This window comes from Canis aureus, chromosome 20 (assembly GCF_053574225.1).
Source record: "Canis aureus isolate CA01 chromosome 20, VMU_Caureus_v.1.0, whole genome shotgun sequence".
Taxonomy (NCBI): domain Eukaryota; kingdom Metazoa; phylum Chordata; class Mammalia; order Carnivora; family Canidae; genus Canis; species Canis aureus.
The window spans coordinates 54193896-54254016 of record NC_135630.1 but is presented as its reverse complement, the minus strand read 5'-3'; the positions used below and the strand labels follow the sequence as shown (position 1 = coordinate 54254016).

General features: G+C 36.1%; 1 long non-coding RNA gene across 1 annotated transcript; it reads right to left on the bottom strand.

The window, feature by feature from the left end:
• Positions 1 to 1922: 1922 nt before the first annotated feature.
• LOC144291821 (uncharacterized) lies at positions 1923 to 13066 on the bottom strand. Its single transcript, XR_013359374.1, has 4 exons — positions 12957 to 13066; positions 10703 to 10781; positions 9948 to 10028; positions 1923 to 2077 (listed from the first exon to the last, which is right to left on the bottom strand). It is a non-coding gene; the product is annotated as an uncharacterized LOC144291821 (long non-coding RNA).
• Between the last annotated feature and the right edge of the window lie 47055 nt (positions 13067 to 60121).

Sequence of the window (60121 nt, the reverse complement as noted above, 5' to 3'; positions counted from 1 at the left end):
TTCGCTTAGAATTGGAGATAGATATGGCTAGATAGATATTCTTGCAGCTCCATAAGATTTATTAATTGTTAAAAAGGAAATAGGCAATGCTGTTTCTTTCTAGCTAATGTGGTACTACGACTTCTATGTTCCTTCTGTCTATGACTTTTCCTAAAAGAAAAACTAGTGAAATAATTGCATTGTCTTTGCAGCCAGTTGCTAGATGTTTCCTGTCCAGGCTAGCCACTGGGAACGAATCCTGAAGGCCCCATTCCTCCCCTTCTTCATACATGAAATGCTCTGTCCCATTTCTCGTGCCATCAGGGACATCTTCCTTTTAAATTCTAAAATTATAATCAGCTCCTTTCATTATGTAACCTGTGTTTTAACAGATTTCCCAGAGCTCTCTTTTTCTTCCAGGGTAACATGCGCCTTTTCGAGTTCTTCCAAAGGAAATGTAGGACATTAGATTTCTCTCGGTTAATGGAGTTCTGTAATATGTAGAAAGCAAGACTAGATTTTTTTTTTTTTACAGTTACTTGATTAATCTACTCAAAGTATGTTTTAATTAACAAAATAGTGTGTATATAAGATTCTAAAAGTCTAGTTTACCATTTGAATCAGTGCTTGGGTTGCCTTTCACTTTTCAAGTATCAAAATCACTGGGAGCTAAAAAACCTTTGCAAACTATTTCTGCATCTCTCTAATCTTCCTTGGAATGCTGCATGAAGTTATTTTTACTTTGTTTGTTTGCTTTGGTTTGAGTAAAATTCAGTACCTTCAAAGTTTCCCTTAATATCATCTAACCTTAACACAAGCATCTATTTCCTTCATGAATTTCTGAAACCTGCAATATGTATTTCTATTTCCATGGGACTAAAGAGAAACCTCGCCATAAAATAATTCTCAGCATATGTGCATAGGGTAAAAATGGTGGAGAAGTAGACAGGAGGAATCATCTATTTAGAGATACAGTATAGTTTTCTTTCCTTTAAAATAGTAGCCTAATTGAACAGAATACTTAAAAATAAATTCAGTTAAACTGAATTTATAGACAGATTATAAAAGTAAACATCAATTACAATGTAAGTTAATGCTAATAAAAATAAAAGAATTTAGAATTGACATATTCTAAAAATAATCTTCCTGTTAAAATGAAACAAAAATCAAAATTGCAAGGCTTATTGCCATGTATTTCACTGTGGAGAATGCTTCTTGAAGTTTAATTCTTTAGCGAATTTCATTTACAGATCACCCTTCCAGCAAAGTTTTCTACTTGCCAATAAACACCAAGGAATGTCTCCTTTCTATGTCCAGACCAGATTGCTACCCCCTTTCTTATCTGCCCAATTAGCTTTATAGGCCTCAGCTATCACCAGCCTAACTACCTTGGAGCTCCTAGATGAAAGTTTCTTATCCTAGGCTGTTCTATTCATCAGGAATCTAGCAAAATGTAGGTTTGAATAGTTTCGTATGAAACACCTCCCACTCAACTGATTTGTGGTCCCTAATGAACCATAAGCTGATGGACAATTATTCATTTGGCTGAGGCCCATGGAACGTTTAAAGGGTACTCGGGATCTCATAAGGCTGCATATGTGACTTCCATTTAAGTTTAGATACAAGATTTCTAACACGAGCAAGAAATATAACAAGACTTTAACTGGAATCACTGTGAAAGAACAACTATGACTTGAATTCCAACTTCTCTGTGATTGGTGTGCAGAGATACCAAAAAATAATAAGGTTAAAAATTTCCTACATTTAGAAAAACAACAGTGAGTTACATTAAGTGGGAACTTTGCAGCTTTAAACCATAATCACAATGTATTACAACTAAGCAGGCTCTGCATTTTTTAAGATCTTAACACATTTTTTAAGCTTTTTGCAAAAATTTAAACTATTATTATACATTACTTAAAATTAAAATATCTAGGGGCACCTGGGTGGCTCAGTCAGTTACAACAATTGCCTTCAGCTCGGGTCATGGTCTCAGGGTCCTGGGATGGAGCCCCACATCGGGCTTCCTGCTCAGTGGGGAGTCTGTTTCTCCCTCTCCTGCTGCTCCCCTACTTTTGCTCTCTCTCTCTCTCTTTCTCTGTAAAATAAATGAATAAAATCTTTTAAAAGATCAAATAAAATCAAAATATCTAGAAATAAAAGGTGACAGTGAAAATTTATTTCTCAAAACAAATAGAAAAAGAATATAGCTTTCTAAAATCTTGTGATTACAAAAATGCTGTTTAGGTTGTATAAGGTCATCAGAGCACATTTCCTGGTAAGCACTTCTTAAATATCTCTGGCACAATTCATTTTCAAGTAACTAGATGATCAGAAATCTTCCTAAGATGAGAGGATGCATGTTTAGTAATTGAAGACATCACTTAAATTTTTATTGCCTGGAGTTACCTTTAGTTTCATCTGATGCAGCATCCCTGGTTAGAGTGTAAAGCACAAAGATGAGCACAGAACAAAATGAGAAGCAGCACCCCTTAAATATTTAGCAGATTTCCTCCAAAGCATCCCTTCTATCCAGGGTAGGCCATGGACATGGAGAATTTCTGGGCACAGCTATACACTAAGGTCTAAACACAGATGCTTGATCTCCTCAGTTGAGAACAAGGATTGTTTTGTTGTTGTTTTATTTTGTGTAGTTTGGGAGTGAGGACACTATTTTTCAAGGTTATGCGACCAGGTCACTATTATGGATTTAAGCATGCCGCCAGTGAAATGTACTAAAATAACATCTGTTATTGATTGACAAATTGAAAAATATAAGGCTTACTTCAGTAAGATAGTAATATATCCCTCACCCTCAACCCCACTGTCTGCTACCATTAAATGACAAAAATAATTATGCATGTCCTGGGGAACACCAACTTTTTAAAGATGAGAAGGAATAAAAGAAAGAAAGTGGGAAATAAAACAATAAAAAGGGGGATCCCTGGATGGCTCAGCAGTTTACTGCCTCCCTTAGGCCCAGGGCGTCACCCTGGAGTCTCAGTATCGAGTCCCCATCGGGCTCCCTGCATGGAGCCTGCTTCTCCCTCTGCCTGTCTCTCTCTCTCTCTCTCTCTCTCTCTGTGTCTCTCATGAATAAAAAAATAAAATTATATTAAAAAAAAAACAATGAAAAGGGCCTAAAATTTTTATTTCTATTCCTTTTTTTTTTTTTTTTTTTTGGCATGCTCTTGGGCTGAATCTGAAATAAAATCTACCTTTACATGGAAGTAATAATGTGATACATATATTCTACTTTACAATGATTCACAAGGTGAGTAGTATGAGTAGTTAGGAGAAGCTTTAAAGAATGAGAATATCTGGGCTCATCTCTAACATCTAAAAGCTTGACTACCCCTTTCCCCCACCCCATTTTTTAATTACTAATAAATAGAATGGGTTGCTTCACTGAATAATTATAACATTCAGAATTGCAATACATCTTACCAGCATATTGAACTTACTCTGCTTGATTCTTTACACTGTAACTCACTTCTACTAGAATGGTGTGCTAGTTTTTGCAAATCAAAATATTGGCTTTAATTTTAAAATTTTGGATCTTGGAAATATTCTCCTGAAATCAGCTCAATATCACATATCTGAAAACATTTTGATAATGGTGGGCATAATCAAAACATCATGCTGATGTTATTGCTCATTAAAACATGTCTATTTTTGTCGCAGTTTGTATATTTATTCTTAAAAATTTATTTCTCAATGAATAGACAAGCTTCAGGGTCCTGTAATATTTCTATCATAAGCATTACTGCTGTGCATAGTAACCAAGGTTCAGAAGACCCAATGCCACAAAAAAATGTTGCCCACACTATTTTAACGGGGAATCAGAAGAAGCCATTACAGTAAATTGGAAGTTGGAGGAAGTTACTAGAATGAAGCTCATTCTCATTAACATTCGAATAAACAAAAGATGGTCTATAGTTTGATTAAATTGAGAAAATTATTTGAACTACAAAGAGCATATTTACTTTCTGCCATTGGAGAAAATAGATAAATTATTTTTGGTTTTAAAATATTAACAGTGATTCAGGTTTTTTCATTTTATGTGAAAACAATTGCACTTTGATTAATTCTTGTACTTTTAAAGAAACAGAGATTTTGCATTTGGAAATTGGAGAATCTTTAATATTCAAGTAGAAAAATATCTTCTAAAATAGATCAATGAATGTGAGTCATCATAAGTTAACCACTTAATGTGATATAAATGATTTCAGGTTTCTAAATTGAGTCAAGTCAATGGCCCCAGAAAATCAACCAATCAAAACAAAACCAAGAATCTACTTCTTATATTACATTATACCCATTCAATGAATAAAATACTAGTCAACTAAAAAAATCCCTATTGTATACTCAAATATTATTTTGAAATATTCATTTAAAAATCTATTTGAGAGAGAGAGCACAAGCAAGGAGTAGAGGAGGGGAAGAGAGAGAGGGAAAGAATCTCAAGCAGCCTTCTCACTGAGCACAGAGCATGCTGGATCCCATAACCTTGAGATCATGACCTGAGATGAAATCAAGAGTTGATGCTCAACCAACTGAGCCACCCAGGTGCCCAGGAATTATTCACTTGAGACATTTTGAGTACTAAAAGGAATTTGCTTTAAGAAATTTTTTCTTATGATCTTTTTCTCAACTATTTGAAATGGTTCATATGAACCCTTCTCTTGACCAACCCATGTTCTGTAGTTAATATACTCAAATATCAAGTATAACCAAGAATGTATACATACCATCGAGCATGGTCTGGTCTGCTTTGCAGACTCAGCCTTATTTTAAGTGGCACTGGCTGTGAATAGGAAATGCTCAAACAAGCTGAATCTGATCCAGAATCTGTCATGAAGAGAAAACACCTGGAGCTAAAGTGTTTCTTTATTCCTGTCCTGATGCAAAACAACCAAAGAATTCCAAATATGGAAGAGACAAAGAAGAAAAATCAGGAGGCTCTTCTACCTAGCTTTGCCTCTTTCCCCTTTGTATCAAGCCTGTCTCCCCCAAGATGGAACCAATGAGTGCTTTAACGCTTCCACGTGCCGCCGTGAATATAACTACTCTCAAGGAAGAAGATGAAACAAGATGATCTAGATTCTGGATCAAGTGTGATATTTTCACCCCAGTACACTGGAGCTAAAATTACCTGGGAACTTCAAAAAATTAATAAAGATTCCAATTCTGGCTTTACAAGCTGTTTTAAAAGGTCTAGGGGTTTGTAAGATGTCAGGTTTTGTTCAGTTTGGTCTTTGTTTTTTAGTTTTCTCCAAGTTCTTCTGCTCAGTCAGATCTGGGAACGCCTTGAAAGTATGGAGACATCTTTAAAGTATATGCAAGAATATTCATACTTTTCAAGGGAGAAAATATATTTTTTTAGCAAAGTGTTGCTATACAGAATTTTTATATTATCTTGATGACTTGAGAAGGTATTTTGAGGAGGGGGAACTTCCTGGCATCTCTGAAATTATGATGTGAAGGGAGGTCCTTGCTCTGCTTTCTAAAATGTGTGTTCTTGCTTTCACATAGCATGCCTGGACCCTTATTAAATCTTGGATTCAAAAAATAAGTCTGTAAACTGCTTATCATCCCTTGTAGAGGACAGGCTACAAGAAAAACAAAGCTGTTTCGAATGTTAGCTGCATCTCCTCTCTTAGCTCCATGAACTGGGGAAAAATATCACACCTCTTGGATCTTTGTTTAGCCACTAAATGCAGATATTCATATGCATCTCATGACATTGTCCCAAGAATAAAGCAAGCTGTTGTAGAATGCTTGGCCTTGTAGCTGTATCATAAATATAACTAGCATTCATTTTTAAAGCATGTACCCTTAGAGCAGTAATCTTTTGAACCAAAGCAACATCCTCTTTTTCAGTGTTCCCCATCTTGTGTTATTACCCTTCAAAGATGCTGTGAAAAATAAGGCTCTATGAACAAGTTGTTTGGCAAATACTGAAGAACTCATTCTCATTTAAATATTCATAATAAACAGATTAGAAATCTTGAGATGTTTTCATGAAGACAGACTTTATTTAACCCATCATTTCTTAAACATATGTAACAAGGGGACCCTTATCCACATGGGGTACCTTTTAATATTCTGGAAATAATTTCCCCAAAAATACGCTTAGAGAAAAGATCTTCCTATTATGACTAATGTCTCAACAACACCTATGGTTTTTCTTTTAGGTTACTTGAGACAGGCTAAAATCAAATTTCAAGGTATAAAATGTAATTATGTGTAGGTATTATTTAGATCCACGTTGTGATCCCTCCAATATACAGATTACATGTATGGCTATTGTGCAGCCACTTTTTTTTTCCTGTTTGCATGTAGGGGTGAATATATATGGGTGTGTGTTTGTATGAGACTGTGTTTATAAGTGTGTGTGAGATTGTATGTGTGTGAATACAGAATTAGGAATTTCTTTATGTAGCTACTGTATCAAGTTGTGAATGATATATGAAGTGTTCAATAGAGAAGGTACTGCTATGCTGTTTTAATCTTTATCTCATGTGATAAATATAGATTTAGTAAATCTTAGGGAGCCTATCAATTTAAACATCAGATTAGAGCACACATTTAAGATAAAGTCTTTTAAATTCCATTCTTTTAAATTCCCCACATTCTCTTCTGCTCCTCAGAGTTTACCTCCACTGACTGGTATTTTCTCAGATAACCAGTTTATTTATAAAACCCAAAGAACCGAAAATTATGTTGCACACAAAGCAATATTTAGGTTCTTTCAACATTTGAGGCAAAGGAACAAGAGATTTGACTTCCTCCAAGACCAACTTAGGGTCACTGCTTGTTTGTTTTCCTTTACATGGGCACTCTAGCCTTCCTTAACGTCCAATTTGCCTTCAATCAGTAGGTATTTAAACTACAGGAGGAGTGCAGCCAAAATAAGCCATCCTTCTGCCAGTTCCAAAGTCTCCTTTCCTCCCACTCTCTCTGGGTTTCCTCTTATAACTTTACCCTTCGTTTAGTCCATGGAACTTGCCTGGGCCTTCTAAGGGACATTTAATGTTAGCAAGTTATTACTCATTTTAAACAAAGTGGCAGAGTCACCGTTCCTAGAGAAGGCAATTGTTGGCAGAAAAGCAAGAAAGGAACAGAAGAAGAACAAGCCTTCTTCTTACTTTGTCCTTGTTCATAATGGTTTCCTACTGATTCTACTGAAAATTTGGATTGCTAGGGAAAGGATAATCCCTTACCTACTTCCCTTTTAATATAAAGATGGTAGGTAGATAGATTGATAGATGATAGATAGATGATGATGATATGATGATAGATAGATAGATAGATAGATAGATAGATAGATAGATAGATAGAGTCTGTGTAAGTGTGTGTGCACTTGTCTTTTAAAGGATGAATACATATAGTACAGAGAAGGTCAAATTCATAGTCTAAAAAAAATCATTTGGCATGGTTGTTTCTGTCTAAAGCTGTAGAAAGTGCATCTCCCATTTAAGGAAGCTCTGCTCCATGCCCTTGCCTTCCATTCCCTTCCCTAAGCAATATGTCCAGATTTATCCATATTCCAATCTGTCTCCAAAACTCAAGTTCTGCACGTTCTCTTGCCCGAACACAAACTTTAACAAAAAAGGGCTGTTAAACACACAATCTATTAAGTCTCACCAAAGACACTTTAACTTACTTTAATTTAAGCATCTGACTGAAGGTACCTTGGTTTTCCTTTCTGATTTCTGCCCCTCAGCACCCCTTTTCGTTTCCCAACTCACCCATGGCAATCATGAACTACAGCATTTAGGAGTGAGAAACTTCCCTAAAGACACATCCAAAAATGATTTTTTCTCATATCAAGAGCCCTTTAAAATTCTTTTTTAAAATAACACTTTGAAAAAAATAACATCTGTTTAAATCCTTTTATCATGATTTAAACACATTTTCAGTTATCACATTTTTTCTTTTTTTTTTCCTTTTTTTTTAAAGTTCTTTTTATACCTGTTACCATGGACACAATGTTGCTTGCCTCAGAGTCTAATTAAAATGGTTACTTGTTCAGCCAGGGAATTAGAGAATAATCACGTGTTGGGGGAGTGGTTTCAAAATCTGAGGAAACTATTGTTTAGCTTCTCTTGATAGAAATGCTTCTCCTCTATCAAAATCTTCTATCCATTTTACTAAGAGTGTTTTGACTAATAAATTCCTAAATAGACCCAACATATACTATGCAGACCTGTAGGCCAGATTTTAATCTTATATGCTTCTGGCCTTTGGGCAGGTTTCCATGGGTTATAAAGCAAGGATCTGGTACATGTATATAGGAGTGTGTGGGGGCAGGGAGAGTAAGGACCTTGTCCTGCTAAATTATTGAATACATAATATCTCATCTACTGTAAAATTTAGGGAAAAAATGATGGAGAAATTTCCTAGGTTTCAACCCATCTTCCAATGAAACCACTCTTCTCTTTTTATGTAGTTGATATCCTTATATTGGAAAGGAAATATATATGGTTGATTTCCTTATACTGTTTTTTGTTGTTGTTGTTATTGTTGTTGAGAGAAAAATCAAATATTTTAAAATAGCCAAACTCTTGTTTAAATTTAATTATGATAGTAGGTTTGTCTAATACATCATCAGGTAAACATGCATGCATTTAAAACTGAATAAGTGAGAAATAATTTATTTTTCTTCTTCAATAACAGCACTTCTAAGAACACAGTTTTGACAATGTTGACTACCAGGGTACTTAGAATAGACAATAATAATGCAGAAAGTTACCATGGTTTTCCAACAAGGATATAAATCCAGTGTTAAAAATTTCCAGAGCTGGAGAGATTTTGCTATTTTTACCTTTCACAGTCCACTCACTTTTGCAGCTTTTATCATTCACTATCTTAGTGTAGTCTCTATGTTGTTTAGTATCTTATTAGAGATAGCTGAAAGGTATTCAGATTATTTAGTATAAGCTCCCATCTCTTAAAATTAAGCATGAATTTGACCTGATAAAATATTGTGATTATTATGTTATGATGTTGTTAAATGAAGTGCATAAAAATATGAGATTCTATTGAACAACAATGCAGTAAGAGTAGTGACAAAGCAACGCAAGGCTAGTTGGAAGTTGACCAGATGGTGTGACAGGAAGTTAGAATTCTGGTTCCAATAACTATTAGGCTCTGTGCTGATCCGTCATTTGCCCTCCCTAAAAGAAAAGGGTTGGGTCCATAGTCTCTATGTTTCCTTCCACCTCCAACAATCTGTGATAGTTCAAGTTTTCCAACAGCATTTAAATCATACCTCTTAAACTGCCAGTGATTGAGACTGGCAATTAAGTATAACATTTTCCTGAACCATAGTCTTACTCACAGATTTGGGAAATTAGTTATTGAAAATCCAGAAGGGAATTTTCTGTTTGGCAAAGCAAAATGTCCTTTAGTTTTATGATAAACTGTGAGACTTCAGAAGACTTGTTTGGTTATGGTAGTGGGTTTTGAGTTCTAACCCCCAAATCTCTGAATACCAATTTCTTTGTCATTAAGGTAATAGGCAGAAAATGTTTAAGACTTTTTGGAACTAAGACTGCTTAATACGTAAATAAAAGTCCAAATGAAAGAATTAAATAATTGATAATTATAGGAATTACAAATATAGACATTCAAAAAGACAAGAAATTTAGATAAATTATTTTCTTCTTCATCAATCCACCTGAATTATCATAAGGAAGGATAGTCATCTCAGAGTAAAAAATAAGTCAGCATTGGTCTGAAGTCAAGAATACAGTTATAGATGGCCCAAGTCTTCTGATTTGTTTTTCCCTTTGCTTAATGACCATATTTATCAGGCAGTGATTTTCATAGAACATATATGTAGCTACAAACTCAGAGTGTCCATGATTGCCTGGAGTAATTTTACTCTTTGTTTAGATTATAAATATTTCTGTTTTTTCTCAGTAGATCTAGGAAAAAAAGGAACAACATATTACACTTACTTTTGCTTTTTTCATAGTCTACATCTTCTAAAAAGTTGATCCACTTATTTAGTGGACAAAGAACCTCTTCTCCGTTCCACTCTTACAACAAGAAAAAAAAAAATTAAAAGACTTTAGCCAGACAGATACAGAAGTAAATAGCCCCCAGGATAATGGGGAATATCATAAAAACCAGAACTCATGGCTGAAGTTTGAAAAGGGAAATAGAGGGCAATTTGAGATGACACAGATCTTAGATCATGCAAAGTCTTACAGGTGACTTAAAAGATTTGGTATGTATACTAAGAACAATGGATTCTTCCAGAGGAAAATCATGGGAAAGGTAATGGCATTGTTAAGTTTGTATTTTGAAAACACAACTCTGTCTTCCTGATGAGAATGATCCAGTGGCCTACGTAAGAGATGGTGGTACTGTGGGGCTAGGAAAGTGGCAGTGATGAAAGAGAAAGCTAAACACATTAAAGAAATATTTAAGAGGTAAAAGTGTCTGGTCTTAATAATATGGTGGGTGGGAATGATGGTAGTGATAACAATTACTCCAAGATTTCTTCTGAAACATATTGGATAATAGTGTTATTCACTAAGGATAACTTATCATAAGGATAAGTTTGGCTTTTGACATGATTAAATTGAGTTCCTTCTGGAACTTAATCAGGAAATTCAAATAGACGATTAGATATAAAGATCTAAAAAACAGAAGAAAGTTCTAGACAGACATTTGAAGGACATTGGCTTATGGGTAATAACTGAAATACCTTGTCTTGGATGATATTTCCCAGGTGAAAAGAGGGTCCAATACTGAGTCTTGAGAGACCCCAGAAAGACTGAGATAAGCTGTAAAGGAGATGAGGGAAAGTATAGTATAATACAGTTAAGAGGAGAAAATAAGCCAGTTTTGGTACAGTTTGCAAATTTTATTCATCTGTTCAATAAATATATATGTTAAGTACTATACTATAATATAATATTACTAGAGGTGCTAGGGATTCGGAAAGAAAAGTAAAACACAGTCTGTGACAACTCTGCTTTAATAAAAATCTAAGCATTTCTCTTAAGAGAATCAAGTTAGAAAATAAGAAGGTTGACATCAACTTAATCATATGAAAATACTCATAACATGTCTTATTCTCAGATATATTTCACTTCACAGGACATCTCTATTTTTATGAGAATGCATTATTTGACCAGTAAAGAGAAGACTGTAGTTTAAAAAAATAAAAAAATAAAAAAATAAAACAAAACATTATACTACTTTGACCTTTTCGATATTCTATATTTTGATTGGCTGGATTTGAATATCTCATCATGTCCATCCAAGTAAGGGCAAGACTGTAAACACTATGAACTTGACTAGTCAGCCAGCCAATCAAATTATAGAGTGTTGTAAAGGTCAAAGCAATACAATATGCTACTATAATTTACATAACATATGTGCAGCATTACAAGTCCAATATTTCATCCCTCAGACAAGGATTGAGCAAGAACATAAAAAAGGATGACATGAATGCATTTTCTTAACAATACACCCAGAAAAACATCCTTGAGATTTCCAAGATAGCTACTAAAGAAGAAGAAAGAAAGAAAGAAGAAAGAAAGAAAGAAAGAAAGAAAGAAAGAAAGAAAGAAGGAAGGAAGGAAGGAAGGAAGGAAGGAAGGAAGGAAGGAAGGAAGGAAGGAAGGAAGGAAAGAAAGAAAGAAAGAAAGAAAGAAAGAAAGAAAGAAAGAAAGAAACTCATTAGAGTTGATTCGAGTCAAATGGTAGGATATAGAAAGTTCTCAGAGACGTTCCAAGAAAGTGGGAGGGAAGCAAGAGATGCATTGATCTGAAAGTCAAGAGACAGATTCTACACTCTTGTTCTGCTACTAACCAGTTATAAGACTTTTAAAGGTTATTGAAATTTGGGGCATTATTAATACTTTTTTTTATCCTTTGAAGGAGAAGTACACTCATAATTACTGATTTCAATAGCATTAGGTGATGGGATCTTTAAAGTATGCAGCAGGAAGTAGAAAGCTATCCCTCCCTTCAAAGTGAATGTGATCTCATGGGACATAAGATAAGCAAATAAGCAATGATTTAGGTAGTGATAGAAGAAACATCTCAGCATAGGCCTGCTCGCAGTTGGCTCTTGTTCGACAATGCTTCTGTTAGTGTGGAAAGATCTTCATTTATACATAAGATGTCGAGTGTCAGTAGAGTCAATTCCCAAAGACCTAATGGTTGTGGACATTTAAATTCTAGGCCAAAGTAATAGTTCAGGATTCAACAATGAGGTAATAGGAGGCATATTAATGCTGAAAATGACATGATTCACATTATAAACTTCTAAAATCTGTCCATAAAATCTGCCTATTATTATGGGGGGAAAAGTAGCTGCTACTATTCCATTCTTGTTAACATTTTCTAGACAGAAAGTGATCTGTTGTGATTTTTTTTCCCTCTTGAAATGCAATTATAGATTTTGAAATAAACATTCATTAAAATGTTGAGAAAGTAGAGAACAGCAGTGTACCCAGTATGAGTTTTAAAAACCTGCACTTTCTAGGTCAATCATAGAAATATTAAAGACTAACAAATCAAAAATAATTTGCTACAAGTAACAAGTCAAGTTAGTTATGAGAATGTTAAGTGAATGTTCAGAGGAATAATACATTTTCTTTTAAAAGTAACTCAACTTTGTGAATTTATAATTTCGCAAGCCAAATCAAGAGTGAAACCACTGAGCAATAAGTGAAAGAATCCACTTAGCTAATTTCGATCAATCAAAATGATGGGAAAAGGACATTTAAAATTAAACAACTATTTCTAATTGCTGAAAATGACTACCTGGTGGTCAAAAAACATGCTACATACGTTCAATACACAGAATAGGTTTTCAAAAGTACATTCAGAACCTCTTTTGGTCTTTTTTACCTTGTATTAATCACTTTAAATATGTATTAAAAGCAGATAACTAAAATGATCCTTATTTTTATTCTATAGTTAGTTTGTGGTTATTTATTGCTCACCCAAATCACATCTGTTCTTTGGGAATAATCTTGGTATTTCCATCCTCACAACTTCAAAAATCTCTTTCTTTCAAAGGTTCTAGCAAGTATCCAAAATTTCTAAAATATAAAAACTAAAATCATTGAAACAAATGAAGTTTACCTATAATGATATATATGGAAATGCATTTAAAAGGGTATAGAAAATAATCTCTAGGGAATGAATTTTTAACAATTGTTTAAGATGAAGGATTTTTTTGTGATGTTAGCAAAGGTAGTTCCCCAAACTCATATCCTTAACTCAACCAGTTAATAAAGAATCATATTAACCCATGTAGAGATGACTAATACATTAAATACTTTTCAAAATATAAGGGACCTTTGAAGTGATTCAATAGAGCAATTATCTTATTTTACAGATGAATACATTGAAGTGGGAGAGGCCATGTGACTTGTTCAAAGTCACACATCTAATTAGTTGCAGAGCTCAAAAATATTCCAAAAACTTTCCATCTCAATTTTCCCCTGGGTAAAACCAAATGCCTTACAATGGCCTCCAAAACAGTGTCAGTCGAGGTCCTTGCAGAAGTTGATGATACACACGAGTTTAACCCGAAGAGAGTTTAATAATGGGACCATTTACAGAGGCGTTGATTAGGGGTAAGGAAACCAATGGTGGAAGTAAAGCATTCAGGAAATAGCAGTAATGAGATGCCATGATTGCTCTTAGTTTTGAAGGGGAAAAGGGAATAAAACACTGTTGCCAGAGTCCAGAGGGAACTTGGGGGCCGTGGATGAAGGACTGTCTGATAGACTATGTAAGTGGATTGCAGCCACTGACAAAATCAACACACCGCAAGAAGAGGGTGGGGGGAACGGGAATGCTCCATCCTGCCTTTCCTCCAATCTCCTGGTAGTGCTTGTATCTGATGAACTTAAGTCACGGCTGCTTTGAACCTAGAGAAGGCTGTTCACAGAAGTCAGCCTTTGGGGGCTGACGGCATTGCAGAGAAGGGAAAAGGGACCAGGAATGGGTAAATGACATTGGATCATCAGCTTAGTAATCCCCATGCCAAATATTATATTTTATCATTTTATAATCTAGCAAGCATGTGTAGAAAAAACCCGACACTATGTCAATCTAATTGATCATTTACTCAGTACTTTGGCACGTGTTGGCTATCAGTGTTTGAGACAAACTTGCAAGTTGGGCATGTTGGTGTCTTCATAAAATCATGATCTCCAGTCCCATCTGGGTACTCAGTGCTATTATCTGGAACTCGAGTCGACACTCTTTGTCCTACTCCTCAGTGACTATTTTCATTCTCCCTCATTCTCATCAGATCTCTGACCAAAGAACTCCCTATCTCACCAACCAATGACTTTACCACCTTGTTCATAGAGCAAATAGAAGCTCTCAGATGGGATGCGTGCTTTTTAGATATTACATCACCATAACATTCACATTTTACCTTTCTTTGCTTCCTCTGCTCCCTTGCAAATCTAGTCTCATTACTTGCACTTTAAATCCTAGCTCTACTGCTTTATTGCCTTCTTTCTCTCTCTCTTCACTTCTCCATCCCTATCTTGAATGTCACCATGCCACTTGCTTCTCACAAACATTGAAATAAATTCAATCTCGGCAATCACTTAAAAAGAAAACTACTGACGACTCTGTTGTTCAGAAAGAGTGATGATACTTATCATAAAAAATGATCTCCAAAATCTCACTGCCTGGGTGTTTTTACACAATAAGAGTTGATTTCTTAACACGACACAGTTCAGTGCAATGAAGTTCCACATAAGGACTTTCCATTCTGTGTTTATTCTACTGTGCAGGGCCGGGAAAAAGCCATTCTATCCTGTGCAAGTAGACAGCAGGGAAGAAAATGACTGTGAAGGATCTCACGAGAGTACTTAGGAGACGGGCCTGAGATACTGACACCATTTTCACACGCATCCCACTGGCCAGACTGTAGTCACATGGAACCACCTAATCACAGAGGAGGCTGTGAGCCAAGACCGGTTTTGTACTGATTTTCTATGGCAGTCGCAACAAATTGCCACAAATTTTATTCCTTAAAACAGCATAGATTTATTATCCTACCATTCTGGTGGTCAGAAGTCCAACCTGGGTTTCATTAGTCTGAAATCAAGATGCCATTAGGGCTGTGTTCCTTTCTGACAGCTCTAGGTATGATTCTATTATCCCGTCCTTTCTGGTTTCTAGACATGACCTAAGCTTTGGCTTGTGACCCCCTTTCACCATTTTCAAAACAAGAACTTTTGCATCTCTCTGACCTTTTTTCTCACTGACCACAGCCAGGAAAGTTGTCTGCTTTTAAGGACTCATGTAATTAGATTGGACTCATCTAGAAAATCCAGGATAATCTCCAATTTCAAGATTTATATTCTTAATTATGCCTGCAAGCTTGCTCTGTGGAGCACTACTATGTTGTCTACCACACATTTAAAGAACACATTCCATTGAAATTGTCACAATTTGTTTCAAATTTCTCTCTAGTTTCCTTTATAGCCAAACTTCTAAAGTCTTTTCTATATTCACAGTCTTCAATCCATTTCTCTCCTACCCACTTATTTTTTTAAATATTTTATTTATTTATTAGAGAGAGAGAATGGGGGGGGGAGGGCATAAGTGGTGGGGAGGCACAGAGGGAAGGGATAAGCAGACAAATCACTGAGTGTGGAGCCCTTTGTGGGCTTGATCCCAGGACCCTGAGATCATGACCTGAGCCCAAAGCAGATACTTAACTGACTGAGCCACTCAGGAGTGCCTCTCCTATTCACTTAGAAAACCTTAGCGCTGCAGACTATTGTGTCCACACTCCACAGCAATAGTTTCTCCCAGTGTTACCAAGATCTACTTGCTGATTCATCCCAGAGCCATCTCTTTGCTCTTACACAATACCATTGGGTGTTAATAATGCACCTTACCTGCTGTGCCCTTTTCTCTTGACTTTCCTGTTACCTATCATTGAGCTGTATCTCAGGCTCCATTAAGGATATTGCTTCCTCTATTTATGTTTTAAGTATTTTTTACTTTTTACTGATACTCTCTTAGGCTCGCATACAGATGGCATATTTCCCAAACTTGACATACAAATAATACACGTTTTAATTTTCTACTTGAGACCCATCCACCCTACTCAGCAAGCTGTTTGAGGTCACTCCAGTGGGAGCTTCCTGCACTCCCACTGCATGCTCAATCCAAACTTGTCTAGGGACTAAAATCCATTGAACACTTCTAGGGTATGAGCTTTTCATACAAACAATCTCATTTAATATTCTTTTTTTTAAGGTTTTATTTATTTATTCATGAGAGACACAGAGAGAGAGAGAGGCAGAGACATAGGCAGAGGGAGAAGCAGGCTCCATGCAGGGAGCCCAATATGGGACTCAGTTCCGGGACTCCAGGATCACTCCCTAGCCCAAGGCAGCTACTCAACCGCTGAGCCACCCGGACATCCCTCTCATTTAATATTCTTAGCAATCCTATGAGGTAGGTACTTTTATTATCCTTATTTCAGAGCAGAATAAATTGAAATCCAGCAGGATTAATGAATTTGCTTAAGGTCAGATAGCAAAAGAATGATTTTGGTAAAGAAGAAATAATGTTCCTAAAGAGAGGGGAGATAACTTATTCTTTGTCAAATCACATGACACATTTTAAAACAGGCCTTTTTAATTAATTAACTAATTACTTATTTTTTGGAAGGGGAGAAGGGAGAGCAGAGAACTCACAATGAGATTTCAGGTAAAAATCTTAACCACCCCCACCTTTGTGCTTCAGTTGACAGCCTGTCTCTAGAAATGCGGTAGATGTAGAGGTAAATATAGTAAGTAATTCTAGCCCCTGCCCTCAGTTTAGTTAGTGACTCCAAGTTGTGTGTTGAATGCACACTTTACGAAAAACATTGTGACTTTAACCTGCCCTCAAGTATGGCTTTGGTGGTAAAAGTCCCCGGCCTGAGTTCTAAATAAACACAAAATATTTTTTTTTTCCGCTTTGCATGGAGTATGGTGATCGAAGTAGAGAGCAAGGTCCTGAAACCTTTGGGCAACCATGTGGAGAGGAAGCACCTGCCAGCCCACCGTGGGCAGTAGCCCGGCACAGCAGGTGTCTGTCTACCTTCTAGGCTCCGCACGACCTGCTCTCTCTCATTTGCACACACTCTCTCTCTCTTTGTCTCATTTAGTTTTCCTCATTTCCCCTCTCTTCTCCTCCTGCTATTCCTCTTTCCCCTTTCTCTTGCTTTCTCCCTCTCCTCTCCTGAGATGGAGTTTCAGTTTCGGTTAGCATTTAGAATGAATCTTGCTTGCTCTGATCTGGTTAATCCATTCTGACTGTGAGGTTCATTCGGCAGTAGTATAACTCTTCAGAAAGATTGCAGGATAATGAGGACCAAGTGACCCTGAAAGCTGCGCTGTCAGGGGCTGATGAGCCAACTTGATAACCTAACTTAAAATTTAACATTTTAAAAATATGTGCTTCTCATCTGGAAAACATATTAAATCTCTAGTAAGGAGTTTTAATATTTTGGGGTTATGTGTTAGAAGATTTAAGACTTCTTACATATTCCGCTTGGATAGCATGAAAACCCAAACCAAATAAAAAAATTAAAAACCCCCATTGAATGGTTGAAATGCATGTCTATGACTGTGATCTTTCAACAGAGGCATTTGAAGAAGGTATTTCTAAACTGCTCTTGTTATTTGACTCTGACCATTGCAATCAAGGAAGCCATCGCCAAAGCAATAACCCCCATCTTTATCATGTTTTAATCTCTTCTTAACCTCTTTCACACTTAGAAAGCATCTTCTTTGCTATTAACTATGTTAATATCTGTCTCCTCCATCTTTATAAGAAGCTCCATGAAAACACAGAAATGGTTACTTTTCTTCCTATATCCTGGCACCTAGCACAGGACCTAACCTATACTGTTAAGTAACCTGCCAATACTCAATCTGAAAGCTTCTTTCAAGAAACTAAATTGAGTATATGTTTCATATCATCACCCTGTTGAGGTCTACATGTGTGAATACAGTGTATGGGAATGAGTGAATGGGAACAACTTCATGAGAGCTCAGAGAGTTTATTAGGAAAACATGATCATTTCAACAGTAGTCAAGACCAAAAAATCTGATTATGTATTTCCTAATATACAACATTTCAGGATTTAGGAACCTTTGCAAATGGCAGATGTTTCCTCTATATTCCTGAAAGCCACTGAGCTTGCCATAGAGAGAAAAGAAATAACTAAAAAAATTTTCCATTTATACACATTCTGCAACTTTATAATTTTATTCCTTCATTCATATATAAATATAGTTTTTAAATGCAAGGTAAAATAGTAGATGGAGGAAATACTCATAACTTCACTCTTCAGAGGGTGTGATATTTTGGAAACACTATTCTATGTATGATTCTTCTGCTTCTGGGATCCCAAAGATGTAATGTGGTCCCGAAGACCCTCCCTAGGCTGCTATCTACCGCCTTACCTCATTTCACCTGTGTCAGTTTCTCAAACTCCAAGTGATCCTAATCATTGTAGAACACACATTGGTGCCCAAATAGAATACTCTTTCTTCAAATCTCTGCTAGTTAACTCTTGCTGTTTCTCCATATCTTAATTACTCATAAATGCTGAAAAAATACTTTACTTATCCTTCTTCTCCAGGTCAAATATGTTATCATATGCTCTCACTTTTCTGCACAAATTCTTATTCTAAGCACAATAGCTCTTTCCATTTCCTTCTGTGATAATTTGATCAATGTCTATTTCTACCACTAGTCTGAAAGCTCCATGTAGGCAGAGAGTACTTACAACATGTATTGAAAGAATGTGGAAGTGCAAAACCAGCAGATGATATCTCCTAGCTCTACATTTTACTGGGTTTTAAAATCTAGATTTAGTCTATTTAACAGCAACGATTTAAAGTCAAACAAACAAAAACGGCGAGAAAATGGATCATTTATGATAAATGCTTCACATTAGGTCAACATGCAGAGCGTGAATTGTATTTTTTATCTATTCATGAATGTTTGGTACTGTACAAAAATCACAGTGATCTATCTAATATATCTGTTATTCAATTTACCACCTTTTTAAATCTTTGTTTCTAAAGTTGTCCCATTGCATCCGAACCCCGTGCTAACACCTAAAGATTGGAACTAGCAGAAATCAATAATAAGGCATAATTCAGTTACCATATTCACTTGAACTTCTGAATTCATTCATTCATTTATATACTAACACACTCAAAAATTAAATATTTAGCACCTAGGATACAACATACCATATGGATAGCAAGAATGTCTTGATATACTAAGCACATAAAAAGTTCTTATTTTCCACCACTCCTTGATTTAACTTAGAACTTAAGATAATCTCATAAATTGTTGCAACAAAGCCAGTGTGATGAGTCATGCTAGCTGCTTAAACTAAGCATGAGAATTTCAGAAGCAGGGATCATTGCTCGTAGAGACTTTGGAAAGAGATGTCAAGATGGTAGTGTTTGCACTGTCCACTATGGAACTGAAGAGGTTTTGCTGGATTAAAAAAAAATCAGGCAGGGAAAAAAAAAAAAAACAAAAAAAAACAATTCAGGCAGAGAGTATGACATTAACCAAAGGGAGGAGGCCAGAGGTCTCAATGGGCAGCATGAGGAATCCAGTTGAACTGATGAGTAACAATCCAGAGCAATTAAAGGTAACACTGGAGAGGAAGACTGACTCATGTGCCAAGGGTCTTGCATTAAGGTGACAACACTTTGTGTTGCCCATGAGTGTCCGTTTTATGCCTCATACATCCTACCTGGTTTAGTTTTTGAAAATGCTATTCCCAAAATAGTTATAAATAGAACTCCTTTATAAGTCTACCAAATATTAGAACCAATTTATTAATCAGTCAATTAATACTTTAAAGCTTATGTGCTTTTATAACTTTAGCATCCCATTTGACTCGTAGATCTGTCTCTACTTAGAAAACAAATCAGAAAACTCTACTAGCAAAGATGTTTCTATAGTTGCTTCTTAGGAGTGAGACAATGAGAAAAAAAACCTCTGTAAGCCTGTTTCCTGATGGGTTAATATCTTATACCGCATCTTGGATATTAAATATAAAATGTATGGAACATAGCTGTACTCAACATATGTTAGTTTTCTGATTCTTTTCATTAAAAAACCACTCTAAGTTCCTCTTACCAAATGTTTCTCAAATTCAGAAATATAGTCATTTAATACATAGCATATTTTTCTAAATAATGGTATTTATAGCTGCATTTATAGAAATGGAATTCTGTGTTTATAAAAATGGAATTCCATGATCAAATCCACTTAGATAAAAGTGCATTTCATCGTGCTTTTTGTTATGGCATGATGTTTGGGCCCACCTCCACCCCCAAATTCGTATGTTGAAGCCCTAACCCTGAATGTGCTGGTATCTGGAGGTGAGGCATTTGAGAGGGAATTAAGGTTAGATTATGTCATGAGGGTGGGATCCTCATAATGGAATGACTGTTTTTATAGGCAGGGCAAGAGGGGGATCTCTGAGAAAAGGCCATGTGAGCACACAATGAGGAGACAGCAGTCTGCAAGCCAGGAATCTGCCCACATCTTGATCTTGCTCTTCCAAGCCTCCAGAGCTGTGAGAAATAAATGTGTGTTGTTTAACCCACACAGTACAGTCTACGGTATTTTTGTTATAGCAGCTAGAGCTGACTAAGACAATCTTGGATAAACTTACTAAAGATTCACAATAAGCATTACCCAGGCTTTGAAGTGTTCAGAAATAAATTTATTTAAACTTTGGTAACTCCATCTGCCAAATCTATTAGATCATGGAACTCTTTTGCCAAGTAGAATAAAAAGACATCATGTAGGAAAAAAACGTATCCCAAATTATTGTGGGAACTATTGTGAGACTTATTCCAATGTTGACTCCTATTAGTATAAATAACCAGTTAATTGGAGATATTAGTCAGGAGTCATGAATGCAAGTGATTAGGATTTTATTTGTCTGTATTCTACGTAGCTGAGTGGTTTTTGTGGAGTAGGATAAATGGGATAATTCATCCCTAGACTTTAGGGACCATAACACAATGAACCTGAACTCAAGTGCATCCAAACTACAATTTATCATGCCCCTTGTTGTTAAGGAGGTGAATATATAAAAATACTCCAGAACCGATAGCTCTTTTCATTTCTCCCAGCTATTTAAAGAAATAAAATTTCCAATTGCCCCTCACAGCCTATTCTGGGGTATCCCTTTCCAGAGCAGTCCTCAATTGAGATGTTTTTGCTAAAGGTTCAACTCAACTCTACCGCTTTTATTCGAGTGCGTTCCTTTGTGTTTGGTCTGTCACAGACACCCAGAACAACTGCTGAGCATCCTTCTCATAAATGTTTCATATACTTGACGACAGTATTTATCCCTTAGTTTCCGCATGTTTGGATTTTATTCAATATCTTTTTGGTTGATGTGGAGGAAAGGGAGATGGCACTTATGTTTCATACTCCACATTGCTGCCAGCTCTATCGAAAACACAAATTGATAATGTCAGTCCCTGCTTAAAATCCTCTAGTGATTTCCCACTGACTCCAAAGTTAAAGCCAACCTTTATAACATAGGCCAAGAGATCTTTCATCTGGCCTCTGTTTGACATTCTACCTGAATTCTTAATAATAATCTACTTCCACTCCAATCCCACACCAGAAGAATTTGTGAGATAGGCCATACTGTTTACATCTTTATCCTTTCATGGGATTCTGTTTTCTCTACCTAGAATGCACTCCCCCACCCCCGCCGCCGTCGCCTTCTTTAATTTAATGATTACCCATGCTAGAAGACTTGGCTTAAATTACAGTCAAGTGAAATGTTTTTTGTTCCCATCAGGCAGAGGTGTTCACTCCCTTTATGCTGCCCCATGTCTGAGCTGATTTCTTTTGTTGACCTTGTAACCTTGAAGTATAATTATGCATTCACCTGCATTTTTCCTCTACTGCACACTGACGATGTTGACAACAGGGTATGCTTAACTCACACGTTCAGAATGATAGCTGATGAAGAGGAAGGGGTTGTTTTTCTCTTGAAACCAAAATTCCAGGGATAGGTAGTCCAGAGTGAGTACTGCAGCTCAATGACACCAGTAGGGAGTGGACCCATCCCATCAGCCTTCAGGTCTCCATCATTATCCTAATTGCCTAATAGGCACAGATGGCTTCTTTGCTCCCAGATATCACATCCACAAACTTGGCAAGAAAAAGGAAGGGAAACAAAGCAAGAAGGTCCTGGAGTTGGCAACACAGTTTCCTAAAAAACCGTACAAGCCTCCCGCTTACATCTTGTTGCCCCAATTGGATTACGATCCCCTTATTACAATAGAATTAGGGATGGCATGTATGTTGGATTGGATATATTTTTCCCCTTAAGAAAGTAAAGGTGTGAGTAGCAAAGAAGAAAGGCAGATGATGCAGGTCCCTAGCAGGGTTTGCTACAGAGATTCCATCTTCATTGCCCTGATTTATACTTACCTCTACTCTGTGCTCAATGATTATTAGAGGAATAAAACACAAAATGACCAAAATCTAGTTTGTGTGTTTTTTTAATTATACTTCTTAATTTAATATTCCCTAAAGCATATGTCTGCTTTCTACCAAGGGCTCATAATTTTGAAGTGATGGTTTCTGACTTTGCTTTTTCCTTTTATAGAATTTTAGTAAGATAAAAGGCATTCTCCTTGTTTTAGACTTCCCTTGTCTTAACCTTGCAGAGTGAAAACTTTGAAGAAATTGCCCGCGCAACCACAATTAAAAATATTAATTCTGGGATCCCTGGGTGGCGCAGCGGTTTGGCGCCTGCCTTTGGCCCAGGGCGCGATCCTGGAGACCCGGGATCGAATCCCACGTCGGGCTCCCGGTGCATGGAGCCTGCTTCTCCCTCTGCCTTTGTCTCTGCTCGCCCCTCTCTCTCTCTCTCTCTGTGACTATCATAAATTAAAAAAAAAAAAAAAATATATATTAATTCTAAACTTTTATTGAAGGAATCCATTTTTGTCACTTAATGAATGGGCACTGATATAGTCATATGACAAAAAAAATAATTTGGGGGATTCTAAGCTGTTTTATAGAAAGTATTTTTCTTTTTTGTTTAATATCACTTCTTGTAATTAAAATGAAAAGGGAAAGCATAAATGTACTTTAAAATACACCCATTTAGTTAAAGTCAGTACTTGGGTAGGCCAAAAATACAGGTGTTTTTTTTTTTTTTTATTCTGCTCCCCATGTCCATTTTTTTTTTACCCATCTCCATTTTTTTCTAGCAACTCTCCCAAATCCCATTTATTTATTCATTTTTTTAAAAAAGTGTTTGCTAAACATCTACTATATGCTGTCACTGTTCTAAATATTTATGAATATTTATGAATATACTATATATTTATGAATAAACTATATAAGAGATAACTGTATTTTAGATCATCTTTATGTAAACAAACTCTTGTCTAAGTTGCTTGGACTTTCCTTATTACATAACTCAATGATCAATTATCTGTCCTCATGCCATTTGAACTGTCAGGAATATTTTGACACTTTTGACCACTACTTCCATCTTAAAACACCCTCTATATGTGGCTTCCAGGTCGCCACTTTCCCTTGAAGTCATCATGTTTATATCCTCTCAGTCTCATTTTTCAGTTATTTCTCAACTCCCCAAGCCCAAAATAAATAGTAGAGGCATACAAGACTCAACTCTGAGATCTTTTTTTTTTTTCCCCTCATCTACTCAGTTTTTTTTAGATGAGTTTATCTAATCTTAAGGCTTTAGGTAATCTCTACATGCCAACAATATCACAAATTATATCTTAATTCTGGTTTTATATATCCAAATGTCTACCTAACATATCTATTTGATGCTAATGGGACATATCAAATCCAACATGTAAAATCACAGTCCTGATCCCTGTTCATCTATCCTCAAATCTGCTTTTCCCAAATCTACTTTTTCCATAGTGGTTCTCATCTCAGTAAATGGCAATTCAATGTTTTTGGTTGTACAAGCTTAAACGCATAGTCTTTCTACTTGGTCTTTTCTTTCTATCATACTCACCTTCATCCATCAGCAAATCCTATTGGCTTAAACTTTAAATATTCAAATCTAACCATTTCTCACTATGTCCATTACTACCACCCTGGTCTAAGCCATCAATATCATTTGCCTGCACAGTTATATATTTGTCTGTGTAATACATTTGCACAAGTTGTCTAATTGGTCTCCCTGATGGAAACATCACCCACTGTAGCATCATCTCAACACAGCAATCAGAGTAATACTAGTACAAATGACTCAGATGTTACTCATTGTTTTAAAACTCTTTGATAACTTTCCTCTCATGCATAGGAAAAGCCAAAGCCCTTATAATGCCCTATGTGTTATATTGATTTTTATTTTTTAAAGATTTATCCACTTATTTTTAGAAGGGTGAGGGGCAAAGAGTCTTAAACAGACTCTATGCTCAGTGCAAACCCAGACGCAGGGCTCAATCTCATGACTTGAGCCAAAACCAATAGCTAGACACTTAACCAACCAACCAACTACATTTCTAACTTCACCTGCTATGATGACTCTTATCTTGCTGCAGGGATACTGGCTTCTTTCTTATGTCCTGGCTTTTAGGATTCCAAGACTCCTCATTTCAAAGCCCTTTTACTTTCTGTTCCTTCCCCCAAAAATACGTAACTATCTACCTGGTTCCCTTCTTGATTTTCTACAATTCTTTGCTCAAATGACACCTTCTCAGTGATAACCCTTATAAAATTACCAATGACCACCTCATCCTGAACTTGGCACTCTTCATACTTATTTTGGGTTGTTTTCCCCTATTACATTTATTTATTTGTTTATTTATTTATGACTTTATTTATTTATTCCTGAGAAACACAGAGAGAGACAGAGGCAGAGGGAGATGCAGGTTCCCTATGGGGAGCCTGATGTGGGACTCGATCCCAGGGCCCCAGGATCATGATCTGAACCAAAGGCAGATGCTCAACCACTGAGCCCCTCAGGTGCCTCTTCTCTACTACATTTATTAAAACCCAAACAACAAACCAAACATATATTTATGGTTGCTCTTATTTGTCTGTCTAGCCATTTTAGATGTCAATTTCATGATGGCGGTAACTTGTCTGTTTTGTTTATTAATATATCCTCACAGCTAGAATGGTGCTCTGCATATAATAGAAACTCAGTAATTTTTTTCAAATAAGAATAGATGAATAAACCAAAGCATAATATATAAATAACACTATAATATGTTCTTAACAACAACAACAAAAAACATTCAGTCTTCTATATTATGAGTATTAGATTTTTGCCCATAAAATGATTCAAATAAAAAGACATCAAGAAGTCTTTAAATTCAGATGTTTCATAAAGCTTACAGTCTACCTTTCTCTTTTAATAAATGACTAGGACTCAGGTATACAACAGCATACAAAAATAGAAACTGTATCTATCAATAATCAAAAGAGGACAATCAAAGAAACATGTGCTGACTAAATATGTCTTTTCTCCTTATAGTGTCTATCACAGCTTAAATACTACTTTAGTTTCTATGGTCTCATAGGTTATAATTTTCTTTTTATTAGAATAAGAATGTTTTAAATGGCTCCTTTTATGCGATGAGAAGGTATTTGCTGATCATTTAAAATAGCTTACAAAGATAAATATATGTTAAATGGTTTTCTATTTAAAACTTAGAAATAACCCTCAAAGACCAGACAGTAATTACTCTTAATAACAAATTAAACTATTACCTGCTAATATTTTCTGGTTTTTAGTCTGAAGATGGTCATAATGAAAAAAATATCAGAAAAAGAAGTATCTTCAAAACTGCCAATTTGCATGTTTTGGTAAAGAAATTGCATTTTTAACATTTAGGGAAGAAAATTGCATTAAATGAAATGGGGTGAAAGCCACTTATGTTTCTAGTCATTCTTTTTAAAATGTAATGATGGTGGACACATGCTGGTGGTTCCATCTTCACACAGAAAACAGAATTGTACGTGAGGGACTTCACAATGACCTTTTCTTTTTTCCGTCTCAAATGTGCTCCCCCTGAAACAATTCAACCTACACAGAATTGTGAATATATGCTTCTAATCCTTCCACTTTGTTCATTTTTGTAAATTGTGATAATTTTTGTAAATTTCTTTCCCTTTGCCTTACTTTTAAAATCCCTTCAGGTTTTTCTCATTCCACTGATTTGTCAGTAACACTCACAAGTAGTGGAACAAATGTGACAAGGAAAAAACAATTGGTCAGGGCAACCTCTCAACTTCCATTTGTGAATGGAGCCTCATAATACTGGTGATGTGGGGTACAGCATGCTCTCTGAGCTTTCCTGAAATATGTTCTCTCCACTGCAGCTAGCAATCATGTTGACAGACAGATAGACAGAAAAAGAAAAGATCCCAAAAGTTAGTTTACTCTGGATGCAAAGTTCAGACATTTCAAAAAGTGTTTTATTTTTATTGCTTTTAACTCCTTCTGAAATATCTTAAACTTATACATCTATAGGTTAAAAAAAAAGGAATGATCAACTTCCATGTAACATGAAATAATTGTAGGAGATTTAACATCTGGCTGAAAGATTATTTTACACAAAAATATGGAAAGTCTCATTGTGATCAATGAATTCCTTGACATAGAGTCTCAGTGGGGTACATGGTGAAAGCTGAGAGGCGGAGCAGAGAGGTTTATTGACATGGTGAATGAGGAATACATCTAGACCAATAAAGCAAGAGGTTTCAACCACTGAAAGTCCAAGAAGCATTTCCAGCTGGCCATCGTGTGACTTTATAACTGAATTATCAAAAGATGCACAGACTTGCTCTGAAATGACCTCTCCTCCTCAATGTTAGAAACAAAACCACTCTGACTTTGAGATTTTCAGGAGAATCCAGCAACAAAAAGGACAATTATCTGTTGGGCCCACGAATTGGGAAGAGATGAGAACATTTTATTGTTATGTACTTCTGAATATATTTGGTATATAAGTAAAAATAAATAGATAATCATCCAAATTATTTGCTCAGAAAATACTCATCATCAGACTGGTCCATATTTTAAGGTCCTTGATGGGTTTCCTGTTCTTCTGGAAAGTATAAAGCCAACTCTTCTCCTGACACTATTTTAAGGCCCTTTCTTCTGAAAGTAGGTATCTTTTTTACAGCCTTTCTTACAGCTGTGTCCTCCTTACAAACAACATCTTATTTTAAAATAAAGTGTGAATTTAGTTAAAACAAGATTTGCCCATTGAGACACCTAAAAGTCCTGGAAAGTCTGACCTTTCCCTAGTTCATAACTAGGCCTGAGAAACGATGGAACCATCAGTTGTTTTTTTTTAAGGAAATATTTTATTTATTTATTCGTGAGAGACACAGAGAGAGAGAGGCAGAGACACAGGTAGAGGGAGAAGCAGGCTCCCTGCAGGGAGATCCATGCGGAACTCCAGGTATCATGCCCTGAGCCAAAGGCAGATGCTGAACCACTGAGCCACTCAGGCGTCCCAAGTTCTCAGTTTTCTGAGAGTGAAGACTATGTTTTCTGGTCTATAATCTGCTCACACAGTTATACAAGGTGACACACACATTCTTGAAAATTGTAGTCGAGGACTAATTGATTCCGAATAGCTACATAAAATAAACTTCTTCTAGGACAGTAAGGTTACAAAGTCTGGTTTAGAACATACTGAAACCCCTGATACATTGGCACAAATGGAATAAAGCAAAATCTCTTTCTTTTCCAGTAAGATCAACACCTGCAGAGCCAGACTCAAAGTTTGCAAGATGTTGGAATAGATATCAGAAGGTCTTTTTCTAGCTCAAATATCTTGAATTTGTATTTCCAGGCTGCTGACAGGATTGAGGTTGGACTTTACATGGTTTCAGGAAGTCAAGACTTCTCCAATATTCCTTCTCTTCCAGACTTCCCCTTGACCATTCTCTACACCTAAAGCTATTTAATAAGGCAGAGCTTTGAGCCATTAGAGGCAAGGCTTAAATGCAAATGCAACTGAAAGAGTCTGTTTTCATAAAACCACCCTATCCCATAGAAGATAAATTAGGCATTTCCTAGGAAAACATGCTAATGGGAGACAAGGAAAGTCAGCACGTAGATTTCTTAGAGAAAGCATGACACATTATGTAGGGTGTTTTGCATTTGATGCAACTCTTCTTTCCTTGAATCCCCACTGTAGCTTAGCAGTCGGCTTGAAATCAGTTGGAATAACCTCCCACAAGAAGAGAGTCCTGGTCTTTAAGGAATCTTAACTCTGAATGGAAATACAAATGTCAAAAAAGGAACAATGTGAATCACAGAATAAGCATAACCTTGGTTGTATTTGATTCAATTTTATCTATTTACAAATGTGGAAACCAAGGCTTAGGAAGTTAATGACTTCCTCAAGAAGCCAAATAAAGATGAACCTGGGTTTCATGCACAGACAGACCAGACCAGGAAGAAAAATACACAATAATGAATAGATAATTATTTTATTCACTCTGAGTTTTCAGAATATATTTACACACACACACACACACACACACACACATTTTTCCCTTTATGATAGTGCTTTGGTGCACTAGTTATTTGACCACTAAAAAATAATTAATATTTTACACAATGTTGTCCACATTCTATGTGTCCTAGAAATAACTGTGCTGAATACATTAGTGAATACCTAAGTTAGTGAACTTGGAGAATAAAATATTTTTTCCCACATAACAGATCAAATAATCATTTTAGATTTCAAGCTGTATAAAATGTATTTTTTCAAAGATTTTATTTATTTATTCATGAGAGACACAGGGAGAGAGGCAGAGACAGAGGCAGAGGGAGAAGCAGATTCCCCGTGAGGAGCCTGATGCAGGACTCGATCCCAAAACCCCAGTATCATGACCTGAACGGAAGGCAGACGCTCAATCACTGAGCCACCCTGGCACCCCTATAACATGTATTTTTGATGGCCAATCTTATTGGACAACAGGACTTGCATTCTTATCATTATATATGAATATAATAATATTTTTGAATATTTAATTTTGAATATATAATTTTTGTGTCCTCAACTATTAAATGTGTGTTAACCACCTTATTATACATGTTTACACTGAAAATAGAGAGAGAAAAGATATACAATGTCCCTTGGCAAATGATGAAATGTTGTAAAATAAAATAAAGAGGACAACGTACATTTCAGCTTCCTAAAACTATCTATGTGACCCTGAAATGCATGTCAGGTTAACTCATTTTGTTTTATACTTTCTCTTCTTTCACTTTGACCATCCACCTTGTTGCCCATAAGTGTGTTTTTGAGTGGAAAAGGAAACGCTCTCTTCCTAATTTTGAGAGGAAAATAGATGGGAAATAACAGAAGGGCATTTTTCTTCCGTGACTAGACATTCAGCGAACAAGCAGGTTGTTTTGACAGATGAGCTAAAGGTCTGTCCATCATAGACGTGGGAGGTCCTCACTCCTCTGACTGCTGAAGGAAAAATGCTGAAAAACAGCCAATGTGTAGATTGATCGAGAGAAAACATAGGCAAAATTGTTCAAGAAAATAAGAGTAGAATAAAGACTGCCGGTGATAAAATAAATGATGTTCTATGTGAATAAATGTGTGCTTACATAATTCTATTATTTATGATCCTTCTTTGGAGAATACTTACTATGTTTCAGTCTGTTTGTTCTCACATAAAGCATGCACCTGGTTATAAAATTGGCCGGAGTCATAATGATATCCCAAACCCTTGGGGCTGTTCTCACCCTTCCTCTCACCATGACTTTGGCTTTGGCCATATCCTATTCATTTCTCCTGATCTCCCTCTCTCACATCTTTTTTGCTCTACTTCCTCAATGCACTATTGAATAGAACTCCTCAGCTATTTAATTTTGGGAAAATAAACACTTGTTTCTATGCGTGTGTAAAATGGGTTTAGTAAAAAACTTCTCTACTGACTTTGGAGGCTACCTTTTTTATTCCCCAGCTTTACTGAGATATATTTAATGAATACAATTGTAAGATAGTACAAGTATACAATGTTATGACTTGATATATATACACAAGGATGTGAAAAAAATTTCCTCCCATTGAGTTAAATAACAAATCTGTCACCTCACATATTTACCTTTTTGTGTGTTTATATTTATATAGTTATATTGTCTTAGCAAATATCACAATAGAATATTTACTATAGTTACTACCGTATTATACATTAAGACCTCAGAACTTACCCTATAATTGAAAGTGTGCACCCTTTTACTAGCTTCTCCTTATTTTCCCCATCACTTAATGTCTGTCTATTTCTATGAGTTTGGCCTCTTTTTTTTTTTAAATTCCATATATGATACCATGCAGTATTTGACTTTCTCTATCTGACTTACCTCACTTGGCACAATATCCTCTAGGTCCATCCATGTTGTAAATGACAGAATTTCCTTCTTGTTAAAGGCTGAAAAATCTATTTTTTAATGCACATCACATTTTCTCAACTTATTCATCTATTGATAGACACTTAGGCTGTTTCCATTCCTTGGCTATTGTGAATAATGCTACTGTGAACATGAGAGTACAGATATCTTTTTGAGATAATGATTTAATTTCCTTTGACTATACCCCCAGAAGTAGAGTTGCTAGTTAAAATGGTAGTTTCATTTTTAATTTCTTAAGGAACCTACATATGGTTTTTCATGGGGCCTTTACCAGTTTGTATTTCTACCAACAGTGTATATGGGCTCCCTTTCCTTCATATCCCTGCAAATATTTGATAATAGACATCCTAGCAGGTGTGTTTCTATAGACAAATGGGATATCAGAAAGATAAACTAAAAAAATAATTGTATTTACAACTGCATCAAAAAGAATAAAATGCTTAGGAATAAACTTAACCAAGGAGGTTAAAGATCTGTACACTGAAAATTGTAAACATTGATGAAAGAAATTGAAGAAGACACAAGTAAATAGAGAGGTAATCTGTGTCCATGGATTACAATCATTAATATTGATAAAATATCCATGCTACCTAAAGCAATCTAGAGCATCAGTGCAATCCTTATCAAAATCCCAATGTCATTTTTCACAAAAATAGAACAAATAATCCTAAAATGTGTGTGGAACCACAAAAGAGCCCAATTAGCCAAAGTAATCTTGAGAAAGAAGAACAAAGCGGGAGGCATCACATTTTCTGATCTCAAAACATATTGCAAAGCTATGGTAATCAAGAGTATGATATTGGCAAAAAAAACAGACACATGAATCAATATAACAGAATAGAGAGCTCAGAAATAAACCCAAACTGACCCATATGGTCAATTAATTTATGACAAAGGAGAAAAGATTATCCAATGAGGGAAAAGAGCAGTCTCTTCAATAAACAGTGCTGAGAAAACTGGACAACTACACACAAAAGAGTGAATCTGGACCACTATGTTACACCATACATAAAAATCAACTCCAAATGGTTTAAAGACTTGAACTTAAGACCTGAAACCATAGAACTACCAGAGAAAACCACGGTTGTTAAGCTCTTTGACATCAGTCTTAGCAATGACTTTTTGGATTTGATAACAAAAGCAAAGGCAACAAAACAAAAATAAATTACTGGAACTATGTCAAAATAAAGAGTTTTTGCACATCAAAGGAACCCATTAACAAAATTAAAAGGCAGCCTCTGGAATGGGAAAAAAAAATATTTGCAAACTTCATATCCAATAAGAGGTTAATATCCAAAATACAGATGCACCTTAACAGCAGCAACAGCAACAACAAATTTAAAAATGGGCAAAGGACCTGAATGGACATTTTTCCAAAGAAAATATGCAAATGGTAACAGACATAAGAAAGGGTGCTCAGCATTGCTAATCATCAGGGAAATACACATCAAAACCGTGATGAGACAATATCACCTCTCACCTAAGATATCCATTATCAGAGTGATGAGAGGCTATTGCAAGAAATACTTCAAAGGACTGGAGGTGCCTAAAGGAGAGTAAAATATTGCATTATAAGAAATACTTATTCTTTTAGCTTGTTATTTGGCAATAAGAAAGATGGTACTGTATCACCAAGGCAGATATTTCCAGGCTTGTTAAAAGTGAATACTTGCCCTATCTGAAATGAAGAATTAGAATTGGAGGTGCAGTTAGTGGCTGGAGGAGAGAGAAGTTTACAAGTTGCACTTCTGTTAAGTCTTGGGTTTGTACTCATTGATCAATCTCTAACCAAATGAGTGAATTGGCAATAAAATAAAAGCAGCGTTAACATCTTTATATCATGTATAATGTACCAAGAAGAGAGAGGTGTGGTGACTTGCTCGGGGCTATATTTATGGGAGAACCATTATTGTTAATGAAATACACAAGCAAGTGAAATGACTAGAACCTTCAAAAATATTTGAACACATAGAGGGTTTTTCAGGTCTTTTATCTGTTGTCCTTATTAGAAGTCCAATTAAAATTGGCTTTATTTATTCAGTTTTTGTAAGAAATGAGTTGGTTCTTCTAACTTTGATTTCATTGTTAAGTATTGCCAGATCCAGGGCCCAAATTAATATTTGCAGTATATGAATTTACTCTTATGTAGGTTTTACATAGGTCACTTTTTGTTCAAGATTTATGTGCTTTGTCACAGGTAACAAAACCTACAAGAAAGTTTAACAAGTATGGCTTTTCCCAGGTAATTTAGGCTTGATTCTCAGTAATGACTCCACTGGTTGCTTTGGGTTATGCCCAATCTTGACCAAATTAGAGTGGCCAACTAATTTGTATCCTCTGATTGGCTGAGCCAGATTCAAATGCCTATTACTGGAGCAGTGAGGGCATCCCGTGGCAAATAAGCATACCAAGAAGGGAGACTGATGGTTCCCAGAAATCTGCCTGTCCCGTGTTAATTGCAAAACTGATGATTTCCCAGCTCTAACCACCACTAGTATCCCTAAGTTCAGGGGATGCTTAAGTGGAATTTTCATCGTAAGGAGAGGAAAAGAGTTATTTGAGTTGGTGGATTTCGACTTTGCACACCAATATTTATTTATTTTTAATATTCCTTAAGAAGGTCAACTCTAGATGAATAATTAACCCTAAAAAAAAAAACTACATAATTGATTGTAATTCTTTAAATGTAAGTTTAAATTATTTAAATGCAATGAATGTTGTTACCTACCATTTTTGAGTTAGTCTTTAGGGATCCTTAAAACACTCATCCTAGGTTTATACACATGGTAGTTAATCAATGGATGTTAAATCTGTTGGAGTCATTTTCTCCAGCCATATATCTGCTGGGAATTGTTAAAGAAATAGCTATGTATCTGTATGTAACTCGAAAAGAACAGTAAAAAGGGGAAGGGAAGAGAAGGAAAAAGTAAAGAAAAGGAAGGAAAAGAGAAAAGAAAGGAAAATGAAAGAAAAAGGAAGATAAAGAAAAAGAAAAAGAAAAGCTATTTTCCCTCAAATACCTATTAAGAAATGAAAGCAAGTCCTAAAGGATGAGAAGTTTCTATCCTCCTCATGGGGTATATTTAGAACTATGGCCATGACTCACTAACAGATTACAATCAATTTCATGGCCACAACAATAGCTTAAAATACCAAAACAATGAAATAGAACTCCACAGAAGAAAACTGGCCCTTCACAGGGGCTACATATTGTTTCATGAGATTTTAGTTCCTTTGTTGTTTGTATGTCTGTGTATATACTAGGCCTCACTGCAAACATGTCTCCTTCATTTCATTTCAAGAAAGTTTGAAAAACGCCACCCTCAGAGTGATGGTATGTGTTTGCTTTGTCAGTGTCCATGGTTTATGTTGTCAGCTGGTAGCACAATCAGAGAGCAACATTGACACCTAACATATAACCATATTTGGCAGATGAAGACCTTGGAGAGCATGTGCCACATATGAATCCAGCCTAGGCAGGTTTTCAATTTGTCCATAATGTGCTCATTGGTTTGGAACTCTGTGGATGTACGTGTCCTTTGGTATGGACGGATTTGTGTGATTTCTTGTCAAATCAATGTTTATTGACTAAAATCTATTTTGTTGTTTTGTCCCAGAAATCTATATTGGCACCACTCCCTGTGGATATTTGGCTAGTCAGTGGCAACCAGAGATGCCAGCTAGAGTTTTTACTGTTTTTATGGTGCCAGCTGCTTTCTTGGCTTGGGTTTCTTTTGTTCAGATTGTAAATGAGGGCAAGACACCCAAATCCACCCCAGTGTGCTCAGTGGGAAATGACAGGAGCCCAGTAGCTCAAGGCTAAGCAGCAGGAGCTTTCATGAATGAGGGGTCAGATATAGTGGTGGCTGTAAACGTGGAACTGTGCTAATGGATGTTACGCATAAACATACTGGAGAAGTATGTATTTGATTGTGTATATGTGTGTGTATGTTTTTGGGAGACATTTATTTTCTTTTAATTTTATTGGAATGTCACTATTTTTAACTAAATGAGATGACTGATTTTGTGAAATATGTAAGAAAGTCAAAATACAGGGGAAAAAAGTCTCTTCTCGCAGTTACAGTTTTAAGTATGCAATTTTTAAAAAAAAACATTCACAAACAGATTATGTTAATAGATCATCCAGGATCCTGTTTTCTTCTATTCCTAGTGTATGCACTTTGGCCATTCTAAGATTCTTTAGGATTTTTGTCAGATGTACAATGAAAGAAACAGAAAAACATGAAATTTAAATACCTCAGATGATATGATTTATTTGCGGCTCTTATAAAATTTGGGGAGATGGTGACTGACGTAGGTCTATAATGAAGAATTTGAATTATCTGTGTGCTTAATGATCGGGGCTTTCAGATTCAGATTATCACAAGTAATTGAGATATAGATGAAGCACACAGGATGTCCCTTAGAGATGAGTGGGACAGGAAGGCTTTGGGGCAGAGCTAAAGGATTTTTTTATACACATGTGAATGGTTCCAATTTTTTTTCAAAAAATAAAAATAAATAAAAATAAAATAAATGTCTTTCAATGTATTCCTCTACAATAGTAAATGGTGAAAATGTGAGAAATGAGACATTATTTCCGTGAGTTATGTTGCTGGTGACAAGAGATTAAAAACAGAGTTACCAGTTTATGTCCTGATTTCTAAGCTACATTTCTTCTGTCAATGACTAACTAATATCTTGACCCCAACACCAGAATTTCCACGTTGATTTATATTTCAAGCCCCAATTATGTTAGTTTTTGCTATTCTGGCCACCCAGGTAGTCTCTGCAAGAAAAAGGCTGAAAGGTTAATGAAATCTAATGGGGGTCCCCTGAAGCCACAGTTCTAAGTGCAGACACAGTTGTTAATCCACCAGCAGCCAGGCTCCTACCACCTCACCACCAACAACCTCCAGAGCTCTACCATCTATTACCTTCACTGTTAATTTTGTAAAAGTTCTGAAATTCGCTTATTTCCTGACTCAGACTCTAGATTAAAGCTGTATATACGATCACCCTCTGAAAAGTTTACAAAACACAAATAATCTTCCGTACACTTTTCTCCTCGTCTATATCTAACAAATGGACTTCCTCTGAAAAAATTAACTCCACCAAAAACCAGAAGAGACAGAAGAGACACACCCTGAGCTCCACCCAGCCCTCAGATCAGATGAGAACTTTCTATTTTTTTTAAAAGAAATACCACAATAATTGCTTTTCTGCTGCCTTGCATGAAATCATGAGACATGGAACATCTGCCAAATAATTCTAAGCCTCTTAACGTGATCAACTACATGTGAGTAATGAAAAGGGATTCAGGAGGATTCTTTCAGTATTGAGATCACAAATTGAAAAAAAAATAATAATAACTAAAAAATCAGCCCCATCGGCCCCCAAAGAAAACATTTCTAAGAAAATTTGTGAAGACTAACAGCATGAGTTCTTCTCGCTTAAACATTTAGGAAAATGTACTTCTATGCCCACAGAAATGTATGTAAAAGTATGAGCGATGTAATATTTAGACAGTAACTAGGATGGGGACGCTTGTACTTTTTTTTTTTTTTTTTTAACCTAGCAAATGTCCTGTTTAGCTCACATACAAATTAAAGTGAACCATTCAGAAAAATCTCAGAATACATGATTAGGAAGGAATGAATCTATATTCAAAGTTTTAACGAGAAGAAAAACCCAGCAGTCACATTACTTAGCCTGGAAGTGGGCCTCAATCTTTTGCAGAATGATTGCTGTCATTATTGAAGGGTCCAATACCCTTGCGATTTATTTACAGGCCAAAGCAATGCTTGCGTAGAAAAAAAACCTACACTGTGTGAGGGTTGAAGGACAGATACAGTGGGCCTAATGCTAGTTCACAGTTAACTCCTCAACCTTAACTCAATATCCTCCTCATTTTGTAAGAAACAGAGACAGGGCTCATGTCACCATGAGATCACGTACTGCAATCTATGGCCTCCAGGCTCCTGGGTATAGGCCCTGAAACATGTGAAGTCCCAAAGTATTATCACCTAGAGGGCAAAACTCTGGCTGTGTTGCTCAGTTATGGCAAGCAAGCCTGTAGCTGTTCCCAGGGGGCCTCGGAAGGCTCTTGTAAGACAAGAAGTCTGCATAACCTTTCTGGGTCATTCAAATGAGCCAGACGATCGTGGGGGTCTCAGCTCTCTGGAGTGCTCAACGCTTCTGCTTGTTTATTTGGAAAATGTGCTTCTTTAAGCTAGGGCTAAGGATCTCTGATTTATCCTTGTTCTGGATCATTAATAGAGAGAAAATGCATGCCGATATGGAAGGAAGAGTTGTCCTGCAAGCATCGAACCAATGCATTGCAAAGCTGTTTTCTAGCAAGTTCGAGGAATCTCTAGTAAACCCCCAAATCAGAGCAGACCTTGTTAGCTATAAATATCCTGAAGAAAAGGCCTGGGAGATTTGAGTGCATTTCGCCTTTTGTGAGTGTGAATTTAATATTAATGGAGACAACGGAGCTCAGTTCAGGAAATAGTGCCATTGAGTTTGTCTAAGAAGAAACAGAACTACCAGGGTTACATAAATATACATAGATCCCAGTGATACAGCATTTGTAAGAGGGAATTTCCTCCAGCAAGGGGATGTGAGTAATGTAATATAAGAAAATGACTGGACAAGCAATTCAGAATGTGTAAAAAAATACTTCCCTGGAAACTGTGTTTAAGGCAACCACAATTTTCTGGAAGAAAAAAACTGAACTCAGAGGTGGTATTGGCATGTTTAAATTGTTTCTAATCATAAAACATTCAGGTCAGGTGCCTGATTTCCTTGTTCTTCCTGATAAAAAGAAGAACTAAAAACAATATCTTATTTTTTTTTCTGAGTACTAGCAGAGATGCACACGGTTTGCCTGGGTTTCAGACGTAATCTAGCTCTAATTTACACAAACAATTTATGTTATTGCTCTCTAGACTTGCACTGGGAGATTATTACTCCAGTGTTAAATATTAACATTTCTCTACTTTTCTTCTTCAAGAAAACTGGCACTGTATTCAATCCAAGTGCTTTTGTATTCCTACTATCCTCTTTGAGTTGAGGGTGATTGCATAATTAAACCTGGCCTAAAATCAACCATATAAGAGTTGAATGAATACCAAGTCCAACTGGGGAGGATTTACCATATGAATGTTCCTTTCCTAAGACTAAAACACAGGTTAGATTTCCAAGTTTCAGAATGTTGCTCAATGAAAGAAATATGTTGCCCATGAGAAAAAAAAATAAATCAAATGGTGGTGTAATCTATAATCAAAGGCACTAATGGTCACAAAGCATTCAGAACAAAGGTTTGCTGAGCTAGCAAAGACATGAAAAAAGTTTAATACATAATTCATTCTAAGTAAAAGGTCTTTATTACCTAAAAGAATAGGAATGCTTGGTGGTTTAAAGTAATTTTGTTGTTGTTATTTTTGTTTTATTTTTAAATATCTCCAAGACTAACTAGATTAATTCTTTCTGTAAAGGGAAAGACTTCTAAAAATATGAACTTGGAGATAGAATAACTCCCAATACTCTTTTTTTCACTCTCACTCCGCAACTTGAAATACATTTTTTAAAAGACATTAAATTTTCTTTTCTTTATCTGTTTTTGAGACCATTGCAAATGTTTGCCTGCTGGGATACCCCTTGTAAGAAAAAAGCAGAGCTTCATCGCTGCTTACTTGGTACATGAGTTGCTCTCAAAAAAAAAAAAAAAATTTTTTTTTGATAGACAACACCAATGCTGCAAAGGAATACAATGTCAATATATGCTTATTTGAGACTTTCTACAGTAGGAAACAACAATGCCTGTGTGGAGGAAGAAAAAAGGAGTGTTTTATTTGTCCTTTTATTCACAGGTAAGAGACACATGATATTTATGTGAAAGCAGCTACCCTTGTTTTCATTCCATTGCAAAAACCTTACTTGTTACTCAGCCCTAACACATAAAAAAAAAAAAAAAATGTGTATGCACATGTGGCCTGCATACCAGCATTTGAGTGGGTGGTGAACAGTAAATCTGTGGTATTAGCAGACGGAAGAAAATGGCTAGGATGCAGATTTAAGGAGGCATCTAAGAAAAGGACAGATAAATTACTAATTGTTTTTGACCATGACAAGATAATACATGTCATTTGTAAAAATTCCATTCTCCAAGCAGCAGACATAATTAAGTTCCTTCAGAAGGAAAACAACAATATGTTAATATTATAAACATTCTAATATTACAACCCAAATGAACCATGCTTTACCTTCTACATTGGGTTCTTCAACAACAACAATATATTTGTCCATTCGGTCTGCAAATCTTGTTCCTGCCTTTTGAGGGTAAGGTGTGCTTTGCTATTTTTATATAAAAGTTTGCCACCCCTCAAATGTAATTGATTCCAAAACAATGATTAATTGCAATGTTCAGAGAAGAAAGGGAGTCTAGGTTATTTAAATTTCTGATGTTAACCCTGAGGCCATTTTTTCTTTCAATTCTTGAAAATTTTCCCAAGAGCAGAGCTTCTTTCACTTTCGAGTTGGGCAGGGATCTGTGTTCTAGTTTATGTGTGTTTCTAGCCAATTATAGTAACATAAGCTTCTCTGTATATATAGGGCGATGATTGATCCCTTGAGCTTTTATTTTGATCAGCTTTCAGAACAATCCATGAATGATATGCTTCATTATGGAAAGTCTTGTGGAGAAAACGGAACCCTTCTCTGGCAAGTTTGCACATTGACTGCTGTAATGTGCCATCATCATGAACACCAATGTCCTTGCAGTGCTGGTGTGATAGTAGAGGGGAGGACTCTGGTACCTTTGCAGTAGAAACATATCGATGATAAATGAAGGGGCACTTTGCTGCTGGAAACACAATTACTAAAATTGGAACAAGTTTAAGGTATAGGAATACCAACTGGAATTTTGGAAAACTGAAATAACAGCATGGAAAGCATTTTACGATATAAAGTAAAAATGTCAAATGTGACCAACATATAAACAGAAGTAGGAACGATTGGGAAAATCTTAATTTTGGTGGATTTATTTCTGTTTATATAATATAAGCAAAAACCTTAAGCCTCTGTCCAGAGAGGCCCATGTACCATTGCTTGATCAGGCCTCTGGAAGGCCTGAGGAGAATGGTGCCATGGAGCCAGCAGGCTTTCTTCAAAACAGTGTCTATGCTGCCCAAGGATTTTTTCCCTTTTTTTTTTTTTTTTTTTTTAATTAGTACTATTAGAAATGAGCAGGGAAGATGGTTTAATAAGAAGAGCACTGTCTTGGGATCCCTGGGTGGCGCAGCGGTTTGGCGCCTGCCTTTGGCCCAGGGCGCGATCCTGGAGACCCGGGATCGAATCCCACATCGGGCTCCCGGTGCATGGAGCCTGCTTCTCCCTCTGCCTATGTCTCTGCCTCTCTCTCTTTCTCTCTCTGTGACTATCATAAATAAATAAAAATTAAAAAAAAAAAAAAGAAGAAGAGCACTGTCTTAAGACTCAAGCCATCAAAGTCTAATCCTGGGCCAGTTTGTAAATTGCTTTATGATCTTGGACAATTTAATTTTACCTTATGGGAGTTTCAGTATCATTGGCTAAAAAGAAGAATTCATAATATCTAAGATCCTGTGTCAATAGCCAATATCTGTACATATCTAGGGTTCATTCATCAATCATTATGAATCCTTAGTAATATTAGGCTGTCCTCTTGGTATCTGCCTTTTCTACCAAGCAGACTATAGTCTGGTAAGGGAATGGGTTGATTGATTGTTCTAGGGTCCTGGCATAGTGATTTCTAAGTACTGGGGGTCTCATGTTCTATACTTTTTCAGGCCCACACTGAGTGCTCTACCCATGAGGTTGAGCCATTCTTGAAGGTAAGAAGAAGCAAACTGTGAAAGAAGGGTATTAGATATATTAGATGGGGAAAGCAGAGACCAGGCCCTCTGGGTTCTATAGCAATAAGACTCAGTGCAATAAAACCAGGCATCAGGATGGGGACAGATAACCGTCCTGGTGGCCAGAGCCTGGGGGATTAAACCCAGGCACTGAAGTAAAGCAGAAAGGAGTCAGGACTTGCCTCAAGTCACAACAAAGAAAGTGGAAGAGATATAATGGACCACTCAGAACTTAACCTTAACTAGATACTAGCACTGAAACTGTCTCAGATCCCAGATTTTACCTATTCTCTGTTAAGCATCAAAGTTTGAACTAAATGGTTAAGTCTTTATACCAGCAATTTAAATGAGTGAGTGAGGTTGAAGACGTGTGTACAGGGAGAAGCAGCAGATTTAGCAGGCTGGCTCTGACAAGTCGATGAGTTTTAACGTTTTACTGGACGGTCTCAACCTTACTTTGAGTGAAGCAGGCCTTATCCTAGGCAGAGAAGCTGGCAGGTTACATGCGTATGGGTTGTTGCAAAGACCTATATACACTGATAATTTTATCCTAAAAATACATCAAACTCCATCTGCAATAATTTCTTTTGATCTGCAATCATTCTTTAGGGTCTGGCTCTTTATAAAGAGAATACATGGGTATACATGAGATGAGCAGTACACATCACAAACACCTTAATATCAATAATTTGATTTGATCGCTGTCCTGGAAGAAAGGCAACATGAGAGCATTTGATATTTGGGGGGAAAGTATGATAAATGAGAAGAAATGAAGCAGAAGTGGGGTGCCAGTGAATATATTTCTAAAGGCAAAAGTCTTCTCACTTCGTACTCATCTCCCTAAGAATAAAATAGTAGTAATAACAATAATAATCAGGAGTGATTTGGACTTTCTAAAATGGAAAAATCAACACCTAGAGGCTTAAGATTTAATTTCATTCCCTGCTATATACAAGAGCCTGCCTGTGCGGCCTTAAACTCTAGAGGGCCTAGTAGTTCCTTTTACTAGTCTGGAAGGAAACTCAAACACATCCTTCCCTTAGTCTAATTCCTTTGTGCTGGAGCAGCTCTCTGGGATCCTGGGAAGAAAGGTGCCATGTAAACCATGAGGGTGTGGACTTGGAGCGCTGGGGTGGGGAGCCTGTGCGGTCTTGGATGGAGACTTGGTTTCTCCATGTGCATTCAATTTATGATTTTTTTCATTTCTGGAACTCACTCAGGAGGCTGATGGTGTATGTTATGAGTCTGGAAAAGCACATGCACGAAACAAATAAATAAATAAATAAATAAATAGCTGCCCTCTGCCATAGAAGTGTGCTGCTTCCTCGAGATGAGTCAGTGCGTGGCAGGCCAGTGCAGAGAGCTCATTTACCCCCAACTTTCTCACACGATTCATCTCTCTCAGATTTGCTGGCAGAGGGGCGAGCAGGAGAGGTTGAGGGAAGGAAATAAAAGAATAGTTCACTCTTTTGGGTGGGGATTGTGATGTGTTAAAAGCTCGCCTACGAGGAGAGGGACAAGCAGGTCCTTCTTCACTTCACATTGGGCCCATTGACCCCAAGACTGGGGATTTTATTTCCCTGGGATTCTATTGAACCAAATAATGCTCAAGTCCCTGCTGGAGTTTCTGATCTAGACCTGAAAATATTTACTCAGTCATCCTGTGCAATTGTTTCTGGGATTTGGGTAAAAAGGAAAATGAATTAGTGTGTGTGTGTGTTTTTTTTTTTTTTTTTACTATGATGATCACTAAAAAGCTCACTGTATAATAAAAACTGAAAGAGCAGAGTGTCGCCTGGAATTCTGAAACAATCCTCAGAAAGGGAGGGAAAACTTTTAAGAATGACATTTCTCTTCTACAGTCACTGTTAAACAATCAGATTCATGCTGTATACAAGACCTTCAATAGCAGACTTTCTACTAAAAGGTATCTTGAAAAGTTTGAGTCATATTGCTAATATTTGTAGAAAGGTAAATATAATTAGAAATATAGAGAAGTGAGAAAAGATAAGTGTCTTAAGACCTATACTTTTTTAGGTTCATATTTCTTTAATTTGCAATTTTCACTCTTCATATGAAAGGCCTTAGGCAGAAAGTACACAAAAAGTCCCTGTTCTACCAAATTTAGAGAAATGAGGTATAAAATAGAAAGAAGGGAGTCGATAGTGAGAAGAGAGCAATATATGGTCCACTGAATAGATTTGGGTCAAATCGTAGGTAATACTGCAAATAAGGTGGCTGGCTTCTTTCTTCCATAGAGAAATCTTAAATGAATTAAGAAGTATTGAAAATGGCTACACTACGAAGCAGTCTTAGATAACTAAGATATGTTAAGAATAAAAAGATATACCGGGCATCTCTCTGGCTTCAGGAAGACACCCCCAGCTAGAGTAGCTTCTGATTCCTGAAAATCTGGTCTGCTTTGGATCACACATCCAGTTAAGTTTTTACATGTTCACAGTTTCAGAAAAGTTTTCTCCCTTTTACTTTCTAACCCCAAATCCCATGCCTCAACCTAAAGTTCAGTTTGCCTCTATTCCGTGGCAATGGGGAGACTCTTACAGAATTCAATCATTTTCAATGTTTCTCAAAAGTATGTCTTTCAGATTACTGGAGTTAGAATCACCCAGGGTGCTTGTGAATTCTGGATACCCAACCCAGAATTCTTGATTCAGGACCTTCTGGAATTTACCTCAAGAATCTCCACTTTTGTCAAGCTCTGTAAGGCAATTTTATGCACAGCAGAGTTTGAGAACTTCTAGTAAGCCAGCGGTAAGATATTTCCAGAAAAGTCTCCAACTATGCTTCGAACCTTAGCCAAGTGACTATAATGATTACATCTAAGGTAGAGAAATCCCTTTGTTATGACATTTTCCTCGCTGGGAAGCAACCTTGATGAGCTTGCCTTTGGGGGATAAAAGGAGTCTGACAGAGGAAATGCCATTGGATTTCCAGCCCCGTGGAATGAACCTCTGAAGTGTAAGATGCCAAAAGGAAAAGTAAATTTTTAGTGCTTATCACCAACACATCTAGTCGTTCCTAGGAAGCTTATGACCTAGAGCTTATGACTAGATAGTAAATATTTTAGGCTTTGTGGACCATTCAGTCGTGGCCACAATTATTCAGTTCTGTTAAAAGTAGCAATGAACAATGCGTGGTGAATGCATAGGTGTAGCTGGGCTCTAATAAAACTTTGTTTGTTGACACTGGAATTTGAATTTCATATAATTTTCATGTGATGTTAAAAACAATCATTTAAAAATGCAAAAAGCATTCTTAGCTCCCTGGGCTGTACCAAAATAAACACTGGACAGGATTTAGCCCAAGGGCTGTGGTTTGCCAATCCCTGCCCTAAAACAGTTCTCAAAATTCAAAAATCACCTGGAGGGCATGTTTAAACACAGATTACTGGACCTGATTTGCAAAATTTCTGATACTGGAGGTCTAGGGCAGGACCCGATAATTTGCATCTCTAAGAGAAGCTCCTAGGTGGATTCTGTCTGTTCCAAGTGCCAGGCAAAATAATGTGGTAATTTTTAAACATCCAGCTCATTCTATCAAGAGCACTGTATTCTGTAAAAAGTCCTATATTTGGGAAGAACAAGGAGAAGGCAAATAAAGTTTAAGAGAATATTTTTGCTGAGAAGTTACTGAGAGGCTGGTTTAGGACTTACCATCGGCAGAGGTGGAGATGTAGAAGATTTCTTGGCAAAAGAGACCAGGGAGGAGAAGAGAATAACAGGGAGACGGGGTGGAGAGTCCTAGTTACCATTACATTAAGAACAGGTTTGGCTGATTCATGCTGACCTTCAAGTAATCTAATAGAGAGGCTGAAACTGTTCCATGTGAATCATTTTTCCTGAAATCCAAGCCATTATTGTTATTTTTATTATTGAGGAAACAAAAATGATTGTGTGGTCAAGTAATTGGTTGACAGTTCAAAGCAACTACACAAAATTAAAAGGCCCGGCTCTTGTTTTCAGCTTTTTTGCTCCACCGTGCTGGATGGAATGCAAGCTCCGCTTCGGGGGCTTCAGTCTGCATCTAGAGGTCGAAGAATGAGGGTGAGGAAGTATGAAGACATCTCTCCACCCCTTTATGTGCTGGGGGTTCCTATCCCCATTTATCTGTCTATTTCTTTCGAGACTGACCCTGTCAAGTGCTTTCTCTCTCTTTCTCTCCCTCCCAGTCTCTCTCTTTCTCCCTCGGCCCCTGTCCACAGTACCTTTGATCTTTTTTTTTTTTTTTTTCCCACTGACTTCTAACATTTTTCCTCCCAAACATAGATCATCTTAACATTTAACTCTTTACCCAAATATGCTCATTCCTTGGGTTTACACACTAATTAATTTATCTCTTTAAATAAAAGCTAGCATTTACAATTGTGGGAAGAAATGAATGCCCACCGAATGAGAAAAGCAAAGCAGAGGCTACTTAGAGCGCACAATAGCAAGGGACTCAGTCACCATCACTTGTGTTTTGACAGATATTTAAAAGCAGACAGAAGAGTGGGAAAGCTTTCTACTAAGAAAAAAAAAAAAAAAAGGGGGTGGGGTGGGGAGGGGAGGCTTTAGGTATACCCTGACTGGAGGCTGTTGGTACAAGAAAGCTCTAGGTTAGCTAAATGGAAGGACATCCTTCTTCTGTGATTAAGGGTGTGACTTGACTCTCTGTAGTTGGTCCTAAGTCGGAAGGGACAAAAATTAGGGAGGCTGTCAACTGTTAACCAAGTCTTGGCCAATTGGGGCTGATTATTACAGAAGTTATTGTTTAGCTTCGAGGATTGTCACCAGAGATAATAATCGGGCTAACTGCAAGACTGGCTTCATAAGCTTTTTATTACAAAGGAGTTCGTTTCCTGGGCAAGTTGGCCGTTGTCTCTTCTGCGTATTTAATCTCTCACAACACAATAACCTCTACTTCTTCATCTGTTCGAGCTTTCCCCTCTGAACTTTCCATAATCTGGTTTCTGCGTGAAACATGCTAATTAGGTATTTCCCAAAATGTGTTCCTCAACATTTTGGCCCGAGACACTTGATATAAAAAGGTTAGTGGCAAACACAAGTTATGGAAAGACAGAAATTTATTTCCACTCTCATCTCCGCACTGTGAGCTCCAGGACCTAACTGGCATACTAACAGCTCTGAGAAGAAATTGAGGGAGGAAACTCTCAGTTTCCCAAAAATACTTGATCAAGGAGTCCCACTCTTGTTTTATACATTTAAAATAACATTAAGCAAAATAAATAAATAAATAAAATAAAATAAAATAAAATAAAATAAAATAAATAAAATAAAATAACATTAAGCATACAGTTATATTTACTATAGACATTAAATACTTTCGCAGTCTTTGTCATCCAGCTACGCTTGTAGTTAATACTTTTTCACAAGCACTACCTCCAGGAACACTGCCAGTCAAGACACCATCACTTCACGATTGTCACATATAAAGGTCCAAAGGTGGTTTCTTAGATCTCTTTCTCCTTTACCTTTGCATCATGTGACACTGTTGGCATAAACCTGTTGAAGCGCTCTCCTTCCCTTAGCACAGTCTGTCTTTGCCCAATCGTTGATTTCTTTGTTGACTTAGGTTTTACTTAATCACATTCTCCACCTTGAAGAATTAATAAAGACTAAGCTCTCTACTCTATGTTCTCTATACTCATACTCTCTTTATGAGTTTTCTTTAGGACTCAACGTCCCTCCTTTCTCTCCTTTTAACTTCTCTTCCCCAGTGAGGGGGCTGAGGGTCAAGTTGAAAGACAAAGAATAGTTTCCTGAGGGTGGAATTTTCAGAAGGTCAGAATAATAAGAGCATGCAATTGCTTTTCTCTCCATTGCATTTGAAATGGTAAGATTTTAAGGTTGCTTTTCATAGCTTCCTTTACCCCACCCCTGCCTTGAATACTCACATTGGCTCTTCCTTTGGCATTGCGGCTGAACTCTTTCATAATCTTTGTCTCTGCCTCCTTTTTCCTGTACCTAGGACAGTTTTCCTTGGTATTACAGCAAGATTAGAAGTTTCAATTTGGAAGTCTAAGAAATGAACTAATTAGACTCTCTGGATCCAATTAGCTCTGTTAGCAATGGATATCTGTGTTTGGTGAGTGTAGGGTAGCAAGAAGGAACAGGAAAAAGGATTAACTTAGGTAAAGTAAATGTTAGATAAAGGTTAGCTTGTGCTCTCTTCCGCAGCACATATGCTAAACAAGGTTAGCTTAAGTAAAGGTATTTATTATGGATTCCAATCTAGCTTTTGCATTAGGGTTTGGATTGCAAGTTCCTATTAGTAAGAAAATGCTGTTTCACTTTCTTTACCAGTAGTATATATATATATATATATATATATATATATATATATATATACATATATATACATATACACCTTGGAGACCTTACAAGGAAGAGGAGGAGTGAATCAAGCTAGAATATGTATGTTGTTGAGTCTCTGGCCTAATTATAATAGCACCCTATTCCCACCAGCAATCCCAATGATATTTATTATTCTCTAGTCTGAACACCATCTCCAATTGTTAGTAATGCTTTTGAGTTTATCTTATCAGACTTGCTTACACTCAATGTATCATCTTTTCCCTCAAATTGGTTTCGACTCTTAATATATCTACCTACCTATTTCTGTCGATGATAATATTTTTCTTAGGGTTACAGATCTCCATATTAGCATGAGTCTTTTGTTTCCCCTCTCTCCCCTATATTTGCCAATGACCCTCATGCAGGTAGCTAACAAATCATGCTGATTCTTCTTTAATAAGGTTACTAACATCTATTCTCTGCCCTCCCTGTAGACTGACTTCAACCTGGTCCAGAGCTCACTCTTGAATTTGCATCATTAGAAAAGCTTCATAGTCAGCTCTTTGACTCCAGGTGGCATATGTGAAGATATAGAACTTCATAATGGAACACCTCCCTCTTGTGCCTAAGTACATCAGAAATTAATCATGATTTTCTGGGGCACCTGGGTGGTTCAGTTGGCAACGTGTCTGCCTCCAGCTCTGATCATGATTCTAGGGTCCTGGGATCAAGCACCACATAGGGTTCCCTACTCAGTGGGGAGCCTGCTTCTCCCTCTGCGGCTGCCCCTGCTTCTCCTCTCTCTCTCTCTCTCTCTCTCTCCCAAATAAATAAAATCTTTAAAAAAAATAATCATGACTTTCTTTAGCAAAGAAAGTAGCTGCAGTATATTTTTCAATATGCTGCAACCAGCACCAATACAGTTGTCCATAAAATTTGAAAAAGCTGGTAGCCCTTAGCAGCAAAGTATGCAAAAACCGAGGGGAGGCTCTCATACAGGTGGTAAAAGAAAATCAAGAATACCTGTTTAAGACACACAGCATTCAATACAAAGGACTATTTTACCCCAGTGTTTCAACAAAGGACTATTTTTACCCCAGTGTTTCAGATGAGGTAAAGGAGACATAGAGTAAATAATTCCTTAAAGGTCAGTCAACAGTGCTGTTTCTCCCTGAGGGCAAGGGGTTGTCTGTTTTGTTTGCTGCTGTGACTCCATCATTTGAAACATTATAAATATTCAAAAATATTTGTTGAATTACTGAATGAAGGATACCCCCTTCTTCATCATGAGATTGGCTTAGTCTCTGTGAATCTGTATGCGTTCAATCTGTGATTTTCGTCAAAGCTCAAGTCTTGCCAATTCATTAAGACTTTCTTGACCATTCCAGAACTCTACGATTTCTCATTTTATTCAATGTTATCAGTGACATACTACCTTATAATAATATTTTTAATTTCTACATATATTTTTGTCTCACTCAGATCTAGGGTTCTTAAGAGAAGCTTTCACTTCTTTTGTTATATCACAGGACTTGATTATTTTCTAACTAAAAATATATTTATTCATCATCTACTATGTACCAGAGACAGTGCTAGCCTCTGGGTGCAGAGTGGCTGATAAAATAGCCTCACCCTCATAGAGCTTACAGGCTAGTGAAAGAAAGTGACATTAAACAAGCAGGTGAACAAAAAAAAAAAAAAAAAAAAAAATCAATTATATACTGTGATCAGTAGTACTCTGAAGGCAATAGAACAAGACGATTTAAGAAATAGGAACAATTTTAGATTGAGTTGTCAGAAAAAGTCTCAGAGTAGGTGAGATTTAACTTCAACAAGGATAAAAAGGAGCTAGCCAGAAGATGAAGTCTCCTGGCTGAAGAAATGTCCTGGGCAAAGGTTCTGAGGTGGGAAAGAGATAAATATATTTGAAAATATAAAAGAAGGCCAGTGCTGATAAAGTCCAAGTCCAGAACAGAATGAACAGTGGGAGATGAGGAGCTCACTAAATACATTTAAATGATTGATGCTTTATAAGAAAGATCACAAATCAACCACACAACATGGACATTGACCATTCTGGCAGCAAAATCTGTGAATGGTATCATTTTTCTCTTCTTTTTTATATTCTCTACTTTTGGTCTCTTTTTATAAAGATGTGTTAATGATTAGAATTTTGGCTTTTAGCCTACATTTTCAGATACTCCTTTGGAAGTCTCAAGCTTTGAGACAGACGGAATTGAATTGGAGATCCTGACAACATAAACTTTAAAAATAATTTTGCTTTTTTTTCCTGTCTCAAAGGAAGAAAATAAAAATGTGGATGAAGAAAACTATGAAAGAAAGACAGTCAAGGTGAATATTTTTTTCCAGTTCTGTGCAAAATTGGCTCAAATTCTTTTGGCAATAGGTAGGGACATATTTTTAAAAAATGAATTGTGTGAATTAAAATTGCAAGTTAGATTACTTATATCATCCAAAGAAGGATACTAGATCTCATTTTTCTTTAGTTTTGGCCCCAAAATAATTTAGATTAGAACTTCAACCATGATTTCCATACACACACAGATGATATTAGAATTATGTCCTATTGTACATCGTGTCAAAAACCTGTACCAGTTTAAATTAAATTATTAAACTCATGATAGAAAACAAAAATGTTTTTTTTTTCTGAACATTTATTTCCATGGTGGCACACTCAAAAACTATTATGATCACAGAGCATAAAGTTAAACCTTATAGAAAAATATTCCTATAAAAAAATGAACACTGAATCCCCTCCTAGAATCTTCCTACTCTTTACAGTTAATATGTAAGTACTGTCAGGTACCACCAAATGAAAATATGTTAAATTAAACCCTAAAACTCACACAAATAAAATTAAAATAAAAGTGCTTATCAGCAAGTAATGGAAATCTGTTCTGTTTCAGAAAAGAAAATCATTTTAAACAATCTCTTTTAAAAAATTGGGATAGGTACTAAATTTCTTGATTTCCCTCTTTTATACCCTAAATATTTTTTTTACCCTAAATATTTTCAAACTTCATTTTTAAATATACTCTATGTCAAATATCTAGAATTTCTATAGTAATTTTTGATGAACACATTCATGAGTGTTTCAGGAAAAGTGATAGTCCTAAAGAAGACTGGGCTTCAAATAGTTAAATATATGGGCATTCATGTTTTCCTAAAGTAGAAGGGTGGATAGGACAAAAGACAGCACCTTCACCTGAATATACTCACCAGGTGGGGATTAGTTAATTGCCCTATAAAATTACTATGTTCTGCAGGATAAGAGACATGATATATATTGTAATTTCTAAATCAACACTCCAGGAGGCAGTCTCACCTACATGTGTAGTGATTTACACACACGCTCCATTATTATAAGTGAGATTTACATCTAAACTCCTTTTCAGAGCTAAGGAGAAACCTAACTCAGTAAAGTCACTTCAAGTTTTTAGACAGAATTCAGGGATCAGACTAACATAGGTTAGAAAATGTCAATGTTTCATATGTCAAGAGACAATAGATATAGAACGTGCTTATATCGTGATTTCTTATGTTAACACTTAGACAAAATAAAGAAAAAATAAAATGAAAGTGCTTTAGTGAAATACTTTCAGAAGGTTCTGGTGACCTTCAGTTTATCTTAGATAGAGTTTTCTTCTTGGTGCGTGTGTGATATGCTCAGTCCAAACTTTAGCCAAGGTCATTATTGTTACAGTTTCTATTCAAATACATTTTTAGTCTTTTTACTTAGGAAGAAAGCAGAAGGGATTTCTTATAGGGAAACAACTTGGAAAATGAGAGAGATCTATAATTTCAGTTTACACAGCTTATAGAGAAGCTTAAGGTTAAAGCAACAAAACATCGAAACTCAACTTGCATCAACAGAAGCAATTGCTTTAAGGTTTTATAAATGAAGAAGAAGCAACAGATTTAGTTTTAATGTGATCCCACAACATGCCTGAATCGATTTGTTGGTAGACTACAAGAAAGAAAAGTATTTGAAGGAAAGATTAATTAAAACATTTTACTTTCTCAAAATGTTTGTGAGTCCTCTACACCAGGAACATCACATTTTGCCCTACAATCGGCATCTGTACAGATTTGTACGTAGGCTCTAGTTGGACAGACAGACTCATTAATTCTCTCTTTATCACAAACCCAGAACATCTGGGTATTGCCCTTTAAAACAACATTAGGTTAAGAAAACAAACCATTTCTCAGACCTGACAAAAGGTTTTGAGTTACAGGATAGACAGTCTTAGGGTGAATAAATTAATATGTTTGGGTATCATATGCAGACTATTTAGAAGTTGATTCACAACTTTATAAAATTCTTAATCCCACACTTTGCACTTCTCTTTTTCCATCATTGTTCCCAGATTTTGGCTAAAACTGAAGATAATTACTGTGTTTCAAGGAACAAATAAATTTGAATAAATTAAACTTGATCTCAGAATATTTGGGTAAGAGTTAAAGACCTCAACTACTCCAAGCCAACTCATTCTTGGGACAATACTGACCTAACTTTATTAGAAGGAAAGCTTAGTTTGTTATTGCAGACCTTGAACATTCTAGGAAATCTTTAAATTCTAAACTTGTATTTCCAATGATTCACCCAGAAGGTTTTCATTTCTTTTTTCCTTCAAAGATACATCATGCCCCTCCTGAAACATCATAACTGTTAGAGAGCCAATAGGCTGATTTGGCCATCATACAAATGAACAAATTTGCTTTGAGAATTGTATATAGGAAAGTGTGCTTTTTATTTAATGTTCGCACTAAAACAAACTTCAGAGACAGCCAGTAGATTCATAGCCTTAATGGAGATGCCAGACCCCTTTGGATCTCATATATAAGTGATATCACCACTCATAAGACAAGAAAAGAAAAAAAAGGTATTAGCGGATCTGAATTGACTGGACTTTTGGAGTGTATATGCATGTATGTGCGTGTGAACGTTGTTCGCTTCACAGATGCGACTTTAAATCAGCTTTCCAAAAGTGTAACACATATATATTTTTTTTATTATAAACAGACCTTTACATACTACTTTGACAAGATTACAAACTGAAGCTTCCTTCAGATTGTTAGTACAACAACAAAAGTAATTTATTGGGTGTGTTTAGATAAGATTGGTACCTGAAGTCAATCCAAATCCAAGCTCCTTGATTTTCCAAATGTAAATTATGCATAATAGGCCTTCCCTAAAGCATCTATGATCTAAAGCTTCATTCTATAAGGACCATATGCAAGTTAGAAAATAAAAATACCCAAAAAACTTTTTAATATATAAAATGAACCCCTAGAGTTGCTTTATTTTAAATGTGCTGTTGTTAGCACTTTCAGATGCAAAGGGGACATTAAAACACACACATATACCCACAAGCTTAATGTTTTCATTTCACCTCTTCGCATTTTATTCTTTTAATAGCAAAGCTACATGGAGGAACTTCAGATAACACTTACCAGCAAAGCCCCGTGTAGTGACACAGCTAACTACCCCCCGAGCTTCTATTTAAGGTTACCTGGCATAACTAGCTCTGCCAGATGTAGTTTTGCAATTGGATAATTTGATTTGCTGACAATGTGCACTGCTTTAAAATAGGAAGTGCCTAGGTGACCAGTGTCCAAATCACACATATTCTTTTGGTTAAGACGAAATATGAGTCTGAATTTAGCCTTTAATTACATTTCCTTCCCTACCTCCAACAAACAAATTTCTATAACCTCCCCAATGAAAAAAGTCATATTTTGTGAATTACTACTTTGGAAGCAGCCCAGAACCAAACATTATTGAGAAAATTTCCTATTATTTGCATTAATCAAAGATGTACATCCTCTTGTATTTTCAATGGTTTTATCAAATAGCTAATGTCTGCCTTGGAGGCCTGGTTGGCCACAGGATTTCAGGCTTTTATCTAAGCTACTAACTGGTAAATTGAAATTACTCTTGTAAGAACCTAATGCAGAATAAAACAAGCTATTGTATATGCAAAGTAATGCAGGAGAGCTTCTGCAATATCTCAGGCGCTTGGATTGGCTCAAAAGCATCTTAATTTGGGGGCTAACGATGTACCCAGATCACATAAAAATTAAAGGTACCATCAGTAAAAAAAGAAGACTTCATGTCAAAAGAGAAATAAAATAGTATTACTTAAAAAGAAGCATTGAAAGTAAGCGTTTCTGAAATTATCTCCTCTAATAAGTTGTGCCTGTCATTTTTTTTTTTTTTTTCAGTTTGGCGTTAGCCCTGTGGAGGCTGCATTGTTCCGTCAGGATTGTTCTGTCAAATGAAAAACCTGTCTACATTTTACCATGTGCTTAAACAAGCAAGACTAAGTATTAAATCTGAGGGCTCTGTACTTTAAGAAACGTTTTTACAAGTGGAAAGTTATTCAGCTTAGATAGTTCATCCATTTTCCAGAGCCTTTTAAACCTGTATAATATATTGAATGTCAAAAAGCTATAAAATCTCTTTAACTATTGATATCTATTTGTAGATAGCAATATAAATCCTGCCATAAATTTGAATAAGTAAATGACTTTATCTAAACAAAGATTTGGAACATCGCTCTACTGTTATAGAGGCCTAGCCTTCTTGTTATATTGTACACTAGTGAGCTTGATTTTTTTTTTTTTTTTTTTTTTTTTTTTTTGTCACGGTTTCTAAATAATTATCCTAGAAAGTCAATACTGGGCCTTTTAAACAAAAGTTGGTTTAACTATAATATAAATGTAACTGCTATCTACTGTGTTTCTGTACTATAGATACAGGTGCATATAGCTACTTATAAATATTAGAAGTATGAAAGGAAAAAAACACTGTAATATCATGGGGAACTTTCTTCAAATAGCACCTTGTATTAGTTAAAGTGTTGTTAGCCACCCATACAAGCAAACCCAAAAGTTTATGTTTCATTGATGTAAAGCAAAAATTAAACATTCCTAATCTGGGGCAGTGTTCTTCCAAGTCCTGGTTCAGGAACATAGTCTTTGCACGTCTTGCATTCTTGTGCCTTTTCAGTAGGTGGCTTCCATTGTCACCTTGATAGTCTCTGTCTACTTTGTGAGAGGGGAAACGATGTGGAAGATCGCAGGGGCCTGGTCTGGAAGGGACACATGTTACTATTCCTCCCATTCTCTTGGCTAGAACTCAGTCACATAATCACCAAAACTGGAAAGGAAGCTGCAAAATTCAGCCTAAGTCTAAGTGGTCCCATGTCTAGGAAGGAAGGAGATAGGTTTGTGACCAGTTAGTAAGTCATTGCTACAGTGTTCTTTAACATGCCCCTACAGTTTCATGGCACGACCATCTTCATAGTCTTTTCTAGATGATCATTTCATTCATCAACCCCACTCATGACCATGTGTCCATCCCTGCGTTCATGCTCTCTTCATTTCTCGTCCGAGGTTTTACAGTAGTTTTCCTGCAGCTGACCCCCCTCCATTTCTAATTTAGGGTCTACATGAGGGCTAACACTCTAAAACACAAATATCATATAATCATTCCCTGCCTCAACAGTCCTCAACTGTCCAATCTTTACGTTGGCATTTAATGCCCTGAATCATGATCTGGCCCTTTTAGCTTTTCCATAGTTCATCTTCTATCAGTGTCTGTATTTCATTTCAGTGATGGAGAACTACTTGAACTTCTGGAAGCAGGTTGCGTACTCACCTGTGTCTATGTATGCATATTTATTTATTCCATCTAAAGCCTTTTCATTCTTGTCCTATATGGAGAAATTCTACTCATCCTTTAAGCTAAAGTCTTAACTTTCTGCTAAATTTTTATTGACTTTTCAGGAAGTCTTGATATTTTTCCCCTATAAATAAACAAAATATTCCACTACTTATAGTAATTACACATACCCATGACTGTTAGTTTATTCTTCTATCTCTTTCCTAGGGTTGGGAGATTATCGATCTTTTGAATTATGTGATATTCTTCTTTGATCAAGACATCTAGCATAGAATCTGGCACAAAGGAGGGCAAAAGATGAATAGAATCCAATCTTCGCCTAGAGCTGGCTAAATTATTTTGAGTGAATGAATGATAGTCAAAAGTACAAGATAAGCTTTCATGTGAATGTGGACATGTTATTATGTGGGAATTTAGATATAAACTCCACAGTTCAGGATTCAAGCTGTTTGGTTAACAGTATCATGTTTAAGAAGTTCTATCAGCTTCATCAAGCTAATCTCAAATTATTATATAGATAATCCTGATTATTTTCAATCATATATTGTCACTTACCCTGACTTTCTGCCACAAACTATTTTCCAGTCAATAGCCATAACATTTTTCAAGACTCAGTGTTTCTGAGGGATATTCTCCAATTAAATCCGCCCTCATTTTTCATTCTCATTTTGATATTTATTAAAACTGTGCTTTGGTGCTTAATTGACTTTATTCCAATTCTAGTAGAATCGCATACAAGTGGTCATGAAAGGGGAAGAATAAATATTAGTATAAATAAAATTATTTTGCTTGCTAAATTGGCAAATTTACAGCAAATTGGATTCTACATATCAGCGAATCACCATCTAACTAACAATTCCTATGTAGATATTTTGAGGCCATCGCTGTCAATTCAAAGACATTATTAACTATTTGAAAGAACAAAACTTATTTTGCAAACTCCAAGGAGCTTATTACAATGTAATGTAAGCATCAGGTAATTAATAATTAATAATAATAACTTGCAGAATGATTCTTTGAAAGAGGATAGCATGTATGTTGATACTAGACATGGTCACAATTTATACTGACTATAGTTATAATATCAACTTATAAATTCAAAGCATCGAATCAGAGAGAAAATACACAAAACAAATCTTACAAATTAATTGACATTGTATATCAAAAGAAGGTTTTGCTTAAATGAACATTTCACATTTTATCTACTTGTAATTGATTAGAGATTCTCAACCCAGAATGACTTTACACCCTATGGGACATTTGGCAATATCTAAGATATTTTCGAATGTCACAACCTGAGAGGTCTTTTAGTGTGTAGAGGCCAGGGACACTTCTAAACATCCTATAATCCTCAGGAGGTAATTCCTTTACAGCAAAGAATTATCTGTTCCAAAATATTAATAGCGCCAAAGCTGAGAAACTCTGGGTAAATCATGGACTGACATTTAATCTGAAAGACATTGCTTTTTGTATTTCACTGTTTCTCTGACCTTTAATGTTTACTTTACCTTCCTCTGTTCATGTAAGCAATAAACTTAAAAGCTTTTCTTTCTTTCTTTCTTCTTCTTCTTTCTTTCTTTTTCTTTCTTTCTTTCTTTCTTTCTTTCTTTCTTTCTTTCTTCTTTCTTTCTTTTTTCTTTTTTCTTTTCTTTCTCTCTCTTTTTCTTTCTTTCTTCTTTCTTTCTTTCTTTCTTTCTTCTTTCTTTCTTTCTTTCTTTCTTCTTTTTTCTTTCTTTTCTTTCTTCTTTTTTCTTTCTTTCTTTTCTTTCTTCTTTCTTCTTTCTTTTTTTTTTTCCTGATGAGTACAGAATGATACCAAAGAACCATGACGATGATATTTAGCAACATATTTATATGCTCGCACTGGAAACAATTTACTGATAGCTTATCAAAAGGAAATAATGTAGGTATTCCCCAAAGTATCTCTGACAGTTTGGGAAGGAGTTTTCCAAGTAAGAAATAAGCTATTTGCATTTGATAGTTTTTTTTTGTTTTGTTTTGTTTTTTTTTATGGACTAGGATCTTTATGTTGACTTTCACAAGGTAGACTTACTGAAAGCTATTCATAAAGTGTCTCTGTAGCATTTCAATATGTAAATAAGAGGTCATCCTTGATATCCCTTACTTGCCCAAATACCCAATCCAACCAGGAAACCATTGCTATGAATTCTATCCTTTAAAATCTCTACAAATAAATAAATAAATAAATAAAATCTCTACAATATGGTTCTTCCACAAAACCCTTGGGAGCATTGCCCTTGCCGAAGCTTTCAGCACATCATGCCTGACCAACTTCCCTTCTTTCGGCCTTTAGGTGCAACCTCATTCCCATCACCGCCATAAAATTCTTTACCTGTTTGCTGTCAGAGTGACTTTTCTAATCTTGAAAACTCATTATATATCTCTCTGTCCTGGTTGCAATTTAATCTCCACTATGGGTCATCACTGAATATATATATATATATATATATATATATATATATATATATATGCATATGTATGCGGGTGCATGTATTTACACTTAAGCTTTGAACTATAAATAAATCTAGACACCTGTGTCTGATACATGCTGCTTATTTTTATTTGGGTTCACTCATAAACTAGTTGGATCTGAGCCTGCAAGTTGGAATTTTTATCATGAAAATTCTACACAGGTGAAATCCAAGGTTTTTCATCCATAAGGTCCTTTGTGATCATTTAAATTCCTATGTAAATTTCCAGTATCCTCCCTTACTTCTCCCTTATTCTAGCCCTTTGCTACTGTCATATCAAATAATGCATGTCCCTAGAGTAGTGGTTTTTTCATACCTTCTGATATTCACTCATACCCTTTTTGTATCTTATGGACACCCACATCAAGAATTCGTCTAGAATGTAGAATTATGATATGATCTAGAAATTCCACTCTTAGGTTTATCCTCCAAAGAATTGAAAACAGATATTCAAACAAATCTTGATATGTGAAAGTTCATAGCAGCTCTATCCACAATAGCCAAAACCTAGAAACAATTCAATTTCCAGGAGTGGATAAACGGATGAAAAATATGGTGTATCTATAAAAAGAAATATTATTTAGCTATGAAAAGGATTGAACTACTGATCCATGCCAAAACATGAATGAACCATAAAAATAAGTTGAGAGAAGCCAGACACAAAAGGTCATACATTTTATTATTCCATTTATGTAAAATATCCAAAATAAGTAAATCCATAGGGGCGGAGAACAGATTAGTGGTTACCAGAAGCCAGGGGTATTGAAGGTTTGGGGAGTATCCACTTAATGGGGACTAGATTTCAATGGAAATGGTGAAAATGTTTTGGAACTAAATAGCAGTGATTCTTGTACCACATTGTGAATGTACTAAATTCTACTGAATTGCACACTTTAATTTTATGTCATGTAACCTTTACCTCCTTTAAAAAAAAAAATCAGCATTGGACAGCCTTCATATTGGGCAGAAAGCTATTACTGACCTTAACTCTGAAATGCCTTCTTGATTCCAAAAACCATGTTTCTCCTTTTGACAAGACCATACATGCCTCAAGTGTTTCACTTGTGTCTTTCTCTCAACTCCAGAGAAACTGCAAATTTGACTCTTTTTTCCTTATCTTTGTCTCCCAAAATTTTATTTGGTTTTGTTTACATACTAAAAACTAAATAGGCTTCCAAATCTGAGGTAACTTAATGAGAGATCTGAGTCTGCTTTCTTAATGAATGATAAAATCTATTTAATCATGTTTAATTCATATGCTCAAAAGTGTTGCTATTTTTAAAGATGTGTAGCGTAAGAGTAGATGGTTAAATGTATATTCATTTTGATTTTTGAGTGCAGAAGGTGAATATATTTGGCATGGTAATTCAAAAACACAAGGAATAGCTTAATCAAATCTATACATTGGTGGAGTGTTTATAGAGTACTCACTATTGATCTTTATATAACCACTTTATATTGGTTATCTACTGCCTTATTTAGTTCTTCCCATTGCTAGTTACTCCACATAATTCAGATTCCTGCCCAAATACCAACCTAGGAGAGGCTATCCTTAGAAAACCTGTCTGAATGCCCTCTCCCCCAAATCCATGGTGTAAAATTCTATTTTAATCATTTTTCCCACTTAAATTTGCATTATTTACTTGCTTAGTTATTAAATGCTACTTGTATTTTCCAAATATTTGCTGTCTGTTGCTGTTACAAATACTCCCAAAACTTAGTGACTTAAAGCAATATCTTAATTAATTAAGCAATTAATAAACATCTTATTAATTTATGATTCCACAAGTCTATGGTTAAAACTGGGCTTAGCTGGTCAGTTGTTCTGGTCTCTGCTGGCTCTCTCAGTTATGTTCAGCTAATGGCTCTTTCTGTGATTGATTGGGGACTTCATTTTGCTTCCATTTATTTCTTTTCCTTGAGCAGACCAGCCCAGGCTTACACAGAACCTGTTGGCAGATGTCTGGGAGAGAGCATGGAAGTATGCATTCCATCAGCCAAAACAAGTTACGAGGCCAATCCAGATATAAAGGATGGAACAATAGACTCTACTTGCTCAATGAGAAAAATTGCTAAGTTAGGAGCACCTGGGTGGCTCAGTGGTTGAGCATCTGCCTTTGACTCAGGTTGTGATCCTGAGGTCCTGTGATCAAGTCCCGCATCATGCTCCCCATGGGAAGCCTGCTTCTCCCTCAACCTATGTCTCTGCTTCTCTGTGTGTATCTCATGAATAAATAAATTAAATATATGTTTTTGTTAAAGTTACTAAGTCAACTAAGAATGTGGATCTAAGGTAAGGTAGAGAATTGAGGACATGGTTGTAATTGATCTACCACAATTCTGTTTAGCTCTGCAGAATCCTATAGCCACACACCCAACCCCCACCCACATCCTCCTTTCTTTATAATCCTAGTCACTAATGTAAACTAAATGCAGTTTCACAACTGCTTGAAGACCTCAGTTGCCATACCGCCCTTTAAAATTGTATTGTCTTAAATACAGTTATTGGCTGAGGTTGGATTTATCCTTCTTTTTAAGACAGTCAAACCTGGGCTGTACGCATTTCATCAGAAAGTAGTCAAACCATCAGTCAAGTCCCCATATCCCTGGATTCTTCTACTTCTATCTTCCTCTTTTCTCTTTCAGCCTCTAGCCTGGAAAACCTTATAGCTAAACCCACTCAAGTTATTACAAGTAAAACTATATTTGATTCATTTGGAAAATAATAAGAATGATGAAATAAAATTGGTGGAAATGCCTTGAAAATTTAAGATTAATGATTTTAAATTGCAGTGGTAAGAATTTCAAGTAGACACTTGGAAATACTTCCTGATTATTATAGTTTGAGATATTGGCAAGTGATTTAAAGGGAAGTAATGTTCTCTTTAGAGATTTATCATATGCAAAAAAATAGACTATTGGTGGAACACTTTCAATGAAATATTGCTAAGATATATTGGCAATATTAGAGCAGGTGAATGTTTGACAACTTATAGTTCAAAGAGAGAAAAATATATTTTCCCCTTAAAATATTTCTACCTTGAGTGGGGAGACTGTATTTAAAATAAATTATGCGTCACCTGGGTGGCTCACTGGCATCTGCCTTTGGCTCTGGTCATGGTCCTGGGGTCCTGGGGTCCTGAGATCAAGTCCTGTGATGGGCTCCCTGCAGTGGGCCTGCTTCTTCCTCTGCCTGTGTCTCGGCTTCTCTGTGTGTGTCTCATGAATACGTGAATGAAACTTTTTTAAAACATAAAAATTAAATT